At 41.0% G+C, this 67,542-nt stretch overlaps 1 protein-coding gene across 1 annotated transcript; it reads right to left on the bottom strand.

Annotated features, from left to right (window-relative positions):
• Positions 1 to 30,497: 30,497 nt before the first annotated feature.
• On the bottom strand, positions 30,498 to 56,010 carry LOC123760164 (mucolipin-3-like). Its single transcript, XM_069325610.1, has 15 exons — positions 56,007 to 56,010; positions 55,477 to 55,728; positions 46,413 to 46,596; positions 46,067 to 46,166; positions 45,133 to 45,324; positions 44,508 to 44,661; positions 41,846 to 42,036; positions 41,528 to 41,644; positions 39,115 to 39,213; positions 38,016 to 38,178; positions 34,656 to 34,801; positions 32,267 to 32,389; positions 31,635 to 31,841; positions 31,146 to 31,294; positions 30,498 to 30,531 (listed from the first exon to the last, which is right to left on the bottom strand). Exons 1-15 carry the CDS (start codon positions 56,008 to 56,010, stop codon positions 30,498 to 30,500), a joined length of 2,115 nt encoding a protein of 704 aa, XP_069181711.1.
• Between the last annotated feature and the right edge of the window lie 11,532 nt (positions 56,011 to 67,542).

The raw sequence follows: 67,542 nt of genomic DNA, 5'->3' as shown, positions 1-67,542 counted from the left end.
AGTTCAATAGGTTCTTCTCTTCCATTGGGTCATCCCATGCAAATGATATTCCATCTTCCAGTACTGATGTTAAGGACTATCTTACAGGTAACTATCCACAGTCTCTGTACCTAAAGCCTACTAATTCCACTGACGTTAATGAGATAATCCTTTCCCTTAAAACCAAGCCTAGTGCCCTTGAGGGGATACCAACTTTAATTTACAAAAAAGCCTCCAGATCTTTAGCCCCTGCTATTGCATTGCTCTTCAACAAGTCACTTGAACTCCAAACTTTTTCGAGATATTATAAAAAAAGCGAGAGTAACCCCTGTCCACAAATGTGATGATCTCACAGATGTTAACAACTACAGACCTATATCAATCCTGCCTAACTTGTCAAAAATATTTGAAAAACTAATCAACAAGCAGCTTTACTCTTATCTAGCCAAACACAATATACTTAGCTCTTGTCAATATGGCTTCAGACCCCAAAAAAGCACTAACGATGCACTTATTACATGTAGTATGATTAATTTGATTCATGCAGCTCTTGATAAAAATGAGTTCCCTGTTGGGTTATTTGTGGACCTGTGTAAGGCTTTTGACACTGTCAACCACCAAAACCTTCTTCTTAAATTACATCATTATGGAGTCAGAAGACACTCCCTGCAATACCTCAAATGTTACCTTACTGACAGGCTCCAGTATGTTTCTGTGAATAATTCAATTTCTCCCACCCTACCCATCAACATCGGTGTTCCTCAGGACAGCATACTTGGCCCTCTCCTCTTTCTCATCTACATTAATGACCTTCCAAATGCCTCCCAACACCTCAAACCAATTCTATTTGCTGACGACACAACCTTCATTTACTCCAGTCCTGACCCCCTTGCTCTAAATGCCACAGTAAATACTGAGCTAAATAAAGTCCATCTTTGGCTAACTGCCAACGAACTCACCCTTAACATTGACAAAACTTTCTATATTCTGTTTGGCAATAAATCCTCTAATCAAATAAATCTAAAAATAAACAATACCCAAATTTGTAACAAATTAGTTGGCAAATTCCTTGGCGTTCTCATTGACCACAAGCTGAATTTCCAGGGACACATTTTAAATATATCAAAAAAAGTTTCAAAAACTGTTGGCATTCTTTTCAAGATCAGATATTATGTACCCCGCCCTGCCCTGGTGACTCTCTATTAATCCCTCATTTATCCATATCTTAACTATGGTATTTGTGCTTGGGGTTCTACTACCCAAAATCATTTACGTCCTCTAATTACTCAACACAAAGCTGCTATTAGGACAATATCCAACTCTGGCCCCAGACATCACTCGGTACCCTTACTCAAATCTCTGAATATGTTAGATATTAATTCACTGCACATTCTCTCATGTGTATTATACATATATAAAACGCTGAACTGTAATGCCAATCCTGACCTCAAAAGCTTCATTGAAGGTTGTAACAGAACCCATGAGCACCACACCAGAAATAAATACACTTTTGATATTCCAAGAGTAAGACTTAATCAAACTAGAAATGCTCTACAAATCAAGGGACCCAGAATGTGGAATGACCTTCCCAACCATGTTAAAGACTGTACCTCTCTCAACCAGTTTAAGATCAAAACGAAGCACTACCTAATAAATTCCCTGTAACCTACCTTACCCTCTATTGTCAACCAATGTCTGTTTTCTTAAACAACGCTGTTTGTCGACCAAATTGTATTTGTGCTGCTTTTTCAGCCATGTTCCCCCCTTTTTGTATCTTTATTTTTATTTGTTCTCAACATATTTTATTCTTTATATTTAATTAGTATTAAGTTGGAGTCATTAATGTTTTTCCTGCCCAAAACGCTTTGCGTAATAGTGGCTTTAGGCATTGTATGTACTAGCTCTATCTATAAATCAATCATTTTTTGTAAAATCTCTTGTATGTATGTACCTTACCTGAATAAACATTTATTTATTTATTTATTTTACTTATATTCAAGGGACCTGTATCCTTGCTTTTGTTTGTTCCCGTCTTTCCTGCCAGACATACGAATAACCTTGTCACTCACAGAACTGGTATACGCCGTTTTATTTGAAAATTAATATTATATAAAGCTAGATGTTAACTATACTTAGAACTGTTAAAGTAGTAAGTAAAGATTTGTCCCAAAGACTAGTAATGATTGTTACTGTACGATCAGTTTAGAATACTTCAGGCAGCGGCCACATGGAGGAGGAGGGAGCCTCTTCCTTCTTCTCTACTGGGATCTGGAGCGCTCCTGTCATATGACTGTGTGGGCTGCTTATTTATATCTTCTTCGTCCTCCTCGTCTCTTCTCTCTCCTTATTCTGTGACTACCAGTTAAGTACCAAATTATAGAATTAACGTACCATTTGCTAGGTTTTTTAGTGTATTTGTTTATGTCCTCTAAGCCAGTGTTTTGAGCCCAAGGGTTACCTCTGAGGTAGCTAGAGTTACCACGTGTGTTGTTAATGCCAGTGTGTGTTCTGTCCCTTAAGGAAAGTAGACCTTACCACTAGTTGCTGTTTGTAATCCATGTCTCCTGTCTATGTGGATTCAAGGAGTTAACATAAGATCGAGTTGGTAAGGTATTTTTTGTACTTTTGGGGGATATTAGGGTTAATAAATAATAACTAAGGTTTGTAATCAGAGTATCCTTTTCCCTGGTTGTAGTGGGGTTGGAAATCTCTTTAGACTTCAGTCCTTTAAAAGTAAATTTGCTGGGAATTGTCTTCCCTGGGAGCCGGGCCTAACCTAACTCCACTATTTTAGAAACTCCTTGACCTCAGATATTGGCCCCTCACAGAGCAAGTACTAGTTCATTCTTAACAGTTGGTTTGCCTTCTTATGCAGATTTTTGCATATGTCAGTGTTGTGGTGCTCACTGCATACTCCACACTATTCCAAGCCTCTGCAGGCATCTTCATAGTGGCTGAAGCGATGACATCTGTAATAGTGTATGGGCTCTGGACTGTATCGCCTTAGCCTGAATTGTCCATAGATCCCAGCATTCAGAGTTGTTGTTTTTAGATTCAGCTTCTCGGAACAAAATTAACATGTAGTGTTGATGCGAGGTCCTTTTTATTGCTACAAGCACCTGTCTTGTTTCTATATTGTCGTGCTTACACCTTTCTGCTGTTGTAACATTGGGGCATTCTAAGAGCCTGTTTGCACTAACTTCAACCAGGAAATATTGCACTATCATCTTAGTCTCTTTTTTATCTGATTTTAGTTCAACTAGGTTTTCCGTAGTCCTGAGATTACACACATGACATTTATTACAACAACAACAAACAATGGACGTCACCGGATGTAGGTGCTATGAATACAAAAGATAATTAGATCTTAACATTACAAACCTAATCTTATGTGACCTTAATCCTAACAGTTTCTTTTTATTTTTCTCATTTATTTTTTATGTCCAAACACCTGAACAGAAATACAAGTTAGATTTCAAAGCCCCATTACTTTCGGAATTACACGTGGATCTAGTTTGAAAATTTGAACTAGTGTTACGAACCCGGATCCAGCGTCCTAGCCTGGAGCAGTGACAAACACGCCATCTGTGAGTCAGCTCCCGAAACCCCCGCCAAACGAACGACGGACACCTAGTGAGGACAGCGTGTACTGGCCCGAGGACCAGTTTCCAGTCTGGTTCAGCGCTCAACACCGCCGCTCCTGACCTCTGGTGAGGTGGTGCTCCGAAGACAGCGCCATCTATGGAGTGGATATGTCGGGCGTTTGTATCTGAGCCTGTGAGTGTGGTGTATTAGTGTCCCGGTTATTAATGACGTGTCTGCTTACAGAGCCGACCTGGGACCACTGTGTTGAAGGTGTAGTCAGTCTACCCGAGGCAGCCAGTCTCCATACTGTGAAGTTTGCTGCAGCTGTCGTGACGTCGTCCCCCCGGAAGAACACTGTGGTGTGTTAAGCCTGCCAGTGGAGTGGCAGTGGAAGGATTTACCCGGACCGGACGGTTGGAGACGATAATCCACTGGGGTATTGAGGACAGGAGGGTGATTGGTGATATCACACGAGACTCCTGTCTAGGGCGTACCCCTTATATCGTTCGTGGAGTGGCCGTACCAGCCTTGGTGGCTCAGTACCTGCCAGCATGACCTGCTGGACGTGTGGTTGACGGCCTCCACGACGGTGCCCCCAGTGGACCTGTGTTGGTGGCTGACCTGTGGCCAGGGTAGACTCGGTGTTCTCAGAGGACACGTCTTGAGGCCACGAAGAAAGCACCGCGGACTCAGCACCTAGCTTCGAGGATCCATAGTCCCTCCAGCAGAAGACTACAGTGTTGATCCCCTTTGTAAAGTGTTAATACCCCCCCCCCTTGTGTACGTTTTACTTTTATATATTTAAATGGTGATGGTTATATTATATTAAGTTCTTACCTTTCTTTCCCTACTCCCTTTAAGTTACTTGCGTCACGGATCGCATCCCTTGATAGCCTCTACTGGCTTGGGCCGGATATATATCTTCCTCTAACTACATCAGAGTAAGAAACCCCGTTGCGTCCCGAGAGGGCCGTAACAACTAGAAGAAGTCAAAATACCTTTTGCCATTTTCACTATTATCATAATCAATCTCTTGTACGTTATTCCTCTTAAACTCCTCCTTTTGTCTACGAAAGAAGGAAGTCAACATTGTTTGCTTAGAAAACATGATTTTTTTTTTGTGAGAAAAAATGCTTCTGTATTAGAGAGAAATCCAGGGACCACCAGACACCACTTTACTTATGCTACTGACACAAAGAAGCAAGGTTGTCAACTCAATATTTCACACGACGCTAAAAACCATCCCAAAAACACTAAATTATGTAAAGTTGTGTGTAGCAAATTTGTCGTTTTTCCTGGCAAGTATGTACTAAATATATAATACTAAAATATAGTATTGTATGAATGAAGAATACCTGTCTAGTGCTAATACCTGAACTAGTGCAAAGGCCATGAACAATATCGCTGAATATTCGTGTCCAAAGCAGTAGGTTGGCAACTTTGTCTCATACATTGTTTCTGGCACAAATGGATAGGAAGCGTTCACGTGCGTCGGGGTATTATGTTTCAACATTCCTACCACTACAATTCAGCATGTTTACTTTTTAACTATATAAAATTTAAATATTATTGAATCTTTATAAAAACGAAGAAATATCATAACATTATTAACTTATTAGTAATGTAATACTAACATTTTCCTGCCACAATTAACCATTACCCACAAGTTATTATCTCCCTTTCCCCTTCATCCTCTCTCCCTTTCCTCTCATCCTCTCTCTTTCCCCCGATCCATAATCCACTTGCTAAGGTGCCAGAGCTGCACTCCGGCGAGCTCCAGCAGCACTGGATATAAGATCTTCACTTTACTAACCAATCCCCAAGTACTTAGTTATTTAATTACTTTAATTTTATAGTTAAATTGTATTTCACACAAAACCATATTGTTAATTTGAAATCTATCAGGCATGATTATCCCCAATTGGTTGGGTTAGAACATAAACCTTATGCTGGAACTGGTGAGTTATTCAGCAATGTAACTTTTTTCCAAGCATGCCCACAACCCAAATTGACTTTTATAATCTATTTGGATGATCTATTTTAACAGTAACATGTTTGCAAAATTACAACGCTGATAACTTGTTGCAGTTGCATAGTGTTTGGCCATCTATTACTATTACTGCTGACTCATCTCTTGAGCCATTAAAAGTCTTAATTCAGAATATCAACACTCTTTGGATAAAACGCAAGTGAAAATATAGTTTTGGCGACCATTCTATTTATGGAAAATATAAATATACAAATCCAACATGTGATAATATGCATAGACTGTTCAGTAAATACACAAATTATGTTTCTATTAATACATTTAGACAAATTTATATAAAATCAATGGATTACAATCTACATATTAAATTTTTATTTAAAAGCAACGTTGAAAAGTTCCTTAAAATAATTAAAAAAATAAAGCATTAATTTAAATAGAAACACTGCATCAAATCAAATCAAATGTTTTTTTCAGGAAAAAGTAAATACATACGAGTTACAAACATAATGTTGGAATTCTAGATAGAGCTAGTACACACAATGCCTAAAGCATTGTGTGCACTACGTTTCGGGCAAGTTGCGAGAAAAAACACTTAGAATAAAACTTATACTAATTGAGATCAAAGCATAAATAAAGTTGAAAAAGGGAAAAAGGGGGGAAAAAACATGGCAGAAATCAGTAGTTGGTCAACAAACAGTATTGTTTGAAAATAGCAAGACATGGGTTGACATTTAGGGGTAAGGTTGTGGGAAAATCCCAGCAGCTTAATTCCTTTTTAATTGACTTTAATATGATAATTTTATTTGATTATGTTTCTTAGTTCTTAGTAATAAGTTAGTTAATTAGGCAAGTTAATAATTAAGTAAGTGAGTAGACTGTATGTACTGATTCAACTGCCTGAATTTATCTCACATAATTGAGGGGGGGGGGGACAATTTGCAACTTAAACCACTTTGAGATGGATCCTTCATAAACCACAAATTGTTTATCTAATATTCAATATGTAAAGTATAAATCATACCACATATGATGGTCTAATCTACTATTATTATAGCAATAATTAATTATAATTATTAATACTATGTCTACAGTATTGCACAAAAAGGGGCTTAGCTGTTCCTGTTGATGGGGCCTGCTAAGGCTGTGTAATTGTAGCATCAAAGTTGGGTGTGGCCCTGTGCCTCTGAGTGCCACGTAATGGCGGCTGTCTGCAGACCTACAAAGCTTAGTGTACAGCTAGGTAATAATTTTATATTGAGGGCCACCTGTCTGCTCAGCTTCTTGTAGCTCCAAATCACAATTACCTGCCGAGTTTAAAGAATTAATAATGTTTCCCTAAACATATATGTATAGGTATGACATGGAAGATGAGTGTGTTGAGCTGAGTAAACATACTTGGTTGTGGGTTTTCTCATGCAGTATAACTGCCTACCTATTTATGAATAACTATGGCCAAAATTAAACAAAAATGCTTGTAAGAAGGACACTGGTGTTGCTGTGGTTGTTGAGAGGCTGTTTTGCTGGTTACTTGCTTGTTGACACGTAGTCTGGGTGTCTAACGAGTTAAATCAGCTCATATGGAGAGCCACTCCACAGCATGTCCTTTGTTGATGTTGTTGTTGATTTAGGGGCGACGACAATCGTGGGATGGGATGCGCCCCGGCGTACCCGTTAAGGGTGAATTGCGAAGCCAGGAAAGGTGAAACGCCAAGCCAAAACGCGAAACGAGTGACGCCATTCACTAGAAACTAATATGCCTTACGGCAAATAAACGCACAGTCTGACTGGGGAGTCCCAGGAGTCCCTCAGGGTGCTTTGTTGATGTTGTTGTTGTTGATTTAGGGGCGACGACGATCGTGGGATCAAATGCGCCCCGGCGTACCCGTGAAGGGTGAATCGCGAAGCCAGAAAAGGTGAAACGCCAAGCCAAAACGCGAAACGAGTGACGCCAATCACTAGAAACTAATATGCCATGCGCCAAATAAACGCACATTTATTCAGTCAGTCATCAGTCATCAGTCAGTCAATCATCAGTCAGACAGATGATTGGGGAGCCCCAGGAGTCCCTCAGGGTGACAACCACCGGCCCCGCCCCACACAGAGAACACCAGGTAGCAAAACCAAAACGCGGCCCCAACTAAAACGCAAAAAGTCATCCAGTGTCCTCCGGCAGAGCAGAAGCCAGCCGCCCACCACGACTGAGGGCACACCAGGAGCCCACCAAGACCCGCCAACCCCCGGCACCTCTCAGCCAAGCCAGCCCCCGTACACCGTAACCCCGCTGGGAAAACCAGCCAGAACACACGTCAAAAAAAAATCTATCAACAATCCCGTGACCCAAGGCGATATGTGCGCCAGGCGTCGTACAATCGGACCGTTGAAGAGGGATGCCAAAAGGCAGTAGCAAAGCCAAAACGCGAAAACAGGACGTGATCCGGCGGCTTCCCAGGCGGAGGTGTCCAGACGTCCGCTCGGCATCAAGGTTGAACCAGGAGACCTTTGTTGATGTTGTGTACGTGACGACGTTCCCGGCGGGAGATGAACTCAAATGTTTGGTGGTTCTATTTATGTTTAAGGAATAGAGTATTAAGCTATATTCCTAGTGTTGAAAATTATATTCAGTCTTAGTGAACACTTTTTTATTAAATTTAAAACCCCCTCCCCGCTCAGCTCGTTGTCTCCGTGTGGGGGCTTAGTGGACGGCTGCCGGAGTGTGATGCTCCTTGGGACAGTCCTCTGTCCTTTTCTAGCCTTGTGCTCCTGCTGCCGTCCTCTCCAATTCTGCTGGGCATCTTTTCCTTTTCCTTCTGTTTCGTTTTTCTCCCCCTCTTCTTTTTTTGTTTCTCCGCCGACCTTTTGCTCGTCCTGGTTCTTCCCTTGGACTTCTTCTATTTTGACGCCCGGGTGCTTGAGGAGGCATACTCTTGCACCCGTAGAACTGTAGTACCCGACGTCGAGAGCGAGGGGAACCTTTTATTGTCAATCCCTCTTTCGTCACTGAACCCGATCTCGACGGACTGTCGGTTTCTTAAGGTGGCGTTTGTGGGGCGTATACTCACGACGCACCCCTAGGAGGCCCCGGCAAGATCGGCGATAGCTTCTTGTTGGGTGTCCTGCCTCTAATTGTGGCTCCATGGTGGGTGTGGGGGCACATTTGTGAATGAATTCTTCTTTTCGTAATGATGATAACCCCTGTTTCGGCTGCTTCTGGTGTACCTTCTCAGGCTCGTGGGGTGGGCGACCAAGCCCCCGAGTCGGTCCGTATTGGAAGACCGGGCTCTGTAGCCTCCGCTGCATTGGGCCCCGACCTTGCTCCTCCTTTGGCCTCTCTGACTCTTCCCCTGGCTCCCCTCCCTCCTCTGTGGTTGGGTCAAGCCCCAGGCCCCCAGTGGTGACTACCTCGTCCCCTGGCGCGGCTCCTTCTCTAGTTGTAACTACTGCGCCTTTTAACCCCTCTCTCTCTGGGGGTTCTCACCGCCGTCCTCGTCACGGCCGCCCTCGCTCGATTCCTTCCAGTTCTGCTACCTATCAAGCCTTGTTTGGTCCCGCTTCGTGGGCCAAATATTTTGATCTCCTCCCTCTTGATTCTGCGCCTCCTGACGATTTCTCCCTCCATCGACATCTCGTTGATTCCGTGGATGCCTCCATTACTTTCAACCCCACTCGTCTCGGTACACGTGTCATTGCTGCTCCTTCTCAGGATGCTGCTTCCCGCTTGGCTGCCTTATCCTGCCTTGGCGAGACCCCTGTTCGGGTCTCGAAGAACGCTCAGTTGAATGCCAGTGTTGGCACTATTTTGCTCCCGCCCCATGTTGCGACCGGTGTTCGGGACCTGCGCGACTGCCACGACGATATTCGACATATCCTTGCTGCCCAGGGCCATTCTATTCTCAAGGTGGACACGTTTACTCGTCCCCCTCGTGGTTGTCGCCGTCAACCCCTCTGGGTTGTGAAGATTACCTTTGATGGTAGGGACCCTTCCACCCTCTGTCATTCTTGCTGGTGCCAGGTGCTCTGTCCAGGAGTACATTCCTTCTCCTCGGCTCTGCAACAAGTGCTGGAGGTTTGGGCATGGTGCCCTCCGCTGCTCCGGGACTGTCTCTCTCTGTCCTTTGTGTGGTGGCGAAGGTCACTCGAAGTCGGAGTGCACTTCTCACCAGGCTCGTTGCCTCAACTGCGGTGAGGCCCATCCTACCTTCTCCCGTGCGTGTGTCCATTACAAGCTTGAGGCAGTCGTCCTCAACTTGAAGCACCGGGAGCGTTTATCTTTTCCTGAGGCGAGACGCCAGGTTCGCCGGCTCCCGCCTTATGGTAATGTCTCTTATGCTCGCGTGTTGCGCTCTTCCTCTCCTCGTCCTTCCCGCCTTCCTCAGACTCACAACCGTTTCCGGGCCTTGGACCCTGATGCGCCCACTGCCCCCTCCTCTGTTCCTTTGGGTTCTCTCCCGAAGGATCCTCCTCCTGGTCCTCTGTCCGGGGTTCCCCTTCCTTCTACCCGGTCTGTCGTGTCTCCTGTGTCTTCTTCCTCGTCCCCCTCCGATCCTCCTTCCCATCCTCTTCCTCCATCTATCGGCTCTCCCCACCGCCTGTCGGTGCGGGCGGATGTCCATCGCTCTCCTAGCGGCCGTCGTGTGTGCTCTCGTTCGGCTTCTCCTGTTGAGACACTGGAATCCGTTGCGCGGTACGTAGTTGCTGGGATACCGGTCTCTTTAAGTCAGAAGCGTAAGCCTGGCTCCTCTCCTTCCTCTTCCCCGGCGGGTAAGAAGGCTTCGCTTTCTTCCTCAGCTCCTACGTCTGGTTCTGTTGCTCCTTCCCCTCCCGTTTCAGTGATTGCGCCCCCTGTTCCTGCTATGGAGGTTTCTTTGGCCCCTGCTTCCCTTTCGGTTGCTGCTCTTGCTGGGGTGCGCTCCCCTCTTTCTACTTCCCCTCTTCCTGCTGCTGTCCTTGACTGCTCCTCTCCGTTGTCTCCTCCTCTTCCTCCTCCTCCTCCTCCTCCGGACCCCGCCCGCTCACCTCTGATCTGTTCTCCCGTTTCCTTCCCTCCGTCTTTGCTCAGTTTACCCATGCCCCCTAACCCTGACTTTGCTGATCCTGATCCCGACCCTGATATTCTTTAACGTGCTCTGTTGCTCTTTCGCCTTGGTTTCTTCCTTGTTCTCTGGTTTTGTCCTTTCACTTCTCGTTGTTGTCCATTCTTCAATGGAACGTTCGAGGTTATTACGCCAATTTCCTCGAACTCCAACTTCTGATTTTGCGGTTTTCGCCCCTTTGTGTCTGTCTCCAGGAGCCAATGCTTGGTGCTCGTCCTGGTCGTTTTCGTGGCTATTCCTTTCTCTCCCCCCCCCCCCCCCAGCCATTGCTGGGGCTTCTAATTCTTCTGCTCTCTTGATTCGTGCTGATGTTCCCTTTGTTCCTTTACTTTTTCCTTCGCCTCTCCATTGTTCTGCTGCTCGTATCTTTGTGGGGAAATGGTACACAGTTTGTTCCCTTTATCTCCCCCCGAGTGTCCCGCTGTCTCTTCCTGATTTGAAACACCTCCTAGACTCCTTGCCGGAGCCTGTGCTCCTGCTGGGTGACTTCAATTGTCGTCATTCCCTTTGGGGTGACGTTCTGACGAATACCCGGGGTCGCCTCCTTGAGCCGTTTCTCCTCTCTTCTTCCCTGTCTCTTCTGAATTCTGGTGAGCCCACTCATTTGGACTCTCGGACTCGCACCCTTTCTTGTCTTGATCTTTCTCTCTGCTCTTCTTCTCTTTACTTAGATTTCACGTGGCAGGTTCTTGATGACCTCCATGGAAGTGATCATTTCCCCATCCTTGTTTCCTTTTTCTCTTTTCGCCCTTCCCTCTCTTTCCCTAGGTGGCAGTTTGCTAAGGCAGACTGGACCCTATTTACCCTCAGTGCTGCTCTCTCTGACCTCTCCCTTCTGCCTCTCTCGCACTCTCCTCCTTTTTCATGACACTGTCTTCAACGCTGCCCTCTGCTCTATTCCTCGCTCTTCCTCTCGGGGTCCGCGGAAGTGCGTTCCCTGGTGGAATGCGGACTGTGCTCGGGCTGTCCGCTGTAAGCGTGCAGCCTGGAAGAGGCACCGCCGTAGGCAGACGACCGATTCTTTTCTTTTCTTTCGGAAAACGAGTGCGGTGGCCCGTAAGGCCATCCGTACGGCTAAACGTGAATGTTGGGCATCTTATGTCTCAACAATTACATCCCAAACCCCTCTGGCCCAGATCTGGAAGCGTATCCGCAAGATAGCGGGTAAGTTCGTTCCCGATGTTTCACCGGTCCTTCACCTCCATGATACTCTTGTGGCGGACCCGTTGCAGGTCGCTTCCGAACTGGGTTCCCACTTTTCTTCTGTTAGCTCTGGTCTTCATCTTCCCCAATCTTTCCTTCTTCGTAAACCTGTCCTTGAGTCTCGTCCTTTAGATTTCTGCACTCATCTTCAGCTTCCCTATAATGATCCCTTCTCTCTCTCTGAACTTCGCTCTGCCCTGGCCCTCTGCGGTTCTACGGTGGCAGGCTCCGATGGTATTCATTATGAGATGCTGCGCCATCTCCCTCCGAGCACGTCTCAGTATTTACTGAGTCTGTATAATCGGATCTGGGAGTCGTCGTCAGTCCCTGAGGACTGGCTCGATGCCGTTGTCCTCCCTGTTCGCAAACCAGGGTGTCTGGGTACTTCCCCTAAGGACTTTCGCCCTATTGCTCTCACAAGTTGTGTCTGCAAACTCTTTGAACGTATGGTTAACGTTCGTCTGATGTGGTTCCTGGAACACCATCACCTCCTCTCCCCTTCTGGTTGATACCTGGTTGATACCTGGTTGATGGGGTTCTGGGAGTTCTTCTACTCCCCAAGCCCGGCCCGAGGCCAGGCTCGACTTGTGAGAGTTTGGTCCACCAGGCTGTTGCTTGGAGCGGCCCGCAGGCCCACATACCCACCACAGCCCGGTTGGTCCGGCACTCCTTGGAGGAATAAATCTAGTTTCCTCTTGAAAATGTCCACGGTTCTTCCGGCAATATTTCTTATGCTTGCTGGGAGGACGTTGAACAACCGCGGACCTCTGATGTTTATACAGTGTTCTCTGATTGTGCCTATGGCACCTCTGCTCTTCACTGGTTCTATTCTACATTTTCTTCCAGTCGTTCACTCCAGTACGTTGTTATTTTACTGTGTAGATTTGGTACTTGGCCCTCCAGTATCTTCCAGGTGTATATTATTTGATATCTCTCTCGTCTTCTTTCTAGTGAGTACATTTGGAGGGCTTTAAGACGATCCCAATAATTTAGGTGCTTTATTGCGTCTATGCGTGCCGTATATTTTCTCAATTTGGTTTCCGCAAGTGCCGCAGCACGACAGATGTCCTGGTGAACTTGGAGGTCTATATTCGTACTGCTTTTGCTACGAAGACCTCCGTTGTTGCCGTCCTTTTTGACCTGGAAAAGGCTTACGACACTATCGCGTTATCATATCCTTTCCCAGCGTCATTCTTTTGGCCTTCGTGGTCATCTCCCTCTCTTTCTCCGCAGCTTCCTCTCTCGTCGTTCCTTTCAGGTGCGCCTTGGTACCGCTCTCTCTCCCTCTTTTCAGCAATACGAAGGTGTGCACCAGGGTAGTGTTCTGAGCACTACTCTTTTTCTGGTTGATCTTAATGGTCTTCTTTCCTCTCTTCCTTCTGGTGTCTTCTCCGCTCTCTATGTCGATGATCTTACCCTTTGTTGTCAGGGTGATGATTCGCCTCTCCTTCAACGCCGGCTTCAACTTGCAACTGATGCCGTGTCGTCTTGGGCCACAGATCATGGCTTCAAGTTCTCTACTTCTAAGACTTGTGCCATGACTTTTACGCGGAAACGGGTTGTTCTTCGTCCCTCTTTGTCACTTTATGGTCATCCCCTTGAATACAAAGATTCCGCGAAGCTTTTGGGGTTATTCCTTGACACTCGTTTGTCTTGGTCTCCCCATATCTCTTACCTCCGTGTTGAGTGCTCTAAGGCCCTTACCCTCCTTTGGGTCTTGTCCCATACTTCTTGGGGGGCAGATAGGCGCACTCTCCTTGCTTTACATTCCTCTCTCGTCCTGTCTAAGCTCGATTATGGTTGCCCTGCTTACTCGTCTGCTTCTCCTTCTACTCTTCGCCGTCTTGATGCTTTGCACCATACTGGGTTGCGCCTCAGTTCTGGTGCCTTTCGTTCGACTCCCATCCTTAGCTTGTATGTTGACACTGGCTTCCTGTCTCTCCAGGACCGCCGTGATCGCTACTGTCTTCGCTATCTTGCGCGGTCCTTGCAACATCCTTCCTCTCGCCTCTGTCGTGCTTTAACTTTTACCCCTCCTGCGGTTCCTGTTCCTCTTCACCACCTCCCTCTTTCTGTCCGGTTATCTCGCCTACAGGATTCTCTTTCCGTTCGTATTTCTGATGTTTCTCCTCGTGTTGTTCCTTCTTTGCCCCCGTGGAGGGTCCCTCTTCCGCGGTTTTGTACATCCTTGACCCATATCACTAAAGCTTTTACCCCTCCTACGGTTCTAAAACGCCTTTTCCTCGAGCACTTTTCTTCTCACTCCGGCTCCGTTTCTGTCTTCACCGATGGGTCTAAGTCAGCGGACGGTGTTGGCTACTCTGTTGTTTTTCCTGATCGCACTTATATGTGTCGCTTGCCTCCGGAGACTAGCATCTTTACAGCGGAACTTTATGCTATTCTCTATGCTCTTCGTCTCCTGCTTTCTCGTTGCCAGTCTCCCTTTGTAGTTGTTGTTGACTCTCGTAGTGCCCTCATGGCTCTCGGGTCCTTTAATCCGGTTCATCCAGTAGTTGTCGAGATCCAGCATTGGCTGTTTCTCGTTCACAGTAAATTTAAGTCGGTTGAGTTTTGTTGGGTTCCCAGCCATATTGGTGTGTCTTTAAATGAGCGTGCGGCTGCTGCCGCCAAGGAAGCTGTCCGCTCTTGTCCCATCTCTCGTAAAGGCATTCCGTATTCCGACTTTTACCCGGTTATCCATTCCTCAGTCCTTACCCGTTGGCAGGCTTCTTGGTTGTCTGTTACTGGTAACAAGCTACGTACTCTTAAATGTTGTGTTTCCTCGTGGCCGTCCTCCTTCCACTGTAACCGGAGGTGGGAAACAGCTCTGGCGAGGTTGTGTATTGGCCATACTCGCTTAACCCATGGTCACTTGTTGGAGCGCCGCCCTGCCCCTTATTGTCCTAGTTGCATTGTCCCTCTTACGGTCGTGCATGTCCTTCTTGAATGTCCTGCCTTCCAGGACGAGCATGTGTCTTGCTTTCCGACCGCCCCTCGCGGTCACCTGTCCCTCGATAGAATTCTTGGTGACTCGGATACTTTTGATATCGTTCGCCTTATGCGTTTTTGTTCTCGTATTGGCATCCTTGGTGATATTTAGCGCCCTCTGATTATTTTGCGTATTTGATGGTGCTACATAGCCTTCCCGGTTTGGTGCCTTCTTTTGATAATTACTTACTTATTAAATTTAAACCACTAGACTGTTGTATAAAAAGATTATGAGTAATGTAAATACATGACGTCGATGACGTCACAGAATCACCCATTCTCTTTTCTTTAAGGGGATACTCATGTTATTATGTGTGTGTCGGATTTCCGACAAAGGTAGGTTACATGCAGTTTGTTATGTAGTACTTAGTTTTTCTCTAAAACTGGTTGAGAGGGGTACAGCCTTTGACATGATAGGGAAGGTCATTCCACATTCTGGATCCCTTGATTTGTAGAGCATTTCTAGTTTGGTTACGTTACAATCTTGGAATATCAAATGGGTATTTGTTTCTGGTGTGGTGCCTGTGTGGGAATATACCAGGATTATTGATGATGATTAGAATTTCACAGGAACAAAATGTGGTTACTAGAACCATGAATTTAAAATTTAAAAAGTACTGGAATTGTTAATAAAGTACAACATAATTAAGCTCTTAGCTGCATGCAAGGTAGATCGGGAACCGGTCGGCCGAGCGGACAGCACACTGGACTTGTGATCCTATGGTCTTGGGTTCGATCCCAGGTGCCGGCGAGAAACAATGGGCAGAGTTTCTTTCACCCTATGCCCCTGTTACCTAGCAGTAAAATAGATACCTGGATGTTAGTCAGCTGTCACGGGCTGCTTCCTGGGGGTGGAGGCCTGGTCGAGGACCGGGCCGCGGGGACACTAAAGCCCTGAAATCATCTCAAGATAACCTATGCTGGATTATTCTAATCCTAGTTTTTGTGTCAATATTTCTTACTATGTACCTATAACCATTTTTTGTCAATTTTACTGTAATTTATCTACTTAAAATTATCTGTACCTGTAAAGTAAAGCTGTAAAGTACCTGTAATTTTTTGGGTAAATTTTACTGTGAATTATCCACTTAAAATTATTTGTTAGTTTAAGAACTTGCCCAAAATGCTATGCATGCTAGTGGCTTTACAAGAATGTAAAGTCAACTTCATTTCTATGTTCTCTGTTAACCCACAATGTACCTTCTTGGACATAAATAAATAAATAAATAAATAAATAAATAAATAAACAAATATGTTACAAAAAACACATACATTTTTCTATATATATATCTCAATAAGATTAATCTCGGAAATCTCAAAATGGCTTTCAGTATTCTACCAGCAGCTGAAACAGGAAATAGGAGGACACTCATGGGTCTACAGAATAACTTATCTCAACTGATTGACAAATGTCAAACATTAGCTAGTCAACCATTTCCTGATTATATAACTCTGGATAAGAGGGGTTTGTAACAGTTCTGTTGTTACGTAAAGTACGGTGACATTAAACACAAACACTAAGAGAATATATATATTTGGTCGAGTATACAAAAATAAGCAGGTGATACCTTGGCGAGCAATGGTGTGAGTTGAGCGCACTGAGAGTTGGTACAGTATCTCAAGAGTGTCTGTTCTAGACCACACTTGAAAGTAGACTGATTATTACGCTCTACTCTGCTGCTTATATGCTCAGGCAACCCATTCTCGCACTTTCGTATAGTCAATATTGACTTATTAAATACGTGCATATGTGACATACTTAACATACTAGTTTACCTTGAAAAGCTTCATAGAAAACACCGACCTTACCTATCCTTTTTAGTATGTTAAGATAAGCATTTTATTGCTTCGTAATTACAATTATTACTTAACCTATTATAGGTATAGGTTAAGTAATAATTGTAATTACATGTAACTTAATGTAATTTATTGTAACCTATTATAGGTATAAGTTAAGTAATAGTTGTAATTACAAAGCAATAAGATGCTTATCTTAACATACTAAGAAGATTAGGTAAGGTCGGTGTTTTCTATGAAGCTTTTCAAGGTAAACTAGTATGTTTAGTATGTCACATATGCACGTATTTAATAAATCAATATTGACTGTAAGAAAGTGCAAGAACGAGTTGGCTCAGGCAACACCTCACTGTTCTTCAAAGGTTGGCGGGAAAGGTTTCAGTTCCATAATTAGTACCAAGAAGAGTTTTGCTTCTTTCGTTAGGCTAATGAGTTTGGAGCGAGTATATTATTGGGATAATCTACTCGCTACAAAACTCCCCCTCCCAGGGGATGAAAGAAAGAACACTTGAACCAGGAACCTAGCTGGTCGGTGAATTGTATTCCCTGCTCGCATTGTATAACCCTCATAGTTAACTTCCTCCTCTTCGCTGATGTCATCTAACTGTGGGTCGTAAGGTGGCAGGTCGCACTGGATCGTCCGTCGTCGTAGGATCAGGTTGTGGTGCGGCTAGTAACTGGGGTTGTAGGGTGGGAGGTCGTACAGGATCGTCCGTTGTCATAGGTGGCGGTGCTGCTGGAAACTGTGGTTGAAAAGTGAACGGCGTAGTCGGCAGAAGTATCTCTAGAGGAATGTCTGGGGCAGCATCACAGTGTGCTGGTTTAAGGCGATCGACGGAGATGTTTACCCACTGTCCTCGTCGTTCAATGGATGTCGGAAAACCCGACACCATTTAATAATATTACATACAATAGGCAGATAATATTGCTGCTGCGTTGTATTCACAAGTTAACCCATAGAAAATGTAGCTTGTAGTGGAATTTTCCATCAATAGAAAACGGGATATCATTGCCACATAGTACTATAAATTCACCAGCTATTGTGTTGGGAATTAGTCTTAAATACAATAGTCTTTGGACTTATTACACCATAAAAACATCTCATTTGAATTAACTTAATTATCAGTATCAAAATAGAGTAAATGTGACCCTTCTATCACTTATTGACATTGGACAAGGAGAGCCAAGGCGTCAGTAGTGGAGAGATCAGCCATTGTTTGTTAAGACCAGAGTCGTTGGAGCGAGTTCAGCTCCTGTAAATTCTCTTGGACCAAGTATTATGGAGATTAAATTAGTGTTCTTCCATCATCAACACACTGTCAACATAAACAAGGGAAGTGTCATCCGAAACCCGTTTATCTAATCATTTTTGGCCAGTTAATGTTAGGTAGAGATAGGGCGAACCAGTTAGAACAGGAACGATCGACTCAACACGGGTAATTAAGCCTTGGTCCATGTATAATATACATTGTTTTCTCTGATATAGCTGTCATATATTAGGATTCCAGCTTTACAGCTAGTCCCCTTTGACAGGAACAAGAAGAGGAAGCAAGAATTAATCTTGGTACATCAGTTACTATGGGTGATGGAAGCTAGCCTCACACGAGGATAATTTGGTGTCTACATCCTAGTTATATCTGGTGGACTAAGCCTGCTGTTCAATAATATAAGACACCCCCCAATTTATTTACTAATATATGTAGTTTAATACTGTAGTTTGATTGGCTGCATATATATAAATTTAATATAAACCCCCCTAATGTGTAAGGATCGATTTGAGAGAAATATTGCAGAAATACAGTCCACTTAACATCATACCAATTGCTATCGAAATATATAAATTAACGTAAATATAAATTCTATATAAATTCATATAAATTAAATAAATATAAATCTCACAGGTCGGGTTCCTACATTATATGGTCCTTCGAACCATAATTGTATGGTCCTTTGAACCAAGATAGTACAGAACCGGTTCGAATCTGCCCACATTATATGGTCATCTTTGAGCCGGATGACAGATTTTTTGGTTATCTTTGTATGGGATGAACCAGAGTTAACCAGTGGATTCATTAAATACACAGGTACTAGTGTGATTTATACAATAACAATACATTGCCAGTCAAAGACCGGCAGTGTAGCCTCGAGCGAGCTCAAGGGCCCCTCAGCCCAGTTCAGCCTCATCAGCGGTTTCATGGTGTGACGATAATCTTTTTCAAGAGAGATTGAGCCTGCTCTTCTCTACATCAAGTTACGTATATTACACAACAATAAGATGCTACCTTCAAGATACGTCTACCAGTAGCACAAAACGTTTTGACCAGGAGGCAAAACATACCCAAGACTCACCCCCTACTCCACACTCTCTCCACGCCAACTCGTCATCGACCAGCCAACTACCCTTCCCAGCCTGCCTGCTCCTGATTGGTGACTCGCCGACTGCACACTTGCACTTCTGCACCTCAGCGCCCTCTACCTGAGTCGATGTCTGGGCTTGAACCAGCCATTGAAGTCAGAATATCCTTGTGCTCTCAAGCAGTGAACAACTAACTGATATACGCTGTGTATCAGGTGGATGTTTCTCAGCTAGCGACATATTCTCAGCACCTGATTATTTTTCACTGTGTATTTATATTATTGTAGAGTAACTTCATCCCTATTCTTCATTTATATTATATGTTTTTGACTTGTTAGTTTGCACTGTACATAGCCAAGGGATTGTCTTTGTTTATAATTTGTTTTCTATATTAATTAAAGTTTCATTGTTCATACTTTGTGTTTTGCGTGTCTTCCCTTACTTTACCACAGATAAACAGGCAAGCAGTCTATCTTTTTTTTTTTTGTAAGTGTGATTAGGCATTGATACCAGCCATTGGAGGACTGCCGAACATCTACACTCCTACACATTCCCGTCACATTTAATGAGGGCCTGTCCTAGGAGCTTCACTCAGGTACTAGTACCAGAACGTCAATTTGTGGTAAGCGTATTTGGCTTTGATACAGTTGCTTTTCAATATTTTAATTACTTTTAATATTTATATGGTGCTGTGTGTATTGTGCATTCCGAGAGTAGCATATTGTGAGTGTTGGATAACTTTGGATTACGTGGTGACTGTAGGCCGCAGTCATTCTCTTAATTGGTCATCCCTCCCTCCGTGTTATTACTCGTGTTTTCCACCTTTTGTCCCTAGGTTATTTCTCAATCTCAGACAGATCATCATTGTGGTACCCTGGTACTTTGGTTTGTCTTCGGGTCAAAGCACCCTATCTTCTGCAATCCGACCGAAAGAGGATAAAGAGGGCCATAGTTCCTCTAGCACGGACTACGTTGCTGAGTTGGGACCTCAACAGCAGTTCTCGTCACCAGTTGACACTCGCACCCCTACACGTCGGTCAGAGATGATGATATTTACTTAGGTAGGGAATTAGCTTTCTTTTTTCAGAGCACAAAGTTCGCTAATTCTGTATCATATTTCATTTAGTGGGAAAACCCTTGCTTCTGTCCTATAGAGACTCGGCAAGGTATGCCTACATTCTTGGACTACCTTATTCACTTTTGGAACAATTAAATGTTTCATTTGTTTTAGAAACTCAGTTTCATTTATTTAGTAGGATTTTCTTGCCCTTATTCTCTTACATTGAGTACCGGGTACAAGATTTCCTGCGATTTTGATTGACTAAATCATTTACCATACTAAAATTAACATTAATTGTTAAATATTAAATTCCACAGGATAATTATCAGTTGCCACGTTATCCTGTTACTGACACTTACCATAGCACAAGTATTCGTTGTGCATTTATTTGCTATTTTTCACTATGTTTCGCCTCCAAGCTTTTCGTAACGATCCAGCAGGTGAAATAGGGAACTTAAGTCATGCCAAGAAGACCGAATTACAAACTCTTGCACACGAGTATCAACTAGATGTTCCCCATGGAGCCAACAAAAATGAATTGCACAATTTAATAATGGATCACCTCTTAGATGAAGGGAAGATTGACTCTGAAACTCACGAAAATTATTCTATTGCAGATAGACATGCTCTGACAACTATGAAACTCAAGCTCGAACTTGCAAAGCTCGAGCGGGAGCAACAGAAAGAAGCTCTGCAAATGAGGGAACGCGAGGCGACCCTAAGGAAAGAAGAGCAAGAACGATAGGCGGCCCTGGCGAAAGAAGCTCTGCAAATAAGGGAAAGAGAGGCTGCAATCAGGAAAGAAGAACAGGAACGTGAAGCCACCCTCAAGGAACGTGAGAATGCACTACTCCATGAGCGTGAGCGAGTACAGCTTGAAGCAAAACAACGTCACCTGGAGATGCAACGCGAGCATGATAAAAAGCAAGCTGCTATGGCTATAGAATGTCGTCAACAAGAACTCACGTTGGAAACTACATACCACACTACAAGCTACAGCTAGTCTTCCCGTAAGTTTCAATGTCTCCCATGCAAGTAAGTTAATGCCACCATTCGTTGAGACAGAGATTGATGTATTTTTCACCACTTTTGAGACACTAGCTAAAAAACTTAGCTGGTCTGCAGATCAATGGTCTACCCTTCTCAGAGTGCATCTTACAGGTAGAGCTACAGTTACTCTCAGTACCTTAGCGTCTGAGAATGACTACCAGACCCTGAAGCAAGCAGTTCTGGACGCCTACCTTCTCTCCACCGAAAGCTACAGACGAAAATTCCGTGATTATCTAAAGGCAAGTACCACCACCTTTCTAGAATTTGCCAATACAAAGAAAAGATATTTCATGAAATGGCTGGAAGCAGCACATGTCTCTACATTTTCAGAACTCGTCAACCTCACGCTAGTTGAGGAATTCTTGAGACGTGTTCCCCCATCCGTCCGTTTATATTTAGCAGACAAAGAAGAAACCGACTACATCAGATGTGCGAAGTCAGCTGACACCTACAGCCTCATCCACCGGCTTACACCAGAACCACCTTCCAGTAAGAAGTCTTGGTATAGTTATGATGAAGTGAGTGCCGATCAAGCGAGCTCTCAATTGTATTGTAAGTATTGCAAACTCTATGGACATACCATAGATAGATGTGGGAAGGCTCAATACAAAGGCAATGAAACAACTAAACCCAAACCGACTCCTCCTAAGTCCGTTAAGCCTGTGATGAATGTTGGTGTTCCTGTTAATGATCTTTCTCTCTACAACAAACACCAGTATCCTGGAACTGTCTCTACCAACGGTACAGATTCGGAGGGACGTTTCAAATTGAAGATCTTCAGGGACACAGCGGCTCTTCAGTCCATAATATTGAAATCAGCTGTGCCTAACATCACCTACACCGGGAAAACCGTCCTTATCACTGACCTCACTGCTACCACTCCGTATCCACTCGCCAGAGTTCACCTGGATTGTCCTTTTGTGACCGGTGAAGTCCAAGTCGCCATCAGGGAGAAGCCTTTTCCCATGTCTGGAGTGCAACTTCTCCAGACATGGGAGAAGTTGCTTCTCCAACCATGCCTGGTTGATACCTGATCAACCAGGCTGTGACTCATACGTCAGGCTGCGAGCAGCCGCGTCCAACAGCCTGGTTGATCAGTCCAGCAACCAGGAGGCCTGGTCGACGACCGGGCCGCGGGGACGCTAAGCCCCGGAAGCACCTCAAGGTAACCTCAAGGTAGGTAAGGTCTCCTGGGCAACGACTTGGCAGAAGATCTGCAACCGTCCAACCTGATCATCATGGACAAACCCCAGGTGTGTAACTCTGTAGTGGACAATCCCATCTTTAAGTATGTTTCAGCAGAGGTCCAAGAAAGTGATGAAGTTTCTCCTCCGCTTTTGGTGACCACCCGTGCAGAAGCTGCACGCCTGCAACCAGCTGACTCTACTGCTACCGCTGTCCCTCAAGACCCTCAGAATCTACCACCGAATCTTACTAGTTTGGAGTTCCGTAAATTACAGAGGAAAGATCTATCATTAACACCATTATTCTTCCAGGCTGAGACTCAACCTGATTATTTTTCACTGTGTATTTATATTATTGTAGAGTAACTTCATCCCTATTATTCATTTATGTTATATTGTTTTTGACTTGTTTGTTTGCACTGTACATAGCCAAGGGATTGTCTTTGTTTATAATTTGTTTTCTATATTAATTAAAGTTTCATTATTCATACTATGTGTTTTGCGTGTCTTCCCTTACTTTACCACAGATAAACAGGCAAGCAGTCTATCTTTTTTTTGTAAGTGTGACTAGGCATTGACACCTGCCATTGGAGGACTGCCGAACATCTACACTCCTACACTTTCCCGTCACATTAAATGGGGGCCTGTCCGGGATACCTGACAGTATCCCTGGGTTCTTCCTAGAGAATCAGTTGCTCTACCGCAGGTACAGACCCAGTAAGCTGAAGGAGGACGACGACTGGGCAAATGTCAAACAACTAGTGGTTCCCACCAGCCTACGGCCCAATATTCTACACCTGGCCCACGGAGCTCTTTCTCACTATGGTTTTAACAAAACCTACCACGGAATCAGACAAGACTACTACTGGCCAGGTATGGTTAAGGATGTCAAAAGTTACGTGCAACAGTGTCATACATGTCAGACGGCAGGTAAACCTAACATCTCTATTCCCCAGGCCCCTTTGACTCCTATTCAGGTGCCTGCGGAACCTTTCCACAGACTCATCATAGACTGTGTTGGTCCTTTACCCCCGGACCAGTTCTGGCAATGCCTATATACTAACTATCCTGTGTCCTACCACCAGATTCCCCATAGCAGTTCCAGTAAAGAACATTACGGCTGCTACTGTGGTGAAACAACTATTGAAGATCTTCACCCAGTATGGATTTCCAAGAGAGGTGCAAAGTGACTGTGGCACCAACTTCACCAGTGATCTCTTCAAGAAGACACTGAAAGAGTTCAACATCACACAGGTACTGTCCAGCCCCTATCATCCTGCTTCACAGGGTTCTCTTGAACGTAGTCATCAGACTATTAAAGCACTCCTAAAGAAATTTTGCAATGAAACCTTGAAGGACTGGGATAAACAACTTGACCTCATTATGTGCATTTTCAGAAGTCTCCCCAATGAGTCTCTAGGAGTATCTCCTTATGAGATGCTCTACGGACGTAAGTGCCGTACTCCTCTCAAAGCTTTCAAAGACTCTCTACGTAATGCCACCTTCAGTGACCCTCAGAATGTGCCCCAGTTTCTTCAAAACTTAAAACACATTCTAGAGAGAGTACGTAAATTTGCTAATGACAATCTAATGAAAGCTCAGGAGAGGATGAAGACTCATTTTGACCAACGCAGCAAACTAAGGAAATTTAAACCAGGAGACTTCGTGTTGGCATATTTTCCTATCCCAGGTTCTCCATTGCAAAACAAGTTTTCAGGACCTTACCGCATCAAGGAGTGCAGGAACAATCACAACTACGTTCTTGAGACTCCAGATAGGCGGCGGAAGACCCAATTGTGAAACTCGGAAATCCTTAATGATCTTCATACCTATTTGCAGGACAATAATAGTGCTCCTCTCATCAGAATCTTCAAGGAACATCAGAAGTTGTTCAGCGATGATCCACAGGAGTGTAATGTGGTTCAGCACGACATCCAGCTACTCCCTGACACCCGGCCGATTCGTCAACCTTTCTACAGAATCAGCCCGAGCAAAAAGGAAGTCATGCGTGCTGAGGTACAGTACCTCCTGGATCATGGGCTGGCCACCCCTTGTGAGTCCCCTTGGGCCTCACCCTGCATCTTGGTGCCGAAACCGCAAGGTAAAGTGAGGTTGTGTACCGATTACCGGAAATTGAATCTTGTGACTGTCAAGGATGCTTATCCATTACCTAGAATAGATGACATCCTTGACGCCATTGGTAATGCTCGGTATCTATCGAAGCTAGACTTGCTCAAGGGATACTACCAAGTATGTTTGACAGAGCGAGCTAAGGAAATATCTGCCTTTACCACTCCCTTTGGCCTTTACAGATACGAACGCCTTCCTTTTGGACTATGTAATGCCCCGGCCACCTTCCAGCGAGCTGTCAACCGCGTCATCCAGGGCTTAGATAACACCTACGCCTACTTGGATGACATCGTTGTGGCAACCAACACCTGGAGCGAACACTGCTCCAGCTGCAACGATTGTTCGCCAAGCTCCTGACAGCCGGCCTCACCATCAACTTGGGTAAGTCCACCATTGCTAAAGGTAAAGTGCGTTATCTTGGTCATGAGATAGGGAGTGGCAGCATAGCTCTGTTAAACATACATACCCAAGCCATCCAGCATTACCCACAGCCTACCACCAGGAAGCAGCTCCTGCGCTTCCTTGGTCTTGCCTCCTACTACCGTAGGTTTGTGAAGAATTTTAGTACGGTGGCGACACCATTGATCACTTTAACCAGCCCCAAGCAACGGTATCAATAGACCGTTCAGCAAACCATTGCTTTTGAACAACTTAAATTCCTGCTCTGTTCTAATCCTATTCTCGCCTCGCCAGATATCACGAAGCCTTTCATCCTCCATGTCGACGCCAGTGGTACCGGCATCGGAGGTGTCCTGATGCAACAACGAGGCGAGGATGTTCTACCTGTTAGCTACTACAGCTACAAGTTAAAACCACACCAGAAGAATTACAGCACTATCAAAAAGGAGCTACTCTCCATCGTCCTGAACTTGCAGCACTTTGAATCATACCAGCAAGGTGCTCGGTCTACCACCATCTACTCGGACCACAGTCCCCTACGCTTCTTGCAGCAAGCCCAATTCACCAATCAACAACTTCTACGATGGGCTTTATATCTGCAGAATTTCAACCTGGAGATCTTCTACATCAAAGGTTCTGACAACATCATAGCAGACGCCCTCTCCAGAGTCTATGAGGTAGAGACAGCTCCACCTACCACTCTACCACCTGAAGACGTAACTTCACCCATAAGCGCAGGCTTCGGGGGAGAGTTGTGATGATAATCTCTTTCAAGAGAGATTGAGCCTGCCCTTCTCTACATCAAGTTACGTATATTACACAACAATAAGATGCTACCTTCAAGATACGTCTACCAGTAGCACAAAACGTTTTGACCAGGAGGCAAAACATACCCAAGACTCACCCCCTACTCCACACTCCCTCCACGCCGGCTCGTCATCAACCAGCCAACTACCCTTCCCAGCCTGCCTGCTCCTGATTGGTGACTCACCGACTGCACACTTGCACTTCTGCACCTCAGCGCCCTCTACCTGAGTCGATGTCTGGGCTTGAACCAGCCATTGAAGTCAGAATATCCTTGTGCTCTCAAGCAGTGAACAACTAACTGATATACGCTGTGTATCAGGTGGATGTTTCTCAGCTAGCGACATATTCTCAGCACCTGATTATTTTTCACTGTGTATTTATATTATTGTAGAGTAACTTCATCCCTATTCTTCATTTATATTATATGTTTTTGACTTGTTAGTTTGCACTGTACATAGCCAAGGGATTGCCTTTGTTTATAATTTGTTTTCTATATTAATTAAAGTTTCATTGTTCATACTATGTGTTTTGCGTGTCTTCCCTTACTATACCACAGATAAACAGGCAAGCAGTCTATCTTTTTTTTTTCTTTTTTTGTAAGTGTGACTAGGCATTGACACCAGCCATTGGAGGACTGCCGAACATCTACACTCCTACACTTTCCCGTCACAATGGTCACTCACCGATTTGGTGCAGTGTTATTCTGTGAAGTGACAGCGCTTATTTTTAAGCCAGCCAAATTAGTGGCTGTGCCCTCGCAAGATTATCCACGAATTTTGTGGTGTTAATTTCGCGAGAGATTATCCATCCACGAATTTTGTGGTGTTAATTTTGCGAGGTCAATAATAATATTTAATACTTCTAGATAATATTAGAAGTTTCATAGAGGCAATTAAGAGTCTATCATCAATAATTGTGTTGAGTGACTCAAAGATTTGCAACATTGCACGAGGTGCCTCAGGAAGCATAACATCAACGACTGTGAGACCCAATTACACACCTGTTATAGGTGTAACAAGGGTCAGCACCATGCAGCATTGTGCGGAGACACCAAAACAAAGTCTCCAAACCCCAAGGTGGAAGATAGCATTCCCACCACAGTACAGTACTGCAAGGTGCAACAAACAACGAGTGTCCAATCGGCAAAGTCTAAAGGTAATACAACTTTGCCTACTGCCCAAATTACCATCCAGAATAAAAGGGCCAAGGTCCATACCCGTGGGTTGTTTGACCAAGGGTCCCAGAGAACATATGTCACTAAAAGGTTGGCAGATGAACTACAATTAGGGCCTGTAGCCCAGACGACAATCAACATCTCAGGGTTTCTAACAGACACAAGACCTCAAGTCTACCAGGTGGTACAACCATCAGTACGTTTAGGCAGGTACGTCGGTCAAGTACAAGCCATTGTGGTGGACAAAATACCAGTAGACCTACAAGTACAAGGTCTGATAGCAACAGCCAAATTCCTGAGAAATAGAGGAATAAAATTGGCAGATAATATTAAGTTTGATCACCTCACCGACTTCGATCTCCTTGTAGGGACAGACTACTACCATCGATTTATCGGTAGCCCTACTAAATATCAGGGCATAACCATGCTAAATTCTGCAGGAGGCAAATTACTCTCAGGCCCAGTATTAAGCCTGAGGAGACCTATGGCTGCAGATAAACAATACCAGTAGAAATCTAAATTTGTCAGCTGATTATATTTCTCCAGTAGCATTATACTAAGGAGATTACAGCTGACTATAGCAACAGAGGTTGATGTTAATATCATCATTTAAAGCTGAAGATGAGTTCATGAGGCCTCAGTGGCAAACAGTAGCCTAAACAGCTGCAAGTCACTGCGACCAATGTCACTGAACCCACTGCAGTCTTAGAACCATATTTGACTTTAATGATGTACTATTCAATCCTCTGAATTAACTAAATTAAACCTCAATAAATCTGACGACTGATTTTGATACATCTATTATTTAATCAAGATGTATTCCATGGGCCTCAGTGTTTATATATCAGTGACCAGTTACCTGAACAAGCTTCAAGTTATATCTGATATCACTGTTCTCACTGCAGTCCCTGAATCATACTTGACTGTAGTACATGATCACATTCAGTCCTCTGGGTTAATATGTAATTAGGCTTGAATTTTAGCCTTTCAAGAGTTAACAGGGAAATGAAATCGCATTAGACTTCTAACCCCTGCAACTCGAGTTACAGACACACAATTGTGTGATTACTAACTACCAAAATCAAATTAATCTAATAATTCGAAGGAGGAGTATCGGTATTCGTCTGTTCTAAATAGGACTTCGACCCGTGAGCAGCCCCCGGGGAATTATGTCGGAAAACCTGACACCATTTAATGATATTACATACAATAGGCAGATAATATTGCTGCTGTGTTGTATACACAAGTTAACCCATAAAAAAATGTAGCTTGTAGTGGAATTTTCCGATATCATTTTCCGAATTTTCCGATGAGGATATCATGAACACAAGAGTGAATAAGGTAGCAGTGACAGTCCCCATCTCGCAGGATGGTTAGTCATACAGGGCCATTCGCTCAGTAGTCTGCACTGACAAATTTTGGGTACAATATGAGGATATCCGCATGAACACGAGAATGAATAAAGTAATTGCAAAGCTCCAGGTACCTCATACCAATGGATCTGAATGGTCTGATACCTGGGCATTCAGTGAGCAGAATGCCCAGTGTGGGAGATCATGCACCAATTCCTGCTCACAGAATTTGCACTTAGAGTACTCATGATTGGGAGACCTGTCGCCTGTAGCCACCTGCCACAGGTAACGGTAACCCAACCTGATCATGGCAACCACTGTGTCACGCAGTCTGGTTTTGCACGTTTTGTGGTTTTGCGCGTTTTGTGGAAATAAACATAGGTTTCACATTCGAACATATCATAGCTTTTTATACTGGTTCTTTCAGATCGTTGGGAGTCAGTAATTTCTCTCCTATCAGACCTGCGTGTTTGGTATAATATAGTTCTGACAGCAGAGATGGGGATACCTAGGTCTAATTCAAATTCATCGTTGTTTCACGCTATTTTGGCTACAATGGCTGAGTCATTAGGATGGGTTATATTTATGTGTGATGTATCCATACAAATGAGATTCGAAACCCTTTACTCTGTGCAGCAATTAGGTTTTATAATTGCTAGTATGAAGTTCTTGCTATCGATCTTCCAGAAGTTTTCAATTGCTTGAAGAGGAGACTTTGAATCACAAAAGATTCCTATTTGTTTAATGTTCTGGTAGCTAGTTGTAGTGCCGCTAGTTCTGTTTGTTGTGGACGTCAGTCAGTTGTTTAACCTGACACTGATAGGCTGTGTGCAAATATTATTTCTATAAAACCTACATGCTGCTGCAGTCCGTCTAGTAGAAGATTGGACTGAGCCGTTGGTGTAGACACAGTGCTCGTGAGATCTTAAATTTTCGATGAAGAAAGCAATTGTTTCATGTGTGACAGCTTTGAGAGGAGTAAGATTGTCATTATCTTTCTTGATGGAGGGTGTATGTGATACTTAAGTAGTGGGGTACAGATAAAGGGGAATATCGGGGACAGGTAGATTGCACTTAAATGTAATATTGAGTTGGATGAGATTGAAGGCATTTTTACTCAGCCATTTATCATAAAAGGAGTGAGTTCGTATGTTGGCACCAGTCAATAGGGTGTGAACAGCACCTCATAATTTGTCTCTGGGCAATGCAGGAGATGTAGGGTCTCTCATGACTTTAAGGCAAAAGGTAGTGTTGACTTGCATGATTCTCTCTAGTATGGTTGGAAGCTTCAGTTCTTCCCTCATTTTGATGATTCTTGAGCATCTCGGGGCACCAAAAATGATCCTCATGGCTTCATTCTGTACTGCTTCAAGTTTGTCCAACACAGAGGCAGGAAAGCTAATTAGGTGCAAGGCATGATAATCTACTAGATATCTAACAAACATCAAATAGAATAATTTGACATATATAATATTGATACCAATATTCTTACAAGTGAGTGTTATCAGTGGTTTAAGTATTTCTTTTAAACTACGATGTAGATCGTTTACAGTGTTACTGTTGATTCTAACTCCAAGATTACACACACAAATCACAATAGTGTGATGCATCAAATGAACAAATCCACAAGGGCCGTGACAAGGATTCGAACCTAAGTCGGAGATCATCCCAGATGCTGCCTTAATCGACTGAGCTACGGCATGGTCAAAAGAGTTGAAACCTGTGGATTTGAAACCAGAAGTTCTACTGAACTTACTTGGATCCTGCACCATAATTTTTGTTAACTCAGATCAGTATATGGGTTTGGGAATTAAATACAAGTTAATGAGTACAATCATTATTATTCAAATGCTATCACTACACAAGTCAAAGTTCTAATTTATTTCCATCTTTTAGAGAGAAGTTGATTTCAATTGCTTTCAGAAGCATTACAAAAATGAATGTGTTCTTTGTTCAGTTATACAACTAGTTCATAACTTTTACAATATCATACAAATTACCACTTCTTTGTATCCACTTTATACTGTGTTTACCATTGGATTGACATGTCATTTTGCACGAGTCCAACAAAAGCTGTGTTTGGAGATGACACTGTGGATACAATTTGCACAAAGATCAACATTTATTTGAAGTTATTCCAAATGTAAAATAACATTGACAATGAAAGCACTCGTCACTGTTCTCAAACTTTGAGCTTCGATGTCACAAGACATTAAGATGTGACAAGTGTTTCAAGATCTGATTTATTAATATTTAAATTTAGTACATGTTGTCATGTTGTATAATTTTTGTTAACTCAGATTCCACTCATTGACAGCAAGTGTCAATGAGCGGAACAGTGAGAACATTTATTCGGTTATCTCCGGTCATTTATATTATCTAACAATATTCTGACGATATACAAAAATGATAAATTTACAACTGTTTTCACATTAAAATGTGTGCACTTTGGAGAGAAGAGCCTCGTGCTCGGTGCCCCTGTGTCTTGTGCTCCTGCAACAGGGAAGTAAACATCAGCCACTTGCATGATCTCTTAACAACTAGTATACATAAACAAAGACAACCTGACACAATATGCAGAAATTATCATTTGCAAAGTTGACAGAAGAAAGTTTAAATACATTAAATAAGAGGGTAGCAGAGGTTAAAAGCACTGGAAACATTAATACTGTGTATTATACATTATAATATTGAAAGGATAACACACATGCAGGAACAAATGGGCAGTTATTTTCACCTGATGCACCTGGTCACCTAGTACATAGGTATCTCGGAATTAGATAGGTGCTATGGGCTACTTCCTGGGGACGTGTGTTAGAAATATATGTAATAGATATAATAGAGGAACAAATAATCGGTTAGAGAGGAGGGGTCCAAGAGCTATTGTAGCTCAATTCTGTAGGCACAAACAGTAAACAAACTCAAGAACACACTAGGAGGGGCTACAATAACCGAGTGTGAAATTTATTTTAAGTACACTGAACAGAGAAACCAATATTCTTACTGGTGATCACAGCAGAAGAAAGAGTTGATAACATCCTGAATGGTGTGCTCTTCCTCCTCTTGGTCACCTGCTCTACAGTTGGGGTCCTCTGTGCATTCGTTAATGAATTTCATCAACCCAGATTCTGGGAACCCGTCATTATAGTAATTCTGGAAATTATTTTAATAATGAGTTCTATGATAATAGATCTCAGAAACATTATGTATAGCAAATGTCACGAGCTCCAGATTCGAAAAAATGTTCTAATCATTCTGAGAAAAATGTAATGGATGATAATGCATTGAAGATAATATTGGTCTAAGATACACAATATGGCTCATCCAAGGGCTATCAAAACTTTCTTTCTATAAAAAAGGATAACATGAACATAAATATGTAATAATTAAATTTTTGAAGATAAAAATTCATCATAGGTTTAAGGACCAAATAACATGTCTAAATTGAGCCTGATTTCACACAAATGAAACTGATAACTTGTAAATAAAATACCTTAATGGTTTCATAGGCGTCCATGATGATGGCGATAAATAGGCTTAGGATGACGTACATGAAGAGGGAAATAAATGAGTAGAAGTAGAGGCGGGAGAACCACCACACCACCGGGTCCTTCCCAGACGTCGAAGCAAATGTTGAAAACAAGTCATCTCCATTGATGAGAGAAAATAAACACTCCATTGACGAAGAGAGTGAAAGAAACTGGAATGAAAAAATTAACCAAATCTTCACGCTAAGCTGTTATTTAAATGACAAACTATATGTTCAATCCCCAGCCATCCAATTGGATGGGTACCATTCCCTGCCTCTTTTACATACAAATCCGTATCCCAACATCCCCAAGTACAATATAGTCATAATGGCTCAGTGCTCTCTACTGATAATTACCTTACCCTACCCCCCTTTAATATAATATTTCATTACCAAATATATAAGGCCAAATGGATTGTTCCCAAATTGTGCTGAAAATATCTAATTTTGAAAAAATTATTTTATTTTTACTCTGAAAATTAATTATTTGTTAGTACCCAGATAATTTATGTTTAATAATTGTAACTAAACTCCACATCAATATTAATTTGACTTGGGCATGGCCATTCAAATACATAATTTCATGTCAAACGAACCTTGGGGTGATAGGGACTCAGAACAAGCCAACCACAGAAGCAGTACCCAGCAAACACCATCATCAGACATACGGAAAACCGCATCACATTAGGAATGGCCTTCTTCACGGTCAGGATTAACACCTGGAACAAGATCAAAGAAGGTTATATTCACATGGTACTTTTAATCAGGTCTAACACTGTCATTTATTATTATATTTAGTACTATCTTCCCTGTAATGCCACTCGGAAACAGTGTGGCATGTCTTCTCTCGGCTACAAATTCTGACTGAAACTACTATATTCAAAACAATACTTGAAGGTAACACAATGTTTAAGGTACTGTAAAGGATTAAATTATTTTGGAGAACATCCATTATAATTCACATCGTTCACAATATTCACATTCACAGTATAATTCACACTACATCTTTCACTAATTCGAAGCAAAACTTCACAAGATATTTGTCAATACATTTTTGTTATGTCTTTGATAAACAAATATTTACTCATGACTAATCATCCAAATACTACAATACCTGGTTGATGGGGTTCTGGGAGTTCTTCTACTCCCCAAGCCCGGCCCGAGGCCAGGCTCGACTTGTGAGAGTCTGGTCCACCAGGCTGTTGCTTGGAGCGGCCCGCAGGGCCACATACCCACCACAGCCCGGCTGATCCGGAACTTCTCTTAGAAAACCGTCCAGTTTTCTCTTGAAGATGTCCACGGTTGTTCCGGCAATATTTCTTATAGACGCTGGGAGGACATTGAACAACCGCGGACCTCTGATGTTTATACAGTGTTCTCTGATTGTGCCTATGGCACTTCTGCTCTTCACTGGTTCAATCTTGCATTTTCTTCCATATCGTTCACTCCAGTACGTGTGAATCTTCCCACACTCTGGGCACTCATAATGTTTGCCTACTGAATGCACTAATATATGAGCTCATACTTTTAAAATGTCTGAATCTTCTCCCACACTCTGGACATTCATGAGGCTTGTCACCAGAATGAGTTGTCACCAGAGTTGCGCTCTGGTTGTCGGTCTGGAGTGGCCTCACCAGGGTGCAAAATCAGGGTAGGTTGATATGAGTGGAGAAGCTGTTACCCAGTCATAATTGGGTCATTAAGCTCACAATTATATCCACATATACCTAATAATGTTTTCGTCGATAACACTATCCACCCACAAAGCCTTTCTCTCTCTCTCATGTTTATTCCTTGGCGTTCTCATTGACCACAAGCTGAATTTCCAGGGACACATTCTAAATATATCAAAAAAATTCAAAAACTGTGGGCATTCTTTCTAAGATCAGATATTATGTACCACGCCCTGCCCTGGTGACTCTCTATTACTCCCTTATCTATCCTTATCTCAACTATGGTATTTGTGCTTGGGGCTCTACTACCCAAAATCATTTACGTCCTCTAATTACTCAACACAAAGCTGTTATTAGGACAATATCCAACTCTGGCCCCAGACATCACTCGGTACCCCTACTCAAATCTCTGAATATGTTAGATATTAAGTCACTGCACATTCTCTCTTGTGTATTATACATATATAAAACGCTGAACTGTAATGCCAATCCTGACCTCAAAAGCTTCATAGAAGGTTGTAACAGAACCCATGAGCACCACACCAGAAATAAATACAGTTTTGATATTCCTAGAGTACGACTTAATCAAACTAGAAATGCTCTACAAATCAAGGGACCCAGAATGTGGAATGACCTTCCCAACCATGTTAAAGACTGTACCTCTCTCAACCAGTTTAAGATAAAAACGAAGCTATACCTAATAAATTCCCTGTAACCCACCTTACCCTTCTATTGTCAACCCATGTATGTTTTTTTTTAAAACAACGCTGTTTGTCGACCTAATTGTATTTGTGCTGCTTTTTCAGCCATGTTCCCCCCTTTTTTATCTTTATTTTTATTTGTTCTCAACATATTTTATTCTTTATACTCAATTAGTATAAAGTTTTAGTCATTAATGTTTTTCATGCCCGAAACTCTTTGCGTAATAGTGGCTTTAGGCATTGTATGTACTAGCTCTATCTATAAATCGATAAATTTTTGTAAAATCTCTTGTATGTATGTACCTTACCTGAATAAACATTTATTTATTTATTATTTATATTCCATCATTCCTATTACTGTATGTATTTTTATTCCCAAGCTGCACTCCTTATTCTTAACAATCTTAGTAGTTCTAAAGAACTATTCTATACGACTCCGTTCTACTTTATGAATACTTTATAACCCTGTAACTATATTGCCACCTGAAAATATAGATAAAAGACGAAGTCTTTTCTCTATAGATAAAATGCGAAATATTTAGTACTCTATAGGCAACATAGTAGAAAGTTGAACATTTCACAGTTGGAAATGTCATACTGTATATAATTACATTGTACGTGGTAAAGAATCCCAGGTATCTCAGGCATCCAAGCCACACTAGTAAGTTCCCCAGACCGAGGAACAACGAGCAAACATTCCATGTGTCTAAGTAGCCTTCATAACTCTGGAAAGGAAGAGATAAAATATATGAAAAATGTATGAACGTGTAATGGAAAAACATATGAAACAGATTGCAGTTTTGCCTCATTATCAGTGCAATATCAATTATAATTAAAAATCAACAAATCTATATATATTTAGATATATACAAGTCAACATCGCTACTTCTAAATAATTTGGCATTTTTTCTTATAGGAAGATGCAGGTTTACCTGTACCTGACTCCAGTTGTCTACAGTGGCAGTGTAACAGTGACTACAGTTATCTACAGTGGCAGTGTAGCAGTGACTACAGTTATCTACAGTGGCAGTGTAGCAGTGACTACAGTTATCTACAGTGGCAGTGTAGCAGTGACTACAGTTATCTACAGTGGCAGTGTAGCAGTGACTACAGTTATCTACAGTGGCAGTGTAACAGTGACTACAGTTATCTACAGTGGCAGTGTAGCAGTGACTACAGTTATCTACAGTGGCAGTGTAGCAGTGACTACAGTTATCTACAGTGGCAGTGTAGCAGTGACTAAAGTTATCTACAGTGGCAGTGTAGCAGTGACTACAGTTATCTACAGTGGCAGTGACTACAGTTATCTACAGTGGCAGTGTAACAGTGACTACAGTTATCTACAGTGGCAGTGTAGCAGTGACTACAGTTATCTACAGTGGCAGTGTAACAGCGACTACAGTTATCTACAGTGGCAGTGTAGCAGTGACTACAGTTATCTACAGTGGCAGTGACTACAGTTATCTACAGTGGCAGTGACTACAGTTATCTACAGTGGCAGTGACTACAGTTATCTACAGTGGCAGTGACTACAGTTATCTACAGTGGCAGTGACTACAGTTATCTACAGTGGCAGTGACTACAGTTATCTACAGTGGCAGTGTAGCAGTGACTACAGTTATCTACAGTGGCAGTGTAGCAGTGACTACAGTTATCTACAGTGGCAGTGACTACAGTTATCTACAGTGGCAGTGTAGCAGTGACTACAGTTATCTACAGTGGCAGTGTAGCAGTGACTACAGTTATCTACAGTGGCAGTGACTACAGTTATCTACAGTGGCAGTGTAGCAGTGACTACAGTTATCTACAGTGGCAGTGACTACAGTTATCTACAGTGGCAGTGACTACAGTTATCTACAGTGGCAGTGACTACAGTTATCTACAGTGGCAGTGTAGCAGTGACTAAAGTTATCTACAGTGTCAGTGTAGCAGTGACTACAGTTATCTACAGTGGCAGTGTAGCAGTGACTACAGTTTTCTACAGTGGCAGTGACTACAGTTATCTACAGTGGCAGTGTAGCAGTGACTACAGTTTTCTACAGTGGCAGTGACTACAGTTATCTACAGTGGCAGTGTAACTGTGACTACAGTTATCTACAGTGGCAGTGTAACTGTGACTACAGTTATCTACAGTGGCAGTGTAACAGCAACTACAGTGGCAGTGTAACAGTGACTACAGTGGCAGTGACTACAGTTATCTACAGTGGCAGTGACTACAGTTATCTACAGTGGCAGTGACTACAGTTATCTACAGTGGCAGTGACTACAGTTATCTACAGTGGCAGTGTAGCAGTGACTACAGTTATCTACAGTGGCAGTGTAATAGTGACTACAGTTATCTACAGTGGCAGTGTAGCAGTGACAACAGTTATCTACAGTGGCAGTGTAGCAGTGACAACAGTTATCTACTGTGGCAGTGTAGCAGTGACTACAGTTATCTACAGTGGCAGTGTAACAGTGCCTACAGTTATCTACAGTGGCAGTGTAATAGTGACTACAGTTATCTACAGTGGCAGTGTAGCAGTGACAACAGTTATCTACAGTGGCAGTGTAGCGGTGACTACAGTTATCTACAGTGGCAGTGTAGCAGTGACTACAGTTATCTACAGTGGCAGTGTGGCAGTGACTACAGTTGTCTACAGTGGCAGTGTAGCAGTGACTACAGTTATTTACAGTGGCAGTGTAACAGTGACTACAGTTATCTACAGTGGCAGTGACTACAGTTATCTACAGTGGCAGTGTAGCAGTGAGTACAGTTACCTACAGTGGCAGTATAGCAGTGACTACAGTGGCAGTGTAGCAGTGACTACAGTTATCTACAGTGGCAGTGTAGCAGTGACTACAGTTATCTACAGTGGCAGTGACTACAGTTATCTACAGTGGCAGTGAAGCAGTGACTACAGTTATCTACAGTGGCAGTGTAGCAGTGACTACAGTTGTCTACAGTGGCAGTGTAGCAGTGACTACAGTTGTCTACAGTGGCAGTGTAGCAGTGACTACAGTTATCTACAGTGGCAGTGTAGCAGTGACTACAGTTATCTACAGTGGCAGTGTAGCAGTGACTACAGTTGTCTACAGTGGCAGTGTAGCAGTGACTACAGTTGTCTACAGTGGCAGTGTAGCAGTGACTACAGTTATCTACAGTGGCAGTGTAGCAGTGACTACAGTTGTCTACAGTGGCAGTGTAGCAGTGACTACAGTTGTCTACAGTGGCAGTGTAGCAGTGACTACAGTTGTCTACAGTGGCAGTGTAGCAGTGACTACAGTTATTTACAGTGGCAGTGACTACAGTTATCTACAGTGGCAGTGTAACAGTGACTACAGTTATCAAATGTTATGCCATTGTATCCTGGAGATATTGCTCTGCCTTTCTTTGAATGCAGTTTCAAGTTCCAATAGTGAGATGTTATATACAATAACTAGAACCATTTCTCTACAGGTAACTTCAGTATGTCAACCTCTATTAGTGTTAGAACTAGAAAGATGTTGTATATTTTGGAACAGATTTGATGTTCTGGAAGTGCTTGCATACTGCTGTAGCAGCCTGTCAGAGTAAGCTGATGGCGAGCAAGTTAAGGTGTGTTGGATTTTTATTTCAATTTTTGGACCACATTTGGGTTGTAGATGTTGCATGATTAATGCCTTGCAAGAATTATTCCCATTATTAACTATGTAGATACTCTTTCAGCTCCCTAAAAGTAAGGCCAGCTTGCAGCAATGTATAGTGACTTGTTTTATGTGGTCTGCAATGCACTGCTAAATATAGTGCATGATCATACATGGGGCACAAAAGGAATGCTGTCCTCTATTCTTAGGACATTCTATTCTGGCCACTAAGGACCTACTACATTTGCAATCACACATTCTATACAGCCTAAACCTTAACAAATATATATAATTTAGTATCATATAAATATTCCAACAATAAAGTGAGTGAAGCATGAGAATAAGCTACAGTACACTACCAGTATTACTAATACCTACCTTGCTCTCTAGACCAATCTTCAGGAATGATCCAATGATGATTAATATGTCGTTGATACAAATCAGGACATACCACAGGTTGACAAACTCCATCTTCTCACCCAGGGTTAGTTCCCTACTACGGTGCTCTCGGAAATATTCTGATGTGCACTGAAAGAATATACACAGTATTTTATTAAACAAAAAATTATTAGTCTGAATGCAGGATTTGTCTGAAGATGAGATATGCCAGCAGTATCCACCTCTCTCAGCTGTGTCCTTTAGTAAATGAAGCAAATTTAGATAAAGTAGTAATTTAAAGTTCTAAAGATGGAGTAGTATTAAACAAGCCTAAAACATCTCTTAAAGTAGCAGCCGTGATCATGAAGTAGACGTGGGACATTTAGTGCTGAGGAATAATGGGGTAAAGAAACAAATAGTTAAAATATGGAGCAGGCATGGCACAGTCAAGCTCGTGATGACTTGCTTGTTTTATTTAAACATGTTAGTGTTTAAATAAACACTAACTGCATGTTAGTGTTTAAATAAACACTAACTGCATGTTAGTGTTTAAATAAACACTAACTGCATGTTAGTGTTTAAATAAACACTAACTGCATGTTAGTGTTTAAATAAACACTAACTGCATGTTAGTGTTTAAATAAACACTAACTGCATGTTAGTGTTTAAATAAACACTAACTGCATGTTAGTGTTTAAATAAACACTAACTGCATGTTAGTGTTTAAATAAACACTAACTGCATGTTAGTGTTTAAATAAACACTAACATGCAGTTACACTAACATGTAGTTACACTCATCATCATATGATGAGTGTAACTGCAAACTGTTTTGCCTACTAAACTGAGCTATGGAATAGAAAACACCATTCCGTACCACCCCTGTTGAGGTTATGTACATGTAAAGAAATAATATATAAACTCTTGATAGAAAAATGTCTCAAAAAAATGACAAGAGATTAGAAACTGAATTAAAATTTTAAGCGAATGGAAAATTTTACAAATTTGGCACAAAATGGACTACATAAATATGGTAAAATATATTTAACAGCTAAAAACATTCTAATAGAAAACATATGTCACTAACTTTTCTGAGGAGCTGTGCTCGATAGATTGCCCTGATGCACAAAATCAGCGAGATGATGCATACGGCGATGGTGGTAATGTTGATCACTGACCTCCACACCTTCAGAAAAACAAGAAATGCATTAAGAATAATTATGTTTATAGAATCTATATAAATAAAAATGGAAAAGTTCGTTTGTGCAAAACCGCTAATCTCCGAAAGTTCTTCGCCGATTGCTTTGAAATTTTCACACATTTCATTCGCATCCGAGCGAGTTTATATATACACACTATACAAATGTCACATCTGTGACGTGAAAAAAAAAATTAAACTGTGTTTTTCATGTAAGCGAAATCTTCGAAACCTCTTTACCGATTGCTTTGAAATTTTGACACGTTCCATTCGCATGTGAGCGGGTCTATATATACCTACTATATACATGCCTAACCTGTGACATAAAAAAAAAAATTAACAGCGCCGTCTGTTGGACGAAAGAGGAACACATGCTACACTCAATATGTTACGATTACATTTCAATGTTTACGATTGCATTGATAAATTGAACTTTCATAGATTTCGATTTATTTTCAGTTTGATATAAATATTTTGTTTGACACTGTGTTGGAATTGAGTTGTGTTGTTTACCATACTGTATATTTCGTGAGTATAGTTTTTTTTTTCATTGTTTTTCGTATCTTTTTTTAACACTTCTTATTTTTCAGTGATGGGAACATCAGATCATTTGATGTTAACAATTTTCTGATGGGAACATCAGATCATTTGGGAGTACATCGGACGAGGGAGTGGTGGATGGTGGTGAGGACGAGGGGGACGGGGGAGTGGGGGACGGTGAGGACGAGGGGACGGAAGAGTTGGGGACGGTGAGGACGAGGGGACGGGGGAGTTGGGGACGGTGAGGACGAGGGGACGGGGGAGTTGGGGAGGGTGAGGACGAGGGGACGGGGGAGTGGGGGACGGTGAGGACGAGGGGACGGGGGAGTTGGGGACGGTGAGGACGAGGGGACGGAAGAGTTGGGGACGGTGAGGACGAGGGGACGGAAGAGTTGGGGACGGTGAGGACGAGGGGACGGGGGAGTTGGGGAGGGTGAGGACGAGGGGACGGGGGAGTTGGGGACGGTGAGGACGAGGGGACGGGGGAGTTGGGGACGGTGAGGACGAGGGGACGGTGAGGACGAGGGGACGGGGGAGTGGGGAATGGTGAGGAGGACTTGGGGGAGAGGGGAAGGTTGCTGAGCCACAGCAACGCATGGCCGGGTACAAGTAGTAGTTATACAAAACTTATCACGCAAAATGTGGGTAATATTCCAATACAATACTTTATCGATTCGTGTGTTGTGGTTTTTTTAACACACAAAAATTGAAAGTGATGCATTGTGGGAGATTTTAAATATATATGGGAATAAATTCCTGCTATTGATATGCCTGTATGTAGATATGAAGTGAACAAATCCACAAGGGCCGTGATGAGGGTTCAGCACCTCATCACGGCCCTTGTGGATTTGTTTATTTGATGCATAACGCTATTGTAATTTCTGCGTGTAAATATGAAGGTTTTTTTGCTGATAGTGAAGAGGAATTGCCAATGATGATCCAAATGATGAAGATGGAGAAACGACAACACTTCAGTTAATTCAGGACAACTCCTGTGATTCCATGGCGCAGTGGTAAGACACTCGCCGGCGCTTCGCGAGCGCTTTGGCCTGGGTTCGTATCCTGGCCAGAGAGAATTGACTGGACGCCAATCCTTAACTGTAGCCTCTGCTTACCCAGCGGTGAATGGGTACCCGGTTCTTAAACGATTTGACAGTTTAAGAACCAGGCACCAGGACTGTCGGATTCCGGAGAAAATTAATATTAAGGACCTGTCCGAGACGCTTTGCGTACGAGCTCATATAAATAAATAAATAAATTGTCAAGTTGGGTGTAAGGAAGCGAGGAAGGAACAGGCAAATAAATAAGGAAAGTAAGGGGAGGAGCAAGAGAAGAAGGTAAGAGAAAGGTGATGGGTGAGTGTAAGTGATGTAAGGTGAACAGGTTCGAATGGGATGAGTGTAAGAATGGGATGAGTGTAAGAATGGGATGAGTGTAAGAATGGGATGAGTGTAAGAATGGAATGAGTGTAAGAATAAGAGGAAAATAAGAAAAATAAAATAGGGCGGTAAGGTCTGTTTTCATGTCTGCTTCAACATGAAGCAGACATGTCTGCTTCAACATGAAGCAGACATGTTGAAACAAACATGTTTGGTTCAACAAATCAGAATTATTCAGATTTTCCATAGACCTTTACTGAATCAAAGATGGAAGAAATACAAACAATTAATAGAAATTCTATGCAATGTTTAAGATACAAATACCAATCATTTCAACAAAAAGTTACAATTGATCACACACATTGTAAAATATAAGCACTTACTTCAAGCTTGTTTGCCTCGGAGACCGCGTGCACTGATCCATCACATTCCAATACTCGAGCGCCTACTTGCAAATTCACGACCATTTGCCCATCATGATAACGATTGCTGAACAGAATCTAGAAAAAAAATATAATTTATATATCTGTAGTTTTTAGGAATGAAAAAGCAAAGCGTTAATGAATGTTGATGAACGGAGATATTAGCCCTAAGCATTCCAATTACTATTATAACCTTTATGTAGTGTTCAAGAGGTTCAAATATTAAATCACATCAGAAACTAATTTAAGGTGACTTTCTGGCCTCCTTCCTTGACTCACCCTGCTTGTCATCTCGTAACATTCTGCGGTATCAGAGGGCAAGTTTATCCTCAGCTTGGCTGTCTTCAATACAAAATTCAAGTCTGCACTCAGGAGGATGTCAAAGTCCAATGTAAAGTTGTTTTCTATCAGGAAAGTCTCCATTGACCACTCTGTTTTATTGGTCTCTGACATTGGGACACTTATACAGGCTGCCAGGAAAAATAATAATAGTTTAATTTCATGTCCATGACCTTAACAAATAAGAACACTAACTTATTAAGAATAAACAAATACATTAACCTTCCCTACTACTAAGGTCTATTCATTACCAATAAAATTCAACACCTGAATTTAACAACTTCTCTTCATCACCTTGTCAGAAAAAATCCACAGACCCAGACACACATTACTACATATCTAACCGCAAGCTATCCTAACTCTCATCTACTTTCACCAGTCACCCCTGAACTATATTCGAACTATATATATGACAGACACCAGTATGTTGCCATCAATGATATAACCTCTCCCACTCTACCATTAACCGTAGGGGTGCCACAGGGTAGCATCCTAGGACCTCTCCTATTTCATACATACATCAATGATCTGCCTAATGTCTCTAACATTCTTAAACCTATACTATTTGCTGACGATTCTATCTTCATCTACTCAGACCCCAACTGAGACCCCAACACACACTAAATAATGCTGTAAATAACGAATTAAAAAATCCAATCATTGATAGAAAAGATCAACTACATTTTATTTGGAAGCAAATCATCAATAGAAATTCAGCTTCAGATAGACAATGTTAACATCAGCAATAAAATGATGGAAAGTTCCTTGGCCTGTACACAGACAAGAGACTAGTCTTCAGCACCCACATACAACACATAACCAAAATATCTCAAAAACGGTCGTATACTTTCTAAAATCAGATATTATGTTCCAAACTCTTCTCTTCTCTCATTATTCAATGAACTACCACTGTAACCTACCTCAAGCCCACCATCACCCAGCAAAAGTCTGGTATAAGAACAAACTCTGTTTTCAGAAAGCACACAGCCCAGTATGTAGCCATCAATGATATAACCTCTCCTACTCTACCATTAACCGTAAGGGGACCACAGCCCCTCTTTTTAAATCCCTAAACATGCTAAACATAAACTTTCCACACATTCTCTTGTGCCCTTTGCATATACAAAATATTGTTCCTAAATGCAAATCTTTATTTGAAACTCTTCCTGGACAGATCTAAAGAACCCATGATCACCACATCAGAAAATAGATCTTTGACATCCTCAGAGTCAAACTAAATCTGACTATGCAAATAAATGGACCTAGTCTATGGAACTCACTCCCTAACGAATTAAATAACTGTATCATTGTTAAATGAATAAATCTGAAAGGGCAATGATGGGCAATTCAATGATGAGGGTTCGAACCTACGCACAGGATGTTCCCAGACGCGCCTTAGTCAATGTCATCATCATTGCCCCGTGTGGATTTGTTCATTTGATATTTCACGCTATTGTGATTTGTGTGTGTGTGTGTGTGTGTGTGTGTGTGTGTGTGTGTGTGTGTGTGTAACAACCATGTGTGTATGTATGTGTGTGTGTGTGTGTGTGTGTGTGTGTGTGTGTGTGTGTGTGTGTAACAACCATGTGTGTATGTATGTGTGTGTGTGTGTGTGCGTGTGTGTGTGTGTGTGTGTGTGTGTGTAACAACCATGTGTGTATGTATGTGTGTGTGTGTGTGTGCGTGTGTGTGTGTGTGTGTGTGTAACAACCATGTGTGTATGTATGTGTGTGTGTGTGTGCGTGTGTGTGTGTGTGTGTGTGTGTGTGTGTGTAACAACCATGTGTGTATGTATGTGTGTGTGTGTGTGTGTGTGTCATGGTTGTTATGTAGAACGCAAATTTTTGTACAACAATGTACCTATTAATAATCCTCAAGTTATGCTACAGTCTACCTGTTGATAATTCTCAAATTTTACTACAATATAACTAGTAATTTTTGTCTAATGTTGTTACAATGTATCTGTTAATATTCTTCAAATTTTGCAACAAATTACCTAGTTAAAATTATCTGTTAGATTAAAGATCTGCCCAAAACGCAATGTGTGTTAGGCAGGTGTTAGGCCCACGAATGTGAAAACATCAATGCTATGTACTCCTCGTAAACTTAATGTACCTTCATGTGTATATATAAATAAATAAATACTATATATATAAATAAATAAATACTGCGGAATATAATGCTCATATTACCAGTATGCACCAAACTTTATAGTACAAGTCAAATATACAGAAGTTTCATAAGTATATCACAAGTACTGAGCTCCACAACACTTTCATAAGTATATCACAAGTACTGAGCTCCACAACACTTTCATAAGTATATCACAAGTACTGAGCTCCACAACAAAACGAAGTGTTATAACTTATGCTTACTGCATGCAATTTAAATCATCATAAAAAAAAATTATCTTACAAAATGCACCATTCTGAACTGAACAAACAAACCCACTTCATCTATGTCAAGGTAACTCCCAAACGTTTTATAAAAAAGTAAGAGAAAGGGAAGGAATGAGGTTCTCTTGAGTATTTACCCTTAAAATGCCACATTTTACGGTAAATGCTGCTCTAGAAAAATAAAAAACTATAAAATGTTAACTTACATCTGGTGGTGTTACTATCAAGAACATACGAATTATTGTTGAAAAATGCTTTGCCACTCAAGTAATGTGTGGCACAGAAGTACGGCAACACAGTGCTGCCATTCCGGTGCTTGTAGACATATGCTCCTATGGCATCTTCCTCAACATTATTATACTGAAAATATGAAACAATAATATTAAATCAGGCTAAGACACTTAATACTTTAACAATCTAATTTCCCCTATAATAATTAAATAAGCCAAGATTAACACAAAGGAATGTAGCTGAACCTAAAAATGTCCAGCATGGGGAATATATACAAGGAGTGCACAATATATACAAGGAGTGCACAATATATACAAGGAGTGCACAATATATACAAGGAGTGCACAATGAAATCACGAGAACGTGATATATGAGAAAATATTGAAGCCGTTCAAGGATGCTGGTTCTGTACGACCAATATTTTCTCGTGTATATCAATTGTTAACCATAATTATATATATTCAATGTTAGAATAATAATGAGCTACTCTACATAATATGCATTCAAATTGCAAATTGAATATATTAAATATATTAAATGTATTTATATATGTAAACAGTAAATTATAAATATACCTTATACCTAAAAATTCATGCTCACCATAAGTAGCGCATAATCCAAGTAACCAAAGAACTCGGATTTTTTATAAACGGCAAATGCAGTATCAGCTGGCGGGTACACTTGTAGTTCTCTGGAGGCGTCACTGCCTTGGAGGAACAAATGGGAAAGTGACATCTTTGTGTCCCAGAGAAAGTTGACGTGATCGTAGCGTTGATGAGCAAAGACAGACAACTGTAATATATATATACACATTAGTGACATTGCCAGAGACCAGTTTGTGATAACAACAAACATTAATATAATTTATTCACTTGCTGGTACATATAAAACACACGAGCCATTTATTTTAAAGTTCACCTAACATATTATTTGTTCTACATCTAAAATTTGGAACAGAAAACAGAAAGTAAGAACATAAGAACAAAAGTAACTGCAGAAGGCCAATTGGCCCATACGAGGCAGCTCCTATTTATAACCACCCAATTCCACTCATATACATGTCCAACCCACACTTGAAACAATAGAGGGACCCCACCACCACCAGGTTACGCGGTAATTGATTCCACAAATCAACAACCCCTGTAACTAATCCACATTGGCCTAAAATATGCAGCCTTTCACATTTGGAGCTGCCGTACCATTTATGCATTCACGAAATTCCCAATAAATTTACTACGCATTTTAGCAACTTGGCCAAGCATGAGAAATGTAGTTAGAAGGGACGTTCCTTTTTCCCATTTTAACAGGCTGAGTGAGGCATTAACCAAAAAAAGGAAAGTTGAAGATATATAACAGTATCCAAGGTGTCATGGTGTTACACAGTATCTACGGTACTAAAGAGCATTATGGGAAAAATCCAAAACTTCACTGGAAGCAAATTAGCCACAGCCACACCATGTTGGAAAGAAAAGTCTTGTAACCCTAAGACACATACCAGTAATGTGATTATTAAACGGTAAGACAAAGTACTCACCTGTACAGTAACAAGAACAATTTTAATTATTTGAGCCAAAAGCTTCCATGGGAATCGTTGTCGAGCGCGCCATTTCTGTATGGGGTTCATAAAGAAGAATCTGTGGAAGATAAATTCTTCATTTTATGCAGTGCTGAACACACATTATTAGTGTTGGATACTCTGTATAAGGTAGCGATAGTGGAACCTTTTACTCTATGTACATATTTACATATGCAAATACTGTTAATTTATATATATGCCTGGGGACCATTGAATATATGCCTGGGGACCATTCAGGCTTCTTCGCATTTACAGTGTATTACATGCAATAGAACAATGCTGTGAATCATAGAATTCGCCTTACCTGAGTCTGTGTCTCATCCTGTCAGCAGTAACATCAGTGTTGAGGAGTTCTGTTATAGAGTCGGTACTGGTGGTGGATCCAACGCTGTTTACCCTGGATGTAATCGAGCCATAGCTTGAGCCGCCATTGCGCTGAGCTGTTGACACTTTGACTTCAGATACAGCCTGTGCCATCTTCTGCAGCTCTAGAAATCAAAGACATTAACAACATCCTGAAGCAGAGAAATTGATGTAATTATGACCGTTAAGGCTGATAAATTAATTAAGGCTGAGTCACACCAGACTGGCAGCACACAGCTCTAAATACAAAAGAGACATCAACGAACTCTGCATTCACTTTCATGTGCCAGAAACAACCGAACACAAGAATGGGGAAGTCACTGTAGAACAACAATTCGTACGACTGGTTAGAAATGTTAAAAAAAAAAGAGATAAAAAATGAGGACAAAAAATAAACTATGTACATAAGAACAAAGGCAACTGCAGAAGGCCTATTGGCCCATACGAGGCAGCTCCTATTTATAACCACCCAATCCCCTCATATACATGTCCAACCCACGCTTGAAACAATCGAGGGACCCCACCTCCACCACGGTACCACAAATCAACAACCCTGTTACCGAACCAGTATTTACCCAAGTCTTTCCTAAATCTAAACTTATCCAATTTATACCCATTGTTTCGTGTTCTGTCTTGTGTTGATACTTTTAATACCCTAATAATATCCCTTTTGTTATATCAATTCATCCACTTGTAAACCTCTATCATGTCACCCCTAACTCTTCGCCTTTCCAGCGAATGCAATTTAAGCTTTGTTAATCTTCATATAAAAGATTTCTAATTTGGGGAATTAACTTTGTCATCCTACGCTGGACACGTTCAAGTGAATTTATATCCATTGTATAGTACGGCAACTAAAACTGAACTGCATAATCTAAATGGGGCCTAACCAGAGCAAGATATGGCTGAAGAACAACACCAGGTGTCTTGTTACCAACGCTTCGATTAATACATTCCAGTGTCCTATTACGTTATTACGAACATTACGGTCTTGACATTATATATAAATGATTTAGTTTCAGGTTTGAGTAGCATTTGCAAATTTGCCGATGATACAAAAATCGGTAGGGAAATTAACACGGAAAAAGACACACTATCACTTCAAGTTAATCTAAATAGGGTTTTGAAATGGTCAAAAGATTGGCAGATGCAGTTTATTGCATCTATTAAATACCTCAATATTAAAAGAGGTATATCAGTCAGTTATGCACAGTCACAGTGAGAGGGTGTGTTAGCTGGAGCTCCAATTGTAGTAATATTATTATAGCAACAATGGAAAGTGTAGTGAAGGAACTGATGAATCTCATTGGAGCTCAGCTTTTGTTTCAGCTGTACGACAGCTGAAACAAAATCAGGAAGAAACAAAGAAGGCGACCGGTATTAAAAAGACTTCGTCTTGGCAAGTTGTAAAGGACAAGGGGCTTAAGAAAACTTTGACAAAGCCGCCTACTTCTATACTAAGGACTTCTAACGCATTTGCCGTGTTGGAGGACGGGTGCTGTGGTGAGCCTGCAGTTCGTTCGAAAGGCAAAGCAACGAAGCGCAGGTCCCTCAAAGTGCTCAAAAAGGAAAAGGAAGGAGCTAAGCAAATTTTGGTTGTGGGAGATTCCCTGGTGAGGTATTTAGACAGAACGTTTTGTGCCAGTGATAGGGGAAACAGGTTAAGGGTTTGCTATCCGGGAACTGGAATTGGTGATATTGTGAACAATATGAATGATATTATGGCTGGAAATGAGAACAAACCCATTATTTGTATCAGTGCAGGTGGAAATGATGTTGGAGTGAGGCACTGATACAGAGGTTTAAGACATCCATTGAATTAGTTAGGAGCAAGGGAGGAATCCCGGTCATACGTGGCATTCTTCCAAGAAAAAGAGTTGGAAATGAATGGTTGTCGAGAGAACTTGGTATAAATTGCCGGCTGGAAAAATATTGCAAATCAAATGCAATATCTTTCAAAGATAACTGGGAAAACTGATTATGCTGCACCTGTCATTTCTTGTTTTGGTAAAGGTAGGATGGGCAAGTTGGAGAAGATACAAAATGAAGCCGTGAGAATTATCTTTGGATGCCCAAGAAATGCTATGATTGAGATAATGAGCATGGAGTTGAATCTGAAGAGTATTGGGGATAGAATTTCAGAGATAAATGCAGCCTCTGCCATTAGATTAATGAGAGGTGGGGGAGCTCGTGTTGATGTTGTACGTCAGATAACCTTGAAACAAATAAAAACAATCGACTTAGGGCATGGCTAGGCATGGAAATAGGGCATGGCTATACCAAAGGAAACAGAGAGTTAGTATAAATGGAGTCAAGTCAGAGTAGGAAAATGTTGTAAATGGAGTGCCTCAGGGCTCTGTCCTGGGACCTCTGTTGTTTATATATATAAATGATTTAGATTGAGGTATGAGTAGCAACATTTGCAAATTTGCCGATGATACGAAAATCGGCAGGGAAATTAATTCGGAGGAGGACTCACTATCACTTCAAGTTGATCTAGATAGGGTTTTGAAATGGTCAAAGGATTGGCAGATGCAGTTTAATGCTGATAAATGTAAAGTTCTGAGGCTAGGTAATGATGATAGAGTTACAAGATACGACCTAGATGATGTTGAGATTGCGAAGTCGAATTGCGAAAGGGATCTGGGAGTTATGATAAGTAAGAATTTAAAACAAAAGAATCAATGCATGAATGTTCGTAATAAGGCAAATAGGACACTTGGATTTATTAATCGAAGCGTTAGTAACAAGACACCTGGTGTGGTTCTTCAGCTATATCTTGCTCTGGTTAGGCCCCATTTAGATTATGCAGTTCAGTTTTGGTCGCCGTACTATAGAATGGATATAAATTCACTTGAACGTGTCCAACGTAGGATGACTAAGTTAATTCCCCAAATTAGAAATCTTTCATATGAAGAAAGATTAACAAAGCTTAAGTTGCATTCACTGGAAAGGCGAAGAGTTAGGGGTGACATGATAGAGGTTTACAAGTGGATGAATGGACATAACAGGGGGGATATTAAAAATATCAACACAAGACAGAACACGAAACAATGTGAATAAATTGGAAAAGTTTAGATTTAGGAAAGACTTGGGTAAATACTGGTTCCGTAACAGGGTTGTTGATTTGTAGAACCAATTGCCGCGTAACGTGGTGGAGGTGGTGTCCCTAGATTGTTTCAAGCGCGATTTGGACAAGTATATGAGTGGGATTGGGTGGTTATAGAATAGGAGCTGCCTCATATGGGCCAATAGGCCTTCTGCAGTTACCTTTGTTCTTATGTATCAACGCAAGACAGAACACGAAACAATGGGTATAAATTAGATAAGTTTAGATTTAGGAAAGACTTGGGTAAATACTGGTTCGGTAACAAGGTTGTGGATTTGTGGTCCCTCGATTGTTTCAAGCGTGGGTTGGACATTTATATGAGTGAGATAAATTTCCGATTTTCCTTCCGATTTTTGTATCATCGGCAAATTTGCAAATGTTGCTACTCAAACCTGAATCTAAATCATTAGATTCACAGAGAAAGGTGAACCCGAAATTGATTATTATTGCCAGTTCTTAACTTTCACGGGGGTGGGACTCGGGGTGGGGTCGAGTAAGATGACTCGACACATATTCAGGTTGATACGAACCCGGTCACTGGCCAAGTGAGGCTGTAACAACAGTCTTTACAGTTACAGAAAAGACCGTCCAACATGCAGCAACTTATACAGTTTTTGGATATATCTAACCACATGCAAGTCTCTGTTAACAACAACATATCATTGAAACGTTGATAGAATATTTGTATTTTCCAAGTCGAAACCACTTCTAAGACATCAAATACCTGAGAATTAGCTACATGTGATAAGTTATCTACAGATCTGATGTAATCAGTTCTGTTGCCCTGATAAGCAATATATATTGGTGGAACATGTGGAAAAACGTCTGAACGGACAGCGCTCGCGGACCTAAGGGTCCGGGTTCAATCCGGACCCTTAATTAGGAATGTTTCCACTATTTGAGGTGGAAGTTTCTTCCACCCTGATGGCCTGTTCACATAGCAGTAAACAGGTACATGCGAGTTAGACAGCTGCTACGGGCTGCTTTCTGGGATGTTTGTGCGTGAAAATTAGGATTAAGGAATTGCTCGAAATGCTATGCATGCAATAATGCATGTACAATAATGTAAGAACTGTTGTATATATAAATACACAAAAATATATATTTTGTATTAAAAGTTAAGAAAATTATAGTATATGAATTAAAAAAGCGTGATCACATACTAACTTCAAAGAATATAACAAACGAAACGTCCTTAGGAAGCCACTAGTGTGTCTTATTTCTTGAGTACTTACTATTTTCACTTACTTACTTCACTTTTGTACTTACTATTCTGCATGTTAAATAAACAGTAAACTTCACTTCCAAATTTAGGCCCACATGCTTGGTGCACTTAGCTAAGTTAACACGCGACTGTCTGCCACACAACTGGTGATAGATACCTACACTGTCCTGTATTTATGCTATTACACTTCACCTAACGCAATCCACCGCACCTAGATAGGAAAGTTCAAGTTAATTAAGACAATAAAATCCATCCGGAAGGACTTGCCCCACTCCTGTGCCAGGTAAGTTACGGGCTCACCATAGCCCGTGCTACTTGCCTTGCTCCTGTGCCAGGTAAGTTACGGGCTCACCATAGCCCATGCTACTTGGAACTTGTTCCGAGTAGCTGAATCTATAACAACAACATCCGGAAGGAAATAGAGTAGCTTAGGCTGTTCTTTTTTATTAAGCTTCAGTACACGACAATAATGTGCTGCTATCCTTTCTATAGGATGGGTTGCAGACAGTGGTACAATGCTGCCGGAGCCTGGGCACCTTTGGAAGTGAATGATGGAATGGGGGGAAAGGGAAAGAGGATGAGGGAAAGGGATATGATGGCTTGTTGGTAATGGTTGATCGTGGCAGGAAAATATTAGTATTACATCACTAATAAGTGGACCAAACTACACACTAGAAAGTGTAGAGACGACGACGTTTCGGTCAGTCCTAGATCATTCTCAAATCGATTGTTTGAGAATGCAAGTCGATTTGTTTGAAAAAACTCAAAATCGACTTGAGAATGATCCAGGACGGACCGAAACGTCGTCGTCCCTTCACTTTCTAGTGTCTGGTTTGGTCAACATATTTCAGCCACGTTATTGTGACTCCTCGTCTGCACCACTAATAAGTTAATAATGTTATTTTTTTTATTCAAGAATATTTAAATTTTAATATATTTAAAATGTAAACATGCTGAATTATACTGGTTTGAATTTGCAAACATAATACCCGACGCAGTGCAGGCTTCCTCATCATTTATGTGAGGCAAACGGTATGAGACAAAGTTTCCAACCAATCAACCTGCGAATCTTTCTTCATACGACAGGTTTGTGATTGGCGGGATTAACTTCGTCGTACTACGCTGTTCTAGTAAATTTATATCCATTCTATAGTATGGTGATCAGAACTGAACATAAGAACATAAGAACAAAGGCAACTGCAGAAGGCCTGTTGGCCCATACGAGGCAGCTCCTATTTATAACCACCCAATCCCACTCATATACATGTCCAACCCGTGCTTGAAACAATCGAGGGACCCCACCTCCACAATGTTACGCGGCAATTGGTTCCACAAATCAACAACCCTGTTACTGAACCAGTATTTACCCAAGTCTTTCCTAAATCTAAACTTATCCAATTTATACCCATTGTTTCGTGTTCTGTCTTGTGTTGATACTTTTAATACCCTATTAATATCCCCTTTGTTATGTCCATTCACCCACTTGTAAACCTCTATCATGTCACCCCTAACTCTTCGCCTTTCCAGTGAATGCAACTTAAGCTTTGTTAATCTTTCTTCATATGAAAGATTTCTAATTTGGGGAATTAACTTAGTCATCCTACGCTGGACACGTTCAAGTGAATTTATATCCATTCTATAATATGGCGACCAAAACTGAACTGCATAATCTAAATGGGGCCTAACTAGAGCAAGATATAGCTTGAGAACCACACCAGGTGTCTTGTTACTAACGCTGCGATTAATAAATCCAAGTGTCCGATTTGCCTTATTACGAACATTTACGCATTGATCCTTTTGTTTTAAATTCTTACTAATCATAACTCCCAGATCCCTTTCGCATTCCGACGTCGCAATCCATCCAGCCTTGTTTGTTTTGGTGTTTGCAGAATCTGCAAACACCATTTAGCTCGTATCTTGTAACTCTATCATCATTACCCAGCCTAAAAACCTTACATTTGTCAGCATTAAACTGCGTTTGTCAATGATGACCAGACTACACACTAGAAGGTGAAGGGATGACGACGTTTCGGTCCGTCCTGGACCATTCTCCAGTCGATTGTCTTGAGAATGGTCCAGGACGGACCGAAACGTCGTCGTCCCTTCACCTTCTAGTGTGTGGTCTGGTCAACATACTTTACTTCAGCCATGTTATTGTGACTCATCGCCTGCATTTGTCAATCTTTTGACCATTTCAAAACCCTATTTAAATTGTCTTGAAGTGATAGTGAGTTTTGTTCCTTGTTTATTACCCTCCCGATTTTTGTATCAACGGCAAAATTGCAAATATTTCTGCTCAAACCTGAATATAAATTATTTATATACATTATGAATAACAGAGGTCCCAGGACAGAGCCTTGAGGCACTCCACAGATTGGCATCTGCCAATCTTTTGACCATTTCAAAACCCTATTTAAATCGTCTGGAAGTGATAGTGAGACTTTTCCGTGTTTATTTCCCTCTCGAATTTTGTATCATCGGCAAACCCATTCAGTACATAATTATTAATTCTATTCTACATTTCACATTCCAATGGTAATAACCTGGCATACTGTGATATATCTTATTGGTTATGGTGCCCCTGTCATGTTTGTTTTGGTAAAGGCAGACTTAGGTCAAGTAAGTTTATTTGAGAAAAGAAAGTACATCTCGAAAGGATCGAGTAGCTTAGGCTATTTCTACCCTCGTCTATATAAGATCCCTCAAGGGGCTCACAAACCCATACTGTACACAATTATTAATTCTATTTTACATTTCACATTCCAAGGATAATCACATAACATACTGTGAGATCTCATTGATTATGCTGCCCTCGGCCCCTTGTTTTGGTAAAGGCAGACTAAACAAGTTGGAGAAGGTACAAAATGAAGCCATGAGAATAATCCCAAGATTATTCTCATGAACCAAGAAATACTATTACTGACTTAATGATGAAATGATTGAACTTACTGAGTATTGGGGATAGAATTTCAGCGATAAATGAAGCTTCGGCGATTAGACTAATGAGAGGCGAGGGAGATAATGAATTAACCCTCTCACTTCAAAAGGTGGGAAGAAATGAATAATGCATGTGAAAGCATAATAAGATACTTATGTTCTAATGTTGCAAAGCATGATTACCAATTAACACCAACATGGGAGGAATGCAAAGTAGATGTAGTATTTTTTTCCTCTTTGTTCCAACACTTTGAACTTTGCTGCGGTTTGCCAATTCATTGATAATGGACATCTTTCTTGTCCACAGCCTCCCCACATGTTAAGTCACTGAGAAGCAATATCGCCTTAGTCAGAGACTCCCAACATTTTGAAATTTCTTCTTGCTTAGCACTTATACACCCCTAACTACTATCAAAGGTCACTCTATTCTTACCTATGTCTTCATATTCTATTTTTGTAAACCATTTATCCTGAGTTTCTCCGTTAACATTTTCCACAACATGGGGTTGAACACTCTTATCATTATGGGATAGTTCATGAAAGAATTAGAAAGATTCATTCAATCATGAAAGATTGATTAAAAAGATAGAGGCTCATGGTATTGGGGGTACTATATTAAGTTGGATTAGGGCATGACTATACCAAAGGAAACAGAGAGTTAGTATAAATGGGGTTAAGTCAGAATGGGAAAATGTTGTAAGTGGAGTGCCTCAAGGCTCTGTCCTGGGACCTCTGTTGTTTATAATATATATATAAATGATTTAGATTCAGCTTTGAGTAGCAACGTTTGCAAATTTGCCGATGATACAAAAATCGGTAGGGAAATTAATACAGAAGAAGACTCACTATCACTTCAAATGGATCTAAATAGGGTTTTGAAATGGTCAAAAGATTGACAGATGCAGTTTAATGTTGATAAATGTAAAGTTTTGAGGCTAGGTAATGATGATAGAGTTACAAGATACGAGCTAGATGGTGTTGAGATTGCGAAGTCGGATTGCGAAAGGGATCTGGGAGTTATGATTAGTAAGAATTTAAAAACTAAAGGATCAATGCATAAATGTTCATAATAATTTGTGGCACCAATTACCGCGTAACGTGGTGGAGGTGGGGGTCCCTCGAATGTTTCAAAGGTGGGTTGGACATGTATGTGAATGGGATTGGTTGGTTATAGATAGGAGCTGCCTCGTGTGGGCCAATAGCTAGTTCTTTTTGCTTTATTAATTTTTGTAGAAAAATAGTAAACTGGATGTTCAATGTTATCAAGGCCAACTTGTATAAGAACTGCACCGATTCCCAAATCAGACGCATCAATATGCAGGATAAAAGGTCTGTTATATTGAGGGCTGGCTAGAACAGGTGACGCAGATAGTATTCCCTTTAAATTCTGAAATGAATTTTGACAATCTTGTGTCCACTTACATGTCACTTACTTTTGCAACAAATTGGTTAATGGGGCCGCAACTGTAAAAAAGTTCTTACAATACCGTTTGTAATAAGCACACGTTCCAATAACTCTTTGAACTCCCTTTTTATTTGTTAACACTGGGTAGTCCACTATTACTTTTATTTTATCTTGCAAAGGAAGTATCGTACCCTGTCCCACTTCATGTCCAAGATAGATTATAGTGCCCTTTGTCCAACTACACTTGTTGACATTTACTGTTAAATTGGCACTCTGCAACACTGTAAATAATTTCTTAAGACCTGACAGGTGGTCTGTCCAACACTTACTATACAAGACAATATAATCAAGGTATACCCTGCAATTTGGCACACCCTTGAGCAAAAGTTTCAAAAGTTTCAGGAAAGTGGCAGGAGCATTTCTCAGTCCAAAAGGCATTACGTTAAATTCATATGCATCATCAGGTGTAATAAAGGCTGTCACTTCCCTAGCATAATCACTTAGAGGGATCTGATGGTAACCCTTAGACAAATCAAGTTTTGACACAAATTTAGCATTACCAATCTGGTCTATACATTCTTCTGAAAGTGGTAATGGGAACACATCAACAGTTGTTACCTTGTTTAATTTAACATAAGAACATAAGAACAAAGGTAACTGCAGAAGGCCTATTGGCCCATACGAGGCAGCTCCTATTTATAACCACCCAATTCCACTCATATACTTGTCCAACCCGCGCTTGAAACAATCGAGGGACCCCAGCACGTTACGCGGTAATTGGTTCCAGAAATCAACAACCCTGTTACTGAACCAGTATTTACCCAAGTCTTTCCTAAATCCAAACTTATCCAATTTATACCCATTGTTTCGTGTTGTGTCTTGTGTTGATACTTTTAATACCCCATTAACATCCCCTCCGTTATGTCCATTCACCCACTTGTAAACCTCTATCATGTCACCCCTAACTCTTCGCCTTTCCAGTGAATGCAACATAAGCTTTGTCAATCTTTCTTCATATGAAAGATTTCCAACCTGGGGAATTAACTTAGTCATCCTACGCTGGACACGTTCAAATGAATTTATATCCATTCTATAATATGGCGACCAAAACTGAACTACATAATCTAAATGGGGCCTAACTAGAGCGAGATATGATGACGATATGATGATGATTTACGATAGTCCACACATAATCTCCAGGTTCCCCCTGGGTTTGGTATCACCAAACAAGGAGAACTCCAAGAACTTTGGCTTTGACGGATGAAGTTATGTTGAAGTAGATAATCTACTTCCTGTTGGATGAGTTGTCTTTTTCGGGATTTACCCTGTATGGATGCTGTCGAATTGGAGTGCTGCCAAACAGTTGGATATCGTGTGTAATGTGATGTGTCTGAGTGGCTACCTCCCCAAACAGGTTTGCATGTTGTTAAAAGGGTATGTACAAAGTTCACTGGGTTGTTCTCCTTTTGAGTTAGTCTTTGGCCATAAAGTTCGTGGACCCTTGCAAATGTTACAGGAGAATCTGTTAGGGAACGTAACGTTGACCGAAGGTTCGGCTTTCTTTGCGCAACACCACCAGAGACTCAGTGACTGCAAGGCGGCGGCACTAAAGTATCTTGGGAAGGACCAAGAAAAGATGAAAGAACGAAACGATGCTAAGGCTAAGTGGCGGGTATTTCAGCCTGATGACCCTGTCCTGGTATTAAAGCCTCGACTAAGGAACAATGTGTCTCACGAGTACGAAGGCCCCTTTATTGTGACAGAAAGGGTTGGGGACCTCAAGTACAAAGTGAGGCACTCTGACAAGCGTAATCAGGTGATACTTGTACACTTGAACCGTCTGAAGAAGTTCCAGGGCCCCAGGCCCGTAATAGGCCCTAACCAATGTTTCCTTTTCCAGTGAGGGAGGGGATGATTGTTCTGGGGACCCAACTAATCTTTGGGGCGTGGGTTGGACATGTATATGAGTGGGATTGGGTGGTTATAGATAGGAGCTGCCTCGTATGGGCCAATAGGCCTTCTGCAGTTACCTTTGTTCTTATGTTCTTAATCTCATTCTCAATAATTCTAGTTCTGTGAATGCTGTGGAGGAGAGACTGTCCCATTTGCAGATGGTCCAACGTGAAGAGATGCAGTCGCTACTTGACGAATTCTCCAGTCTGTTCGGGGAGATCCCGACCCAGACTGATACCATCTACCATGATGTCAGGTTGACGGACTACACCCCCATTCGTCTTCAACCCTATCGGATGAGTCCAGAAAAGAAGGCCATCGTACGGAAGGAGGTCAACTTCCTGCTCCAGCACGGCCTCATCAGGCCGAGCCAGGGCTCTTGGTGCTCCCCCTGCCTTTGGTCCCCAAATCAGACGGCTCCTGGCGATTAGGGGGTATTAGTTCCAGATTTCCAAAAAAATGCATTAAATGAAAACTAGTTCAATTTCAATCAAACTTTTTGTGACTAGTTGTATATGAAAAGGGTTTCATCTGGTCCAAGTCTCAGCATCGTAGCATAAATAGGAATTTTATCTTGAGGTTATCTTGAGATGATTTCGGGGCTTTAGTGTCCCCGCGGCCCGGTCCTCGACCAGGCCTCCACCCCCAGGAAGCAGCCCGTGACAGCTGACTAACACCCAGGTACCTATTTTACTGCTAGGTAACAGGGGCATAGGGTGAAAGAAACTCTGCCCAATGTTTCTCGCCGGCACCTGGGATCGAACCCAGGACCACAGGATCACTAAGTCCAGTGTGCTGTCCGCTCGGCTAGGAAGGGAGAAAACAAAATATTGAAGTAGGTGTCAAAAGTATTCCAAAATGGTCAAAAATGATTATCAAACACAAGTGTCAACTGAAATCATATCTATGACTCTCAGCTATTACAATAGCATATATTAAAAATATTATAAACAGTTTTATTTGAAAAAAAATTCAGTTAAAAAAAAAACAAAAATTTATATATATTTTTTTTTTTTTTTTTTTTTTTTTTTTATCGGACGATTTGCATGAAACTTATACACCTGACTGCACGTAAGCCCATCTGTAAGGGTGATACACCTGACTGCACGTAAGCCTATCTGTAAGGGTGATACACCTGACTGCATGTAAGCCCATCTGTAAGGGTGATACACCTGACTGCACGTAAGCCCATCTGTAAGGGTGATACACCTGACTGCACGTAAGCCTATCTGTAAGGGTGATACACCTGACTGCACGTAAGCCTATCTGTAAGGGTGATACACCTGACTGCATGTAAGCCCATCTGTAAGGGTGATACACCTGACTGCACGTAAGCCCATCTGTAAGGGTGATACACCTGACTGCACGTAAGCCCATCTGTAAGGGTGATACACCTGACTGCATGTAAGCCCATCTGTAAGGGTGATACACCTGACTGCACGTAAGCCCATCTGTAAGGGTGATACACCTGACTGCACGTAAGCCTATCTGTAAGGGTGATACACCTGACTGCACGTAAGCCTATCTGTAAGGGTGATACACCTGACTGCACGTAAGCCTATCTGTAAGGGTGATACACCTGACTGCACGTAAGCCTATCTGTAAGGGTGATACACCTGACTGCACGTAAGCCTATCTGTAAGGGTGATACACCTGACTGCACGTAAGCCTATCTGTAAGGGTGATACACCTGACTGCACGTAAGCCTATCTGTAAGGGTGATACACCTGACTGCACGTAAGCCTATCTGTAAGGGTGATACACCTGACTGCACGTAAGCCTATCTGTAAGGGTGATACACCTGACTGCACGTAAGCCTATCTGTAAGGGTGATACACCTGACTGCACGTAAGCCTATCTGTAAGGGTGATACACCTGACTGCACGTAAGCCCATCTGTAAGGGTGATACACCTGACTGCACGTAAGCCCATCTGTAAGGGTGATACACCTGACTGCACGTAAGCCTATCTGTAAGGGTGATACACCTGACTGCACGTAAGCCTATCTGTAAGGGTGATACACCTGACTGCACGTAAGCCTATCTGTAAGGGTGATACACCTGACTGCACGTAAGCCTATCTGTAAGGGTGCCAATTTTGGAGAAAACTGGTTGATGTCAACCTCAGCCACAGATGGCAACACCTTAGATTTTATTATTTTATTATTTATTTTCAATATTTTCAAGTTACATAAACGTTCAAATATCTCTATTTATTATTCAATTTACATGAAACTTACACCTTATATGTAACGTTTATGTCTCTAAAATCCCAAGAAAGCGTTTTTCCTAAGTTCATTTATTGATTTTATAATAGCAATAAACTTGACATATTTGCATAATTTTGGGGGGGGAACTTTGACTATTTGTATTAGGAAAACTAAAGATGTTTTGGAAACTCCCTAACTCCCGATCCTTTATTATATGCTAATGTGTCAGAAAAGAATGATTATATCTGAAAGGTGTGGTTGTAAATATACACTTGAAAATGTGCAAAATTCGCTGAAAAATATATAAAAATTAAAAATCTCCCTTTCTATATAAGCTGCAGTACTGAAACTTGGAACAATTGCAGCCCTTTTTATATACAACTAGTCAAAAAATATTGGTTGACATTGAACAACTTTTCCAAACCCATTCATATGGCCCCTTATGCACTATCGGCAGCTCAACAAGGTGACCATCGTGGATGCCTATCCGCTGACCATCGTGGATGCCTATCCGCTGACCCCAGAAGACTGCATCGACGAGATCGGAAACGCCACGTACGTCTCGAAATTCGATCACTCGAGGGGATATTATCAGATCCCGCTCACCGAGCGTGCCAAGCAACTAACTGAGTTCGTAACACCCGATGGTGTCTTCGAGTATCAAGTGTTACTGTTCGGATTGCGTAATGCCCTTGCAACGTTCCAGAGGCTAATGAAATCTCTGCTCGCAAAGGTACCAAATTGTCGGGCGTATTTAGATGACATTGTGCTTTTTGATAGAGATTGGGCTGACCACATAGCTAGGTTATGCCAGTTGTTCACAGTTTTGAAAAGTGCAAATCTAACTCTAAATGCAAAAAAGTGTTATTTTGGCCAAGGCACAGTGACGTACCTCGGTTATGAAGTGGGCCAAGGAAAAGGGTTACTGCGGCAAGATAAAATCAGTGCCATTCTGAAGTATCCAGTGCTCCAGTCTAAAAAGCAAGTGCAACGGTTTATTGGTATGAGTGTGTACTACTGCCGCTTTTGTCAGAACTTATCCAGTGTGGCCACTCCTCTCACGGGCTTGTTGCGAAAGGCCGTTAAATTTAAGTGGTCAACAGACTGTGCAGAGGCTTTTAAAAACTTGAAATTGATCTTAGCTTCCGCCCCAGTGCTTGCTAGTCGAAGGTTCGACAGACCGTTTAAAATTCACGTTGATGCGTCTGACTCGAGTGCTGGTGCAGTGTTGTTACAAACTGGGGATGATTAAGTGAACCACCCACTATACTATTACTCTGTGAAATTTGACAAGGCGCAATGCAATTATTCAGTGGTAGAAAATGAAGCATTGGCGCTAGTGTTAAGCTGTATAATGTTTGAAATATATCTAACAGTTAATGTAGTGGAAGTGTACATGGACCATAACCCACTGGTGTTCATACTCCAGATGAAGGAGAAAAATAAATGCATATTCAGGTAGGCATTGTACCTACAAGACTTCAATCTTTCCATTATCCACCTACTGGGCCGGCTCAACGTGATAGCCGATGCTCTGTCCCGGTTACCTGAGTAACAGTCATCTGAGCCACAGGAAGCCATATACCAACTGTCATGTTCTAGCTATTTTTTTAGGGTCTCCTGTGACATTAAATATTCCGTGTCAAATTTATTTACTTCCCCGTTTTTTTTTTATGTGTTTTTTCTTTCAGGAAATTTTTGTGTGCTTTTTCTTTCAGAGATTTATTGGTTCTTATTTTTTTTAATTTTCTTTTATGGACTTACAAGGTCCATAAAAGGACCTTTTGATTTTCTTTTATGGACTTTTCTTTACGTTTGGCAAGAAAAAGGGAACCGAGGTATGAGACACTCTATGTATAAACGTTATTGTTAATTAAATATTCTTCTCACATTATTTGGAACTCAATTTGACCTCTGGTTTCCAACTAAGAACCCAGCGTCGTAACACTCATGTGTCCAGCAAGACCTGAAACTCATCACGCTGCTCCTCCTGTAAATGTCATGCATCTCCTTCCCTCTGGAACTGGAACTGTGATAAGGGATATTAACATCTTTACCCTCATTACAAAACTCCTCAGGTGGAAACTCTTCCTGACTAAAACAAGCTACAACAACTGGTCCACAATAGGCCTTCAAATTGTTGACATGCACAATCATTTGCTGTCCTGTAAGATTAGGGTTAGACACTTTATATAACAAATCTCCCAACTTTTCTACCACTTGGTAGGGTCCTTAAAACTTATGGGACTTGGAAGTCCCTAGACGAGGTTTCAACACCAACACCAAATCACCGACCGCAAACGCCCTGAGCTTGGTCTTAAACTTCTTGTCATATCGCTGTTTCTTCTCTTGCTGAGTTTTTCCAAGATGTTTCATAGCCAACTCTTTTGCACGACACAACTTGTTCTTGACATCACTCAGGTAGCGACCACTCTGATGAACAGAGACATCATCAAGCAACCTCTCTTGAAAGATCTTCTAATGGACCTCTTACCTGGTGTCCGAATACGAGATCAAATGGAGGACAACCATGTGACTCTTATTTATATATATATATATATATATATATATATATATATATATATATATATATATATATATATATATATATATATATATATATATATATATATATGTGTGTATATCACGAAAATAAACACGTGATTAAGAATGTGACAATGTCAGACCACGGAGGAAAAATGAAACAGGAAATTTCCTTTAAGGAAATTTCCTGTTTCATTTTTCCTCCGTGGTCTGACATTGTCATATATATATATATATATATATATATATATATGTCGTACCTAATAGCCAGAACGCACTTCTCAGCCTACTATTCAAGGCCCGATTTGCCTAATAAGCCAAGTTTTCATGAATTAATGTTTTTTCGTCTACCTAACCTACCTAACCTAACCTAACCTAGCTTTTTTTGGCTACCTAACCTAAACTTACCTATAAATATAGGTTAGGTTAGGTTAGGTAGGGTTGGTTAGGTTCGGTCATATATCTACGTTAATTTTAACTCCAATAAAAAAAATTGACCTCATACATAGAGAAAAGGGTTGCTTTATCATTTCATAAGAAAAAAACTATAGTAAATATATTAATTCAGGAAAACTTGGCTTATTAGGCAAATCGGGCCTTGAATAGTAGGCTGAGAAGTGAGTTCTGGCTACTAGGTACGACATATATATATATATATATATATATATATATATATATATGTCGTACCTAGTAGCCAGAACGCACTTCTCAGCCTACTATGCAAGGCCCGATTTGACTAATAAGCCAAGTTTTCCTGAATTAATATGTTTTCTCATTTTTTTCTTATGAAATGATAAAGCTACCCATTTCATTATGTATGAGGTCAATTTTTTTTTAATCAAGTTAAAATTTACGTAGATATATGACCGAACCTAACCAACCCTACCTAACCTAACCTAACCTATCCTTATAGGTTAGGTTAGGTTAGGTAGCCGAAAAAGTTAGGTTAGGTTAGGTTAGGTAGGTTAGGTAGTCGAAAAACAATTAATTCATGAAAATTTGGCTTATTAGGCAAATCGGGCCTTGCATAGTAGGCTGAGAAGTGCGTTCTGGCTATTAGGTACGACATATATATATATATATATATATATATATATATATATATATATATATATATATATATATATATATATATATATATATATATATATATATATATATATATATATATATATATATATATATATATATATATATACATATATATATATATTATTTAATATGACCGAAAAAGTAAGATTAATAATTCTAACACGAATTTTCTCGAACTTTCGTACGTTTCTTTTCACTGTTGGTGGTAATTCAAAAATTAATTCTCCAAAATTCATTTTTATTTCTAGTCTGACGCGACACTTGAGCGCGTTTCGTAAAACTTATTACATTTTCAAAGACTTTAGTTTACACATACACAACTGAATAGAACTTACACATCTTCGATTTGTTTATATCTACATTTGAGTGAGGTGGATGGGGTGAGGTGGTATTAATAGGGTATTAAATTCCTAAACACAAGACAGAACACGAAACAATGGGTATTGAATGGAAGTGATTGTAGAAAGCCTATTGGTCCATATTTCTTGATGCTTCTATATTGGAACGGAGCCTTGAGGTGGGTAGAATATAGTTGTGCATTAATTGGCTGTTGATTGCTGGTGTTGACTTCTTGATGTGTAGTGCCTGGCAGATGTCAAGCCGCCTGCTATCGCTGTTTCTATCGATGATTTCTGTGTTGTTTGCTAAGATTTCTCTGATGATGGTTTGGTTGTGGGAAGAGATTATATGTTCCTTAATGGAGCCCTGTTGCTTATGCATCGTTAAACGCCTGGAAAGGGATGTTGTTGTCTTGCCTATATACTGAGTTTTTTAGGCTTACAGTCCTCAAGAGGGCATTTGAAGGCATAGACGACGTTGGTCTTTTTTAAAGCGTTCTGCTTTGTGTCTGGAGAGTTTCTCATGAGTAGGCTGGCCGTTTTCTTGGTTTTATAGTAAATCGTCAGTTGTATCTTCTGCCTAAACACCGCAAGAGAGATTATACAACCTTGGAACACTTTCCCACCAGGAGATTCAAACCCTAGCCAGCGCAGAAGCCTTACAGCAACTGGCATAACTGGTAAGCCTTTAACCCACTGCACCACAGCTCAGACCCTTAAAAGAGATGGTAATTTCAGAGTATTTCACCTCCAAAGATCACCACCTCCCAAGGGCAACTAGAGCATAGTGAGGGGCTACTCACTTTCTTTCATCAAATTCCTGTTAATATGGGAGAACTCTGTGTCTATGCTTAATGCACAACTTGCCTAAACACCGCAAGAGAGATTATACAACCTTAGAACACTTTCCCACCAGGAGATTCGAACCCTAGCCAGCACAGAAGCCTTACAGCAAGTGGCATAACTGGTACGCCTTTAACCCACTGCACCACAGCTCAGACCCTTAAAAGAGATGGTAATTTCAGAGTATTTCACCTCCAAAGTTCACCACCTCCCAAGGGCAACTAGAGCATAGTGAGGGGCTACTCACTTTCTTTCATCAAATTCCTGTTAATATTCGTACGAAAATGATCGAGTTTTAGAGAACTCCTATTTCAATTAAGCCCTGATGCTAAGAAAATAGTTAGAGGGATAGAAGCCCTAAACCAGAAAATAGTAAATACAGAATATGCGGTCATATTCAATGAAACATGTTTGAAAGAAAACCTGCTGCCAGTATACACCAATATATATATATATATATATATATATATATATATATATATATATATATATATATATATATATATATATATATATATATATATATATATATATGTCGTACCTAGTAGCCAGAACGCACTTCTCAGCCTACTATGCAAGGCCCGATTTGCCTAATAAGCCAAGTTTTCCTGAATTAATATATATTCTCTAATTTTTTTCTTATGAGATGATAAAGCTACCCATTTCATTATGTATGAGTTGAATTTTTTTTTATTGGAATTAAAATTAACGTAGATATATGACCGAACCTAACCAACCCTACCTAACCTAACCTAACCTATCTTTATAGGTTAGGTTAGGTTATGTAGCTGAAAAAGTTAGGTTAGGTGAGGTTAGGTAGGTTAGGTAGTCGAAAAACAATTAATTCATGAAAACTTGGATTATTAGGCAAATCGGGCCTTGCATAGTAGGCTGAGAAGTGCATTCTGGCTACTAGGTACGACATATATATATATATATATATATATATATATATATATATATATATATATATATGTCGTACCTAATAGCCAGAACGCACTTCTCAGCCTACTATGCAAGGCCTGATTTGCCTAATAAGCCAAGTTTTCATGAATTAATATTTTTTCGACTACCTAACCTACCTAACCTAACCTAACCTAACTTTTTCAGCTACCTAACCTAACCTAATCTATAAAGATAGGTTAGGTTAGGTTAGGTAGGGTTGGTTAGGTTCGGTCATATATCTACGTTAATTTTAACTCCAATAAAATAAAATTGACCTCATACATAATGAAATAGGTAGCTTTATCATTTCATAAGAAAAAAATTTGAGAAAATATATTAATTTAGGAAAACTTGGCTTATTAGGCAAATCAGGCCTTGCATAGTAGGCTGAGAAGTGCGTTCTGGCTACTAGGTACGACATATATATATATATATATATATATATATATACACAACAAGGTACATTGGGGGTTAAGAGAGAACATAGAGTTTAAGTTCTAGTCCTTAAACTAACAGATAGTTTTAGAGAATTAAAAGTAAAATTGATAAAAAGTGTTTAACAGGTACTTAACAGATTCACTTTATAAGTACAGATGATTTTAAGTAGGATAATTACAGTAAAATTGTCAAAAAATTGTTTACAGGTACATTGCAAGAATTTTTAACACAAAAGCAGATTTGAATAATACACAGTAATAACAATTCACAATAATGAACAAGGAATCCTAGGTAATATTAGGAAACATCTCAGGGTTATTCATTGGTTCACTGAAGCACAATATGAGGATCATTACAAGGAGTAATGCAGTAGAATATACACTCAATACAACAACCCTGATAACAGATGAGCTAAGATTACAATGGTGAAGAATATGGCTTAGGTACAAAGAATGGGGGATTGGGTAGCAATAGATACAGTGTAATTTTAAAGCAAAAAGTAAAAAACTATGAAGATGAAATTAGGTACTTTTTGGTTTTATTTTTGAATGAGACAAAAGTTGGACAGCTTTTCAGTTCATTAGGGAGTGAGTTCCATAGACTGGGTCCCTTTATTTGCACAGAGTGTTTACACAGATTTAGTTTGACTCTGGGGATATCAAAGACATATTTATGTCTGGTGGTGATTATGTGTTCTATTACATCTGTCCAGGAAGAGTTTCAGAACAGGGTTTGCACTTAAAAAATGGGTTTTATAAATGCAATTGGAACAAGAGAATGTATGGAGTGAAATTATGTTTATCATGTTTAGGGATTTAAACCAGGGAGGTGTGTGTTGTCTGAAAGCAGAGTGTGTTATTATCCTGATAGCAGATTTCTGCTGAGTGATGATGGGCTTGAGGAAGTTTGCAGAGGTTAAACCCCAAGCACAGATGCCATAAGTAAGATTGGGATAGATAAGTGCATAATAGAGAGAGAGGAGAGCAGAGTAGGGTACATAATATCTGATCTTAAACAGTATACCAACTGTTTTAGAGACCTTTTTAGTTATGTATTGTATATGGGTGCTGAAGTTGAGTCTCTTGTCTAGGTATAGGCCAAGGAATTTTCCATCATTTTTATTGGTAATGAAGTCTATCTATTGAAACAAATTGCATTTGTTGATTTACTTCCAAATAAGATGTAGTAGGTCTTTTCTATGTTTAGTGTGAGTTTGTTGGTTGACATCCATAAGTGGACTTATTTTAGTTCATTATTAACAACATTATTTAATATGAATGGGTTGGGGTCAGAGTAGACGAGAGTAGTATCATCAGCAAACAAAATTGGTTTAAGCATGTTAGAGACATTAGGCAGGTCATTGATGTATATATGAAACAGGAGGGGTCCTAGGATGCTGCCCTGTGGCCCCCTTACGGTTAGTGGTAGAGTAGGAGAGGTTACGTCATTGATGGCTACATATTGGTGTCTGTCACTTAGATAGGATCGGATATAGTTCAGGGCAAGGCCTCGGATTCCATAATGTTGGAGTTTAAGTTAGAGGTAGTTATGGTTAACAGTATCAAAGACCTTTCTTAAGTCAATGAAGAGTCCAATCGGAAACTCATTTTTGTCAAGGGCTGAGTAGATTAAGTCAAGCAGACTAACAATTGCATCATTGGTACTCTTTTTGGGAGCGGAAGCCAAACTGACAGGGACTTAGTATATTGAATTTTACGAGATAGGAGTAGAGCTGTCTGTAAATAATTTTTTCAATTTTTTTTATAATATTGGTTGATTTGATATGGGTCTGTAATTATTTATGTCTGCCGTGTTACCTCCTTTATGAACTGGCGTTACTCTTGCTTTCTTAAGGATGTCGGGGGAGGTAGGACACTCTAGAGATTTATTAAACAGCAGAGCTATGGGTGGTGCAAGGGCATGGGAGGCACTCCTGTGTACCACGGATGGTATTTCACTAATGTTCCCAGCTTTGGATTCTAGTGAGTGAATGATGGACACAACCTCTGTAGGGCTGATCAGTCAGAGGAGAA

The sequence above is a fragment of the Procambarus clarkii genome, chromosome 16 (assembly GCF_040958095.1).
Source record: "Procambarus clarkii isolate CNS0578487 chromosome 16, FALCON_Pclarkii_2.0, whole genome shotgun sequence".
Classification (NCBI taxonomy): Eukaryota; Metazoa; Arthropoda; class Malacostraca; order Decapoda; family Cambaridae; genus Procambarus; species Procambarus clarkii.
Note: the sequence above shows the minus strand (reverse complement) of the source record. Positions and strands in the feature narration are given on the sequence as shown.

Excerpts from the sequence above, each read along its gene's own strand:
- LOC123760164 (XM_069325610.1), bottom strand. Across the intron at positions 34,802-38,015 it reads GAGCAAGGTAGGTATTAGTA|ATTTTTCATATATTTTATCT; the intron begins ATACTGGTAGTG and ends ACACGTTCATAC. Across the intron at positions 32,390-34,655 it reads GATTCTTTACCACGTACAAT|GTGTTAATCCTGACCGTGAA; the intron begins GTAATTATATAC and ends ATCTTGTTCCAG.